At 46.2% G+C, this 70636-nt stretch overlaps 1 protein-coding gene, 4 non-coding genes and 1 pseudogene across 8 annotated transcripts; 5 read left to right on the top strand and 1 right to left on the bottom strand.

Moving 5' to 3' along the window:
- Positions 1-6903: 6903 nt before the first annotated feature.
- On the top strand, positions 6904-25971 carry LOC110304563 (uncharacterized; annotated as a pseudogene). The gene is made up of 4 exons (XR_015044831.1): positions 6904-6947; positions 7406-7644; positions 7837-7922; positions 25816-25971. The product of XR_015044831.1 is annotated as an uncharacterized LOC110304563 (transcript).
- Positions 25972-32711: 6740 nt separating this feature from the next.
- On the top strand, positions 32712-32902 carry LOC115032727 (U2 spliceosomal RNA). Its single transcript, XR_003838342.1, has one exon. It is a non-coding gene; the product is annotated as a U2 spliceosomal RNA (small nuclear RNA).
- A 1042-nt stretch (positions 32903-33944) lies between these two features.
- On the top strand, positions 33945-39973 carry Rdm1 (RAD52 motif containing 1). Of its 3 annotated transcripts, none has more exons than XM_021177177.2 (7): positions 33945-34045; positions 34277-34456; positions 35131-35253; positions 35719-35878; positions 37718-37816; positions 38693-38778; positions 39633-39973. In XM_021177177.2, exons 1-7 carry the CDS (start codon positions 33950-33952, stop codon positions 39741-39743), a joined length of 855 nt encoding a protein of 284 aa, XP_021032836.1. In that variant the 5' UTR covers positions 33945-33949; the 3' UTR covers positions 39744-39973. The 3 variants fall into 3 exon arrangements, with proteins under 3 accessions (XP_021032836.1, XP_085685674.1, XP_029338911.1); XM_085829548.1 differs by lacking the exon at positions 33945-34045 and adding an exon at positions 34076-34194 and having other exon boundaries at positions 34293-34456; XM_029483051.2 differs by lacking the exon at positions 33945-34045 and adding an exon at positions 34076-34194.
- Positions 39974-46263: 6290 nt separating this feature from the next.
- On the top strand, positions 46264-46454 carry LOC115032732 (U2 spliceosomal RNA). Its single transcript, XR_015045083.1, has one exon. It is a non-coding gene; the product is annotated as a U2 spliceosomal RNA (small nuclear RNA).
- Positions 46455-52266: 5812 nt separating this feature from the next.
- Positions 52267-52457, bottom strand: LOC115032728 (U2 spliceosomal RNA). The gene has a single exon (XR_003838343.1). It is a non-coding gene; the product is annotated as a U2 spliceosomal RNA (small nuclear RNA).
- A 16606-nt stretch (positions 52458-69063) lies between these two features.
- Positions 69064-69254, top strand: LOC115032729 (U2 spliceosomal RNA). The gene has a single exon (XR_003838344.1). It is a non-coding gene; the product is annotated as a U2 spliceosomal RNA (small nuclear RNA).
- Positions 69255-70636: the final 1382 nt, after the last annotated feature.

Raw genomic sequence — 70636 nt, 5'->3', positions numbered from 1 at the left:
TCACCCCACCTCCTACCTCCTGAGGTTGCCTGTTTCCATTCTTTCTGTTGGCCATCAGGGCTTCAGTCCTTTTCCCCCACCCAATACCAGATCAGGTTCCCCTCTTCCCCTCCCTGTCCCCTTTCCCACCCAGGTCTCCCCCCCACACACACCTCCTGTGATTGCTTTCTTCTTCCTCCCAAGTGGGACTGAGGGATCCTCACTTGAATCTTTTGGCTTGTTAACATTTTAGAGTTCTGTGGGCTGTATCTTGGGTATTCTGTACATTTATTTTTTTTTTTTTTTGCTAATATCCACTTATTAGTGAGTACATACCATGCATGTCCTTTTGGATCTGAGTTACCTCACTCAGGGCAATATTTTCTAGTTCCATCCATTTGCCGGCAAAACTCAGGATGTCCTTGTTCTTAATAGCTGAGTAGTGTAAATTAAAATTCCATTGTGTAAATTAACCACATTTTCTGTATCCATTCTTCTGTTGTGGGACATCTGGGTTGTGTCCAGCTTCTAGCTATCACAAATAAGGGCACTATATCTCTGGAAATCAATCTGGAGGTTCCTCAGAAAATTGGAAATAGATCTACCTAAAAACTGAGCTATACCACTCTTGGGAATATACCCAAAAGATGCCCTGCCAGGCCATAGGGGCACGTGTTCCACTATGATCAAAAAACCTTTGAATTCTTCAACTTTTGGCAAAAGCAAGAAGGAACACTTACAGCTGGACAAGGTGGCACAAGCCTTTAATCTCAACACTCTCGAGGCAGAGGCAGGTGGATCTCTGTGAGTTTGAGGCCAGCCTGGTCTACAGAGCCAGCCCAGGACACCCAGGGCTCTATTACACAGAGAAACCCCGTCTGGGGGTAGGGGTTGGGGAGGGAACACCTACTGAACCACAGAAATGAAGGGTATTGGAATGGGACTCCCTAGAAAGGATTGCTTCTGGAGCTGAACCCACCTCAGACTGTTGACTATTCATGGAGGCTTTGCCCCAAACATGGACTTCATCCCCATCTAAATACAGGTATCTGGAATGCACAAAGCTCTGTAGATCCACAGTGTTCTAATTCAGAATACAATCGGAGCATAGACACCCCTGCCCCTACACCCCAAGGGCAGGTCATCATGACCACAAGGAGTGTCTTTCAGAATTACCCTCAAGAGGTCAATTTCCAGAAAGAAAAAAAAAAAGGAGATGGCAAGAAGAACCCCATCTTGCCCAGGTCTTACTACACAGAACTCCTGACCTTCTGGAACCATGTGACATTTCTAAAGCCTAGACAGATTACACAGTTCAAATAAGCATATTTCCAGGAGAGCGGTGATGTCACAGAACCAGGGTTCCAGAAGTCTGGGATGACCAAGAACACCAACCTTCTCAAGAGGAAGGAGAACTATTAGTCAGATGGGGCTGGAGAATGCTAGGTAGCTTGTCCTGTAGATCCTCATAGAAGACCTTGGGCCGGCTAGGAACTAAAGCCAAATGGTAGGCTTGGAAGCTGAAGAGGGCCACATACTGGGACCATTGCTAACCTAAGAGCACCCTTAGGGGCTTAAAGGGTCAAGCCAGACCTTCCAGGGTCTATCTGTCTGTCCCTGTAGATGCTGAGGGGTAGGTGGAGGGACCCTGACCTTTGTCCTCAGTGCCACCTAAGGGGAAACATAGCCCTGTGATGGGACCAGCCCCTATCTGCTCTCACAGACTGAGCATTTTGATAGACACAACCCAGCTACTTTACAGATGATCTCCTGTTTAGCTTCAGTTCTTTATTAGACTCAGGCTGCACATCTATGGCCAAAATCATTCATAAGACTTAAGCATTGCTGGGCAGTGGTGGCCCATGCCTTCAGTTTCAGTACTTGAGAGGCAGAGGCAAGGAAGGTCTCTGTGAGTTCGAGGCCAGCCTGGTCTACAGAGTGAATTCCAGGACAGCCAGGACTACACTGTCCGAGAAACTCTGTCTCGGAAAGCCAACGACTGATTAATTAATTAATTAATCAATAGATTATGGTAAGAATTGTAGAACTCAGGGCTAGAAAGATGGCTCAGCAGGTAAGAGCTCTGACTCCTCTTCTGAAGGTCCTGAGTTCAAATCCCAGCAACCACGTGGTGGCTCACAACCATCTGTAATGAGATCTGATGCCCTCTACTGGTGTGTCTGAAGACAGCTACACTGTACTTACATATAATGATAGATAAATAAATCTTAAAAAAAAAAAAAGAAAAGAAAAGAAAAGAAAAGAAAAAGAATTGCAGAACTCTGTGATCATACTAAAAACTCAACATTTTTAAACTTTCTGGTAGAAGATAATCCAGAATTATGTTATACCCTTTCTTGCTCTAGGTACCTCTGGGTTTTTGCTTTATTCTCGTTTGTTTTTGTTAATTGAGACAGGGTCTTACTGTGAAGCCCAAGCTACCCTTGAACTTGTGGTGATCCTCCTGCCTCTGCTTTTCAAGTGCTGGAATTACTGGTCTATGTCACTGTGCCCAGCCTGGACTTTATACTTTAAGTGAATACGTTATATGGAGTATAAATTATATACTATGCATCATATCTCAATAAAACCATTATGAAAAACACTATTGCAGATTTGGACATTGGGTGGGCCTTTGATTTCGTTCTTGGGTCCTTTTGACATTCCCAATCCGTATCTTGAGCACTTTTTTGTTGAGGTTCAGGATTCACCACACAAACCATACAAACAACAACAAACAACAATCTCAAGTGAGAATAATTTATTGAATGCCCACCCCAAGACCACAGGTCTTTTGATCAGGATCACAATGAAAAGGACTCAGGAGCCTAATCGTGACACCCGTCTGTCCTGAAAACAGGCTTTTTTTAAATAGGAAAAAGCAGGTTCAAAGGTTTTTTTTTTTTTTTTTTTTTTTTTTTTTTTTTTTTTTTAGATTTATTTATTATATGTAAGTACACTGCAGCTGTCTTCAGACACTCCAGAAGAGGGCGCCAGATCTCGTTGCGGATGGTTGTGAGCCACCATGTGGTTGCTGGGATTTGAACTCTGGACCTTCGGAAGAGCAGTCGGGTGCTCTTACCCACTGAGCCATCTCACCAGCCCCTCAAAGGTTTAAAAAGCAAGGAGGGGAGCAGTTCATTTTGGCTTACTAGACAGTGTTATCAGCTAACCTTTAAGCTGATTGGTCCTGAGTGAGGTAAGAGGGGTGGTGGATGGGTAGTGAACAGGAGAATTTCAGAATGTTGAAATAACAGAGCATAAGTAATTCAACCATCACTTTTTGGCTTAGTAGTATTGTTCTTCAGTATTAACTATGGATAATTACTTCTGGAAAGTGGAGTCTGAGAACCTAAACTTAATTTCACCTTATGAGCAAAATAGTGACCGAATACAAAATGGCTACAGTTATGTTCAAAGGAGCAGGCCTCAACATTTTTAAACTTTCTGGTAGAAGATAATCCAGAATTATGTTCTACCCTTTCTTGTTCTAGGTACCTCTGGATTTTGTTTTTCTTTTTTTGGGGGAGGGTAGGGTAGGGTGGTTGAGACAGGGTCTATATAGTTCTGGCTGTCTTTCCTATGTAGAGCATACATAGGAATTTGAATTCACAGAGATCTGCCTACCTCTGTCTCCCAAGTGCTGAGATTAACAGTGTGTACCACCATACAAGCTTACATCTTATTTTTAACAGTTTTTTTTTTTTTCATTAAGCCAGGCGTGGTGGCACATGCCTTTAATCCCAGCATTTAGGAGGCAGAGGCAGGCAAATTTCTGATTTCAAGGCCAGCCTGGTCTACAGAGTGAGTTCCAGGACAGCCAGGGCTACATAGAGAAACCCTGTCTCAAAAACAAAACAAAACAAAACAAAAAAGCTTTTTTTTTTTTAGAAAGGGATTGAGAACTACCACTTTAGGGTCTTGGGTTCAGGTAGCCTCTATTCCTCACATTATCCCCAGAACTCTGCTCAGCAACATTTCGTAACTCTTTTTTTTTTTTTTAAAGATTTATTTATTTAATGTAAGTACACTGTAGCTGTCTTCAGACACACCAGTAGAGGGCATCAGATCTCATTACAGATGGTTGTGAGCCACCATGTGGTTGCTGGGATTTGAACTCAGGACCTTCAGAAGAGCAGCCTGTGCTCTTAACCGCTGAGCCATCTCTCCAGCCCACAAAAAAGCTTTTAATTAATTTTAATTTATGAGTACACTGTAGCTGTCTTCAGACACACCAGAAGAGGGTATCAGATCCCATTACAGATAGTTATGAGCCACCATGTGTTTGCTGGGAATTGAACTCAGGACCTCTGGAAGAGCAGTCGGTGCTCTTAACTACTGAGCCATCTCTCCAACCCCTTTTAACAGGTTTTTTAAAGACTTATTTATACATACGAGTATGTATACTTGCATAACAGTAGAGAACATCGGATCCCATTATAGATGGTTGTGAGCAACCATGTGGTTGCTGGGAATTGAACTCACAGGACCTCTGGAAGAGCAGTCCTTATAACTGCTGAGTGCTAAGTCCTGCTTGGCCCTTTGTAAGGGACAGCACGGCATGGTTCCTGTTCCTGGATCAGAGCCAATAGAGCTTGGGCCTCCATGAGTGTTGATGGTTGCTGTAGGTGTAAGCCTTGTTTGTATATTTTACTTCATGTTCCTCCTTCAGGGGAATGTTCTCTCTGCCAAGGTTAATGATATCATGATAATCAGAGACAGCAGGAGTCCAGGAGTACTCCAGGTATGGTCTATGTCTCAGCAAAATGGTAGAATGCTGTGACCTTCTGGACAGCCTTTAAGGCTGTGGGAAAGAACTCTGAAAACATGAGTTCAAAAATATATAATTTCTGAACTGTGCAAAATATAAAGATGCATTAGGAATTGTGTAAGGGGCTTCATAGATCTAAAGGACAGAGGCAACTACACTATGAACCAGCTTTTCAGAAAGATACAAAGACAGGCAGATACAAAAGCAGGCAAATTCCTGAGTTCAAGGTCAGCCTGGACAAACCAAATTCTGGTCAGAGCAAATCTAGGTCTAGGCATGGTCAGAATGGTAGTCTCAAGACACTATACCACCCAGCTAGGCTTACAAAGGTTGGCAAATCTCTGAGTTCTTTTGTAATGTTAATATATATATATATATATATATATATATATATACTTGTTCTTTGTCTAAGAGTCAAGGGGCTAAGGTCATGTAACACTTATTTTTGGGATGGTCAAAGGGAACCTGGAATAAATAACTGAGTTGATATGTTAAAAAACAAAAACAGCCAGGCGTGGTGGCGCATGCCTTTAATCCCAGCACTCGGGAGGCAGAGGCAGGTGGATTTCTGAGTTCGAGGCCAGCCTGGTCTACAGAGTGAGTTCCAGGACAGCCAGGGCTACACAGGAAAAACCCTGTCTCGAAAAACCAAAAAAAAAAAAAAAAAAAAAACTGGGTTTTGGTCTGCCTGAGATGAGCTGGAAGAGAGTAATAACAGTCCTTTTTTTTTTTTAAGAACTTTTTCAATTGAGGGAAGGCTGAGCTGTCTGGAGATGTCTAGAAAACAAACACAACTTTTCAAGATTTTTTCTTTTCTAACAAGATTTCTAACTTGGGGGCTGGTGAGATGGCTCAGTGGGTAAGAGCACCCGACTGCTCTTCCGAAGGTTCAGAGTTCAAATCCCAGCAACCACATGGTGGCTCACAACCATCCACAACGAGATCTGGCGCCCTCTTCTGGAGTGTCTGAAGACAGCTACAGTGTACTTATATATAATAAATAAATCTTTAAAAAAAAAAAAAAGATTTCTAACTTGGTCAAAAGATCCAAGAATTTTTTGTTTTGTTTTGTTTTAAGACAGGGTTTCTCGAGCCAGGTATGGTGGCCAGGTATGGTGGCGCATGCCTTTAATCCCAGCACTCGGGAGGCAGAGGCAGGCAGATTTCTGAGTTCAAGGTCAGCCTGGTCTGGTCTACAGAGTGAGTTCCAGGACAGCCTGTGGGCATTTTGTTTGTTTGTTTGTTTTTTGTTTTTCGAGACAGGGTTCCTCTGTATAGCTCTGGCTGTCCTGGAACTCACTCTGTAGACCAGACCAGGCTGGCCTCGAACTCAGAAATCTGCCTGTCTGCCCCACAAATCTGCCTGCCTCTGCCCCCCCCCACCCCCAAGTGCTGGCTGGGATTAAAGGCGTGGGCCACCACTGCCTGGCTTCCAAGATCCTTAAACCCATGAGCTATCCAGAGAGCTTTTAGGATTTTTTTTTCCTAGCATGAGAGAGTTATCTCTAGCAGGAAGCTCTCCCGAGCGGACTACAGAGCTCTCTAGAGAATCATCTCAAGCAGAACACAGGCTGTCAGTTTGGACCCACAGTTTGAGTTCAAGTCATTTGTTTCCATGTTCTTAGACAGGCCTTCTCAGAGAACCCCTCTCCAAGCTGAGGCCAGTCCTTGGCAGCTGTTTGTTTTCTTCCATTTTCTTTTTTTTTTTTTTAAGGATTTATTTATTTAAAGTACACTGTAGCTGTCTTCAGATACTCCAGAAGAGGGCGCTTTAGGGATGGTTGTTAGCCACCATGTGGTTGCTGAGATTTGAACTCTGGACCTTTGGAAGAGCAGTCGGGTGCTCTTACCCACTGAGCCATCTCACCAGCCCCATGTTTTCTTCCATTTTCAAGACAGGGTTTCTCTGTGTCACTCTGGCTGTTGTGGAATTCACTCTGTAGACCAGGCTGGCCTCAAGCTCTGAGATCCACCTGCTTCTGCCTCCCCAGTGCTGGGATTAAAGGCGAGCGCCACCACTGCCCGGCTCATCTTATTTTGAAGACCAGGTCTCTCAGAGAAACCTGGGCTGGCTGCTCTGGCTTAACCACCTAGGCAGTGAGTCCTCAGGATCCAACTGTCACCACGCTGATCGGTGGTGTTACAGATTCATCATGGCATGCCCAACTTTTATGTCGGTGCTGGGGTCCAAACTCAGGTACTCGTACTTCATTCTTCCATTCATTTACTCAATCAGGAAGATCGTGAATTCAAGGTCTTCCTTGGCTACACAAGACCCTGTTCCCTCCTTCACCCTTCAAAATAAAAAAAATAAAAAAAGATTGTGGAAAGTAAAATCAAGAGAGGTGCCCGGGATCCAGATGTGGTTCACATCATCAGAGGCAGCCGATCTCTGTGGTCTGTGTAATGCCAGGTCCAGATTCTGGTCTCACTACGTCCTGAGATTGTATAGAAATGAAAGGAGAAGAGGAAGAAGAGAAACCAGTGGGGTGGGGGAAGGGGGAGAGGGAGAGGGAAAGGGGGGAATCATGAGAGGAGAGAGAGGGAGGAGAGAGAGGCCCCGCCCACCAAGAGTGCAGGCCTGGGCGTAAGCATCCCAAATCCCACGTGCTTCCTCTGCCTCCTGCCTCCTCGGGACCTGCTCACTGCTAACAGTTATCAACCGCCACCGCCACGGAGGAGCGAGGAGTGGCGCTGGGTAAGCACAGCATGCAGAGCCGCCCCGCATTGGCCTCCAGCAAACCCTAGGTCGAAAGTCCTGGACACTGTCAAATGTTTCAGTGTCAAAAACATAAAGATTTGGAAGGGCAAACGAGACCAAATTAGATGTGCTTATACATCAGACTGCATCCAAAAGCATCGACCAGAACAATATGCGTGGTGTGGTGTTGAAGGTGGGTGGATTATACGTCATTTGTGGAGGTTAGAGGTGAAGCGGATGTTGGAAGTGTCCCAGGTAGAGCTCCAATGGAAGGGAGCAGTTTGTTATCCTTTGAGATACTTTCTCAGCCCGAGTTGGGTATTCTTAAGTTGTTATGGGGCTGGAGAGATGGCTCAGGAGTTAAGAGTCTTTGTTGCTCTCGCAGGTGGTGCTCGGTTTGACAGTAACTTCAGTTCCAGGGGCTCTACCACCCACTTCTCAACTCGGAGCACGAACATGAATATTGATGAGGTAGGTGCCGTTGGTCAGTTCATGACAGTGTATCCTGCATATATCAAGGATATGATAACATCAGAGGCAGGCAAGGAAGCTCAGCCTACTCCAAGCCAACAGCAGGCTCCAGCCCAGACTCCAGTGAATCTGCCACCTCAACAAGGGGCCCAGGCTGCAGCTACAGGGCTGTCTGTGGAAACACAGCTTTCTACCACTCACTAGGAGATCCTAGATCAGATGGAGGGCTCCTTGAAAACCTTGAAACTGCTTGCTGTGGCTCTGGAGAGGTGACTCAGCAGTTAAGAGCACTGACTGCTCTTCCAGAGGTCCTGAATTCAATTCCCAACAACCACATACATGGTGGCTCACAATCATCTGTAAAGGGGATCCAATGCCCTCTTCTGGAGTGTCTGAAGACAACTACAAAGTAGTTACATATAATAAATAAATCTAGCCGGGCGTGGTGACGCACGCCTTTAATCCCAGCACTTGGGAGGCAGAGGCAGGCAGATTTCTGAGTTCCAGGCCAGCCTGGTCTACAAAGTGAGTTCCAGGACAGCCAGGGCTACACAGAAAAACCCTGTCTCGAAAAACCAAAAAAAAAAAAAAAAAAAAGATTTATTTATTTAAAGAAGAACATAAAAATGCTGGGTGGGAGAGATGTGTGACCCCCTGCTGGATGAGGGTGTGGGTTATGGTTCTGCCAGTCTTCACACTCTAATCCCTGAGGTGTGGAGGCTCAAAGAGTACATATAATGTTCTTTTGAGACAGCATCTCATGTAGTCTGATTGGCCTCAGACTTGTGATGGCACCAAGGATGACCTTGAACTTGTGGTTCCGTGGTCTCAACCTCTCCTGTGCCGAGATTACAGGCGTGTCCCACCATACCCACTTCATGAGTGTCAGGAGCCATAATGGGACAAGCAACAATGTATTCATATAAATAAAAATTAATAAATTAAAAAAAAAAAGAAGAGCTGGGTGGTAGTGGCGCACGCCTTTAATCCCAGCACTTGGGCACTTGGGAGACAGAGGCAGGCGGATTTCTGAGTTCGAGGCCAGCCTGGTCTCCAGAGTGAGTTCCAGGACAGGGAGGGCTACACAGAGAAACCCTGTCTTGAAAAACCAAAAAAAAGAGAAAATATTAACTGTGTTTATATATAACTTCACTTATACCTTAGTTATGGTTTTAAACCTTCGGTGAACCTGTGGAGCTGAGACAGGTGATAAATGTTTGGCCAGATAATTACTCCTAATGGCTATGCATGTAAACATTCACCGTTGTAAACTTCTATTTCAATTTATGATGTGATTTTCTGTGTGAACTTGTAGTGAACTTTGTAACATGTGATCGTGTATTCTGAAAGATGTTTAAGGGCTGAAGAGAAAGAGAAGAGTCAGAACTGAGGGACTGAAGTGAGGGGAACGGAGGTGAGAAGAACTGAGCTGGGGAGTTGGTTCTCTGTATCTACCAAGTGGGTTCCTAGGATTGAACGCAGCTTGTCAGGTTTGAGTGGCAAGTGACTGTATCCATTGAGTTATTTCACAAGTCCTGAAAGATTAACTTTAATCCTGTATACATAGGTCCAGAAGTATATACTTTATTAGCCTGTATTTAAACAAATAGATGATTCTTTTAAGCACAGGGATTTAGAGAAGTAGGAGAGAAACGAGCCTCATAGGAGCACTAAAAGTAGGCCTTCTAGTCCCTAAGGGGCCTGACTACTTGTTTGTTTGCTTGCTTGTTTTTTGTTTGTTTTGTTGTTGTTTTCTCTTTTTAAGACCTGGTTTCTCGGGGGCTGGTGAGATGGCTCAGCAGGTAAGAGCACCCGACTGGTCTTCCAAAGGTCCTTAGTTCAAATCCCAGCAACCACATGGTGGTTCACAACCATCCATAACAAGATCTGACTCCCTCTTCTGGTGTGTCTGAAGACAGCTACAGTGTACTTACATATAATAAATAAATAAATCTTAAAAAAAAAAAAAGACCTGGTTTCTCTGTGTAGTCCCGACTGTCCTGGAACTCAGAAATCTGCCTGCCTCTGACTCCCAGATGTTGGGATCAAAGGCATGCACCATCATGCCTGCCACTTGTTGCGGCCCGCCCGCGGTCCACAACACGAACGGTTCAACTGAAAATGGCAGTTCAGGCTGAAAGAGAGGTAACTAGACGGGGCGGAAGAAAAGAATGAAGTCAAGACAAGACTCTGATCAAGACTCAATTTAATATTTCCAGACACTCAGTTTATAAAGGAAGGGGGAGGGAACCCAATTTCCCGCCAAGTAACTCAGGGTCCAGTAGCAGGACGAACACGTGTGTGACTCCAGGCAGCAGAGGCAGGTTCCAGCAGTGGGCGTGGCAGGACGAATGAGCCGGTAGCTCCACCCTTGAGCAGGCAGGTTCCAGGCTGGGGGGAAGGGAGGCCACATTTCCCCCCATTAGATAACAAAACAAAAATAAAAAAAAGGGGGTGGCCTGTGGCAGAAAAATTATCTATGTTCAATAGTTCTGCCTGAGTTCCTAGGGCTAAAGAAAAAAAACTGTATCTGGCTGAGACTGTCTTAAAAGCACTGACTGAATAGCAGCACTGGGCTGTAGGCTCTGACTTTATAATGCTAATTAGTGCTGAATAGGTAGCTACCTGTTTGCCTTTTAAGTAGGGCGTTGGAACCCTGGCTGAGTTTAACTAAACAATTTTAGAATAACACTGAACTGATAATCCTCTGCAATTTTGGGGAACAGGGAGAAGGGGTTAAGACCAGCTCTTTAGTACAAGGCCAATTGGCTTTTTTATTTTTTTTTGGGTGGGAGGCAGTGAAGGGCCTGCTCTTACAACAGCAAGGTCTCCAATCTCTCTCCCCCCTATTAATTAAGTTTAAATAGGCAATGCTTAACAGAGGTGATCAAATGATTTTCTCATCCATAGATGAGTGGGCCTTTAACCTTGACTTGGGTGGACATTAGCCTGATTCCTCCCGTGAGCATTGTAACGACTCACATCTGTGGCTCTTGGTATCTTTTGGGGAGGGGAGGCAGAGCCTTAAGTATTTTTGGTTTTTAGCTGGAATCGGATACCAACCTCCGTCAAATCAGGTGTGTCGCACAGGGAACTCAGAAACGGTCAAACTGGACCTTCCCTCCGCAGTGATCTCCTGCGCCAAGCGGTACCCATACCGTATTCATATGATTATGAATCAGTATCGCAATTCTGAGTTATTGCGAGGTCTCTATATGAGACTTGTCAACCTCAGATTTAGCAAGGCCTAGACAAGAATTATGTTAGTATTAACACCATTAATTTTGGTTAAACTAGGAGCTGAAAGTCTTTCCTCTTCATCTCTGTTATTCCCAGTAGCCTGAGGAACTAAGGACACCTTGCAGTAACAGCAAGGGTGAAAAGCCAGAGGCCAGCTAAGGGACTAAGCCTATATCTATCAAAATAAGAACTAATCTTTGTAAATATATATGAAATTTCTACTTCCCTAGCTCTCCTGGTAAATCTAAATCTTATCTTAGACTGAAAAGCCACATGCTGGGATGTCCCTGGAAGGGAGATTAGCAGAACCACCTGTTTGCTCGTAGGGGCGGGGCGGAGAACCGGAGAATGTAGATTGACCTGCTTGAGAGAAGGAAGAATTCTAAACAATGAGAGTGTAGCAATGTAAATTTTCTGTTCAGAGAAGTCAAGGTACTTTATTTAGATGCAAATTGTAAAGCTAAAGTTAATCTCCGGCCTCTTGTAGGGGAATTGGCTCAGAGGAAACAGTGTTTTTTGAGAGCTTCCACTCCCAGCTCAAGAGGAATTTTAGTCTTTAGAATGATACTTACGAGGAGAGACAGAATCTGTGTTTACCTGACGAATTAATCTCTCTGGTAGCCACCGTGCTTCATCTTCATCTCGTGAAAAAACACAAACCGAGCCTCTTCCCCAGATTAGAACTGGATCTGGACCCTTCCATTTATTAGTCAGGGCGTCCTTCCATTTTACCAATGCATAAGAATTAGAAGTAACTGGGTGCCAGTGGCGTTCCGCTGCAGACTGACCTTTAATGTCAGTTTGCAAAAAGTTTAGGACAAATAAGGTAAAGGCAAGATGAGCCTTTGGTGACTTTGGGGGATACGCTTTGAATTAACTTTGCTAGGTAATTTAGAATATAGGAATCTCTAATAATTGAACTGAATATTAGACCAGTCTAAGATTGAGTTAGAATGGCTGGTCACACTGAAGAAGAGTGAAAAATCATTATGACTCTATTAAATGACTAATTTTACTAAGTCTGAATATACAGTCTCTGATGTACTATTGCCATAAAGTTAAAAGGCTAGAAGCTAGTCTAAACTGGAAAAATGACAAGCAAGGATGGATCTAAAACATGAATTTAATCTCTTAGTACTTTTAATCAGGACACTGAGTTAACTTACCTGTCAGCTCAGCACACGAATTACCAATATGCTTCTGTAGAGTTCTGTGGAGAGAACCTGTTTTTCCCTTTCCTAATAAGGTAGCTGTTTTAGGATCAATCTATAAGCCAATAAGTAGATCCTTTTAAGATACTAAAAAGCATTTATTAAATTTGACATTTTAATCTCAAATTTTGAAAATAAAGGTATGTTTTAAATAGTGTGCATGGAAATGCACTAAATAGTATATATGGGGATACAATTTCTCTCTTTTGTCTTTTAAGAGGTTAAAGTTTAAAATTTTACAATATCTAACCTTTTGAATTAATAACTTGTTGGACAAAACATTTTAAATATTTGGCTGTAAAGGGGCAGTGACTAATTGCACTTTCAATTATTTTTTTTTTTAAGGAACGGTTGTAACTAGAAGGCTAGAAAAGTTATTAAGAGTCACACGTGCATAATTTATTTATTAACTAAAAATATGTATAAACAATTGTAAATTTGAGAATTAATAGTATCTGAGGGACGAACAATTTTAAGTAATTATGAGCTCAGAGATACAGCATTGACTATCAATATATAAATTAAGGTTTGATTGTTCAGCATTTTAAAACACCATCTACAGTACACAACTAGATTATTTGTGCTGGAATAGGGGCAACTGTGTGTCTTAAGACTCCGCTCCACAGCAGCTAGTTGGGCCCACGTGGGCCAAACGATCGGCTGGGAGGATGAGAAAAATGACTTTACAATAATGTTTTTTCTGGCCAAAGAATTGTCTTGGGCACAACTAATTTTTAATTACCAATTAACAACAATTATAAAAGCTTTCTTTATTTCCTGCAAAACCCCTTGCAGCAAACCAAAACACCAAATAACAAAAGGATACTGTCTCTGAATCTTTTGGGTGAGAGCAAGGATTTAAGGTAAACTTCCCTTGAGAAGCATTAGTTAATAAAATACTTTCCACTTAGGAAACAATATATACTGAAAGATTAAAACTTTTGGCTTCTTGTAAAGAAGCAGAAACAATAAACATTTTTCTTACATAATGTAAAGCTATATTAGCCATACATAGAGGCAAAATTTTCTAGTGATTACCAGTTTACTAGAAGCAAAAATCTTTGAATTTAAGCATTATTTTAAACATCTGAATAGATCTGTAACACTGTTAAAAAGAAATTTTCTTGAACACAGGGAAAAACTTTTTTAGGCATTGTTTGCAAAACAAAAGAAAGGGCCACAAGCCGCTCTGGGACTGCCCAGAGCCCTGTATTGACTCAAAGGTAAAATACTTTTTAATCTGAGCATTAATCTTAAATTTGCAATCAAACTGCAAGCTGCAGTCAATGGAACAATGGCAGTTTTAACCATAATTTTTAAGTTTTTGTGCAAGGTTAGGATAATACCTACAACTTTGGGAAAGCAAAACCTATGTTTAAAACAATTTATCACTGTTAAAATCAATATTAGAAGCATTACTATCATATTACGAAGTTTGGATATCAATTAATACCTATGAATACCTATTAAAGCAAGCTTTAACGCTTTAATAAAGAGGCATTGCTTTATATCTTATCTTAAATTTTACTATTTAGGATAGGAACCACATTTATCATTATCTAAACTAGAAATATCTTAAGAGACTCAGCCTCTGAAGCTTAATCTCAAACTTTAACTCGCTTCAGGGCCTCACCAACTTTCTCTCAGGTTCCACAATCTATCGTTTCTTCTTCTTTGAACCATGGACAACAGCTATCTATCTTATCTAAAAGATTTCTGACTAATTGTACTTCAAGCCTTACTCCTTTTTCCTTAAGCAACTCCTGAAAACTAAACACAATCGCCTGATCCATGATTTTGAACCCTTCTTTCTTCCACCTAAGCAGTTTTCTAAAAAACTGCGGCACACCGCCTGTCTCCGTATCTAGTTCCGATTAACGAAACTGCTGACCCCAAGCAGAAACAGTGTTGGGTCAGCACTGCTTCAAACTTGATTCGTATCCTACCGCATCCTCAGCAACACTTTACAAAACTGAAATTTTTTAGGCTAGCGCTAGCATGTGTACCTGTCCGTTGCTCCGATGCTCCTCCGATACGAAGATCCTTTCCTTTCTTGTGGAGCTCCACACAGCAGTCGTTTCTCTTAACATCCCTCTGCCATTCTTCAGGTCCCAGTTCTGGCGCCAACTGTTGCGGCCCGCCCGCGGTCCACAACACGAACGGTTCAACTGAAAATGGCAGTTCAGGCTGAAAGAGAGGTAACTAGACGGGGCGGAAGAAAAGAATGAAGTCAAGACAAGACTCTGATCAAGACTCAATTTAATATTTCCAGACACTCAGTTTATAAAGGAAGGGGGAGGGAACCCAATTTCCCGCCAAGTAACTCAGGGTCCAGTAGCAGGACGAACACGTGTGTGACTCCAGGCAGCAGAGGCAGGTTCCAGCAGTGGGCGTGGCAGGACGAATGAGCCGGTAGCTCCACCCTTGAGCAGGCAGGTTCCAGGCTGGGGGGAAGGGAGGCCACAGCCACTGGGAAGGTTTTGTTTTTGTTTTTTTTCAGGGTGTTAATCTACTTCCTTTTCAGATCATTGACTTCTCAACAGAGTCACAGTTTCAAAATTCAACTATTGGCTGGGTTGGTGGTACAAGCCTTTAAATTAACCCCAGTACTCAAGAGGCAGAGACAGGCAGATATCTATGAACTGAGGCCTGTAAATTTCAGACCAGCCAGTGCTACATAAAGTCTGTCTCAAAAAAATATAAGAAAGGAAGAAAGAAAGAGAAAGAAAGAAAGAAAGGAAGAAAAGTAGAAGAGAAGAAAAGAAAAAGAAAAAAGAGAAAGAAAAAGAGGGCAGGAGAAATGGCTCAGCAGTTAGACTGCTCTTCCAGAGGACTCCAGTTAATTCCAAGCAACCACGTGGTGGTTCACAACTGTCTGCAACTGGAGTTCTAGGGACCCTGACACCCTCACACAGATATACGTACAGGCAAAACGCCAGTGCACATAAAGTAAAAATGAGTTTAAAGAGAAAAGGGAAACAAATGTCTCTGCTGAGGTGATTGGCCTTTATGGTTTCTAGCTGTGCCAGCTCCAGTATTCTGGTTACAAAATGGTAACACTGTGTGTGACTTACAAAGAGGGGTCAGCCATGCCCAAACCCCACTTCTTCCAAAACAGTCACTTTCCTACCACTCCCCACCTCTTAATTTTTTTAAATTTAAATTTAATTTTATTTATTTTACATCCTGACTGGAGTTCCCCTTCCCCTCCCAGCCCCTGCCTCCCACCTCCCCTCTGTCCACCCCCTTCCCCCTCCCCTGTTTCTCTTCATAAAAGGGCCAGAGACCATGGATACCAACCACCTCTTTGTTTTATAAACATCTGAGTTTGCTCAACTATTTTCCTTGCTCTGAAACCCCCCATGCTTTCAAGGAACTTCAAATTGGCAGGAAAATATATATTATTAAAAACTAAGGAATGGGGCTGAAGAGACAGCCACACAGTTTACAGCACTTGTTGCTTTTGCAGAGGACCCAGGCTGGGCTCCCATCCACACACGGTGCCTACAGTGGTCTGTAACTCCAGCAGATCTGATCCCGTCTCTGGCCTCCTTGGGCACCAGGCATGCACATGGTACACATATACACACAGACACAAAACATCCAAACACATTAAATAATCCTAATTCTCTCAGGAAAGGAACCTATCCCCGCAAGACACACATGCTTGACTCCTGTGCTGTCAAAAGCTTGGTGTGACTCTCACTCGAAACTGGAACAATAAGGAATGGACAGCTGTTGGGAACAAAATAAAGGAGGGCCCTGAGGGCCCTTGGGAAAAGTGGGGAGGAGAAATATGCCACGTCCGGCCAGAGTTCCTGTGCTCTGGGCAGGCAGACGCAGAGAGACTGCCAGGCGCTTTCCACACAGCCCCCAGGTGGAGATCTATCTAAGCCTCTGACCCACACTGCAGGAGGGTGGAGAAGGGGCAGCCCTTGACAAGGGACCCCAAGGCCACACCCTGTAGCCCTGGGGTTATAGGAGAGAGAAGGAATAGGGAAGAGGTTCCCAACACCTGTGAGAGTGCGCAGTGGGTCTTGATGGAGCAGAGACTCTCTATGGTTTAAGAGCTTTATTATAGAAATGCAGGGGGGAAGAGAGAAGGGAGAGAGAGAGAGAGAGAGAGAGAGAGAGAGAGAGAGAGAGAGAGAGAGAGAGAGAGAGAGAGAAGGCTGAAGAGAAAGAGAGGAGAGAGGAGAGAGAAGACAAAGAGAAAGGGAAGAGAAAGAGAAAGCCGAGCAGTGGTGGCACACACATTTAATCCCAGCACAGAGGCAGAGGCAGGCGGATTTCTGAGTTTGAGGCCAGCCTGGTCTAGTGAGTTCCAAGACAGCCAGGGCTACACAGAGAAACCGTGTCTCAACCCCCCCCCCCCCCAGAGAGAGAGAGAGAGAGAGAGAGAGAGAGAGAGAGAGAGAGAGAGAGAGAGAGAGAGAGAAAGAGAGAAAGGCAAGAGAGAGAGGTGAGAGAAGTGAGTGGTGAGAGGACAAAGGAGTAAGAGAGGGAGGTGGGGCTGAGCACCCCTTTTATTGTCTTCACTGTTGCTAGGTAACTGGTGAGAAGTTTAGCCTGAAGGTCAGAAGCTTGGGTCATTGTTTACATGACTACTGACCATGCTTCTCTTGTGGGGGCTGTGGGAGGTGGTGAAAGATCCTGACAGAATGTAAAAGGTCACAGAAGCTCTGAAATTGGCAAGATAGATTTCATTGCTAGCAGAACTAGCTTCACTGATTTAGAAAAATAGAGGTTCACAATGCTCTGGCCACTCCTTGAACCCGTGTGTCTGCCAATGTTTTGATCGTTCATTGAACCCATGTGTGTGCCCACTGCTGCACCTCACTGCTAGGTGTTTGTGATATTGGCTGCTAAGATAGAGTCAGAAAATCTCCCCAGCAACCACAGCCAGGCCAATCCGGAGTTGCTACACCTGCACCAGACTCTTTCCTTGTACCCCTCCCATACCCAATTCTTGAGAATAGACATTGTTTAGATCTGGAAATCACCTACTCCCTCCTTCTCCTTTCCCCCCTGAGGGCCTATAAAAACTGGGACCCCTTTCCCCTCGAGGTCTACTCCTCTACCCCTGCATGGGATACGAGTTGTCCCCAGAGCTCTGGCTTTCCCCGAATAAAGCCTCGTGTGGTTTGCATCAAGCTTGGTCTCTCATGAGTCTTGGGGGTCTGCTATTATCCCGTGGCCTGAGGGAGGGGCTCCTCTCAGAGTCTTTCAGTGGTAGCTTAGGCAGGGGCCAGAGTTCCAGGAGCATGAGGGAACACCGACCGTGTCATGTAGGTGAATTATGACCATCGGGGTTCAGACCTCAGCTCGACTGGAGACCAGCCTGCAATTCCCTACAGACAGCAGAGTAGCTCTGGTCTTGTGGTCTTCATAAGAGGCTGTTTTGTTTTGTTTTGGGTTTTTTTTTTTTTTTTTTTGGTTTTTTTTTCGAGACAGGGTTTCTCTGTATAGCCCTGGCTGTCCTGGAACTCACTTTGTAGACCAGGCTGGCCTCGAACTCAGAAATCCGCCTGCCTCTGCCTCCCAAGTGCTGGGATTAAAGGCGTGCGCCACCACCGCCCGGCTGTTTTGTTTTTTTGAGACAGGGTTTCTCTGTATAGCCCTGGCTGTCCTGGAACTCACTCTGTAGACCAGGCTGGCCTCAAACTCAGAAATTCACCTACCTCTGCCTCCCGAGTGCTGGGATTAAAGGCGCGTGCCACCAAGCCTGGCTCATAAGAGGCTTTTTTATCTACTTTATTTTACATGTATGCGTGCTTTGTTTGCTCGTCTCTGTATCGTGTTCAGCCTGTGCTAGCCGAAGTCAGAAGAGGGCATCCAGTCTGATCTGCTAGAAGTGGAGTTACAGATGTTTGTGGACCACAGTGTGGGCACTGGGAACCAAATGCAGATTCTCTGCAAGAAGAGCAAGGGCCCAGCCGGGCATGGTGGCACAGGCCTTTAATCCCAGCACTTGGGAGGCAGAGGCAGGCAGATTTCTGAGTTCGAGGCCAGCCTGGTCTACAGAGTGAGTTCCAGGAAAGCTAGGGCTACACAGAGAAATCCTGTCTCAAAAACCAAAAAAGAAAAGAAGAAGAAGAAGAAGAAGAAGAAGAAGAAGAAGAAGAAGAAGAAGAAGAAGAAGAAGAAGAGCAAGTGCCCTTAACTGCTGAGCCATCTCTCCAGCCCCCAAGCTTCTGCGTTTTAGGATTTCAGGTGAGGTTCATCTGGAAAGTGCAATAGCTCTGTTGATCAATTCCACATAGGAATAAACCAGCTAAATTAAACATGTCTTCACCTACAGCACAGATCCCTGCCTGGATCTATGAACAAGAGGCTATGCTATGGGTTTTGTTTTGTTTTGATTTGTTTTCCTATGAAGAACTTTCTGTGAGGGAGCCTACGATACATCAGATCAGAGCTCCCCAGTAGCTAGGATTGCATAGGAAGACACTGGGTGGAGGTGAAGGACTTAGTCCTGCTGAGGGTGAGAGGTACCTACCTGCCTGTAATCCCTCAGAAGACTGACCTTGCCCTGCACACGGGGAGGGGGTGGAGAGAGCAACATCCACTGTGTGTGACAAGGGACAGTGTGTGGGGGGGGAGGGCCTCTTCTCAAGAGAGATCTGCAGATGTAGGTGAACATTACTCCTCCAGCTCTGGAAGGATGGGGCAATGTACTGTGCTCAGGAGACTTCCTGTGTGCACACTGTAATGTTCTGAGTAGGCAGCTACCTTCCCAGTGACTGACTCTCTCTCTGTCTCTCTCTCTCTCTCCACCACGTCACAGGATTAAGGTTAAGTTTATCTGCCCTCACCAATGGCACACCAGTATTGCTGCCCCTAATTTATTTGACTAGGATGTATTATAGCTATGGTCTGCAGTAAGGTGGCCAGTCTTACCAAACTCGTTCTCCTCTTTGTTGACAGTTAAAGAAGCATCTATAGGGAACCTGGGAGCATCCGTGTAGGTGTTGCAGGCCAGGATGGAGATGGAGAACACCAGCACTGAGTTCACTGCTGAACTGGAAAGGAGGTGGTGGTCTTAGCTCTTCAGGGTTCATCAATGAGCAGCTTGACCTTAACCATGAAAGTGATGTTCCTAGCCCTTTAAGTTACACATCACTGTGTTTCTCAGAGGGAAATCCGGAAGATGTAACGTTAATGCTGCTACCGTCCATGACACTGCCTTGCTCTACTGTATGAGATGTAGAGGATACCCTGGGCTCTTTGCAGAGGACAATAGAGTCCTCCACTAATCTGCTTCTGACAACTTGAGCTACAAAAGTAAGCTCTACTTTTGCAGAAAACCTGTTAGATGCAGAAATCGGTGAGGTCAGAGAGAAAGAGAAAACCACCATGCTTGTGCATCGCTCAGGCCGTTTAGATCCCAAATTTAAACGGCAGATATTTGAAAAGAGATGGGAACCTGCCCCGGCTGAGGAAGACAGTCTTGCAGAGATCGAGAAGGCAGAGAGACGGCTCCACAGCATGAGCAGAGTCCCCAAGGGGACAGGAAGCATACAGAAAAGGCACTTCAAGGATGTGAGTGGCAAGAGCCTGTGAACCAAGCAGAGCGTCCAGACCCCCGTGGAGAGCATCTCCAAGGACAGGCAGCTCGGGAGCCCACCCTCAACGGAGTGGCAGCTGTGGTCTCTCTTCTCCCAGCCTGGAACCTGCTTGCTCAAGGGTGGAGTTTCCTGCTCATTCGTTCTGCCACGCCCACTGCTGGACCCTGTCGCTTTGCTGCTTGGAGCCACTCACGTGTTCATCCTACTACTGGACCCCGAGTTTCTTGGCGGGAAATCGGGTTCCCTCCCCCTTCCTTTATTTTTTTTTATTTTTTTTTTTAAAGATTTATTTATTTATTATATGTAAGTTCACTGTAGCTATCTTCAGACACTCCAGAAGAGGGCGCCAGATCTCGTTACGGATGGTTGTGAGCCAAAATATGGTTACTGGGATTTGAACTCTGGACCTTCGGAAGAGCAATCGGGTGCTCTTACCCACTGAGCCATCTCACCAGCCCTCCCCCTTCCTTTATAACTGAATGTTGGAATTAGTAAAGGGGGGCCTTGAACATAAAATCGTCTTGGCCTCGTTCTTTCTCCGGCCCCGTCTAGCTTCCTCTCTTTTCAGCTCAAACTGCCATCTTCAGTTGAACCGTTCACGTTGTGGACTGCTGGTTGGGCCGCAACAGGCAGCAGCTCGGTCTGGAGCAGAAGCCCAGGGAGTTAGTGGGCCATTCCTTCCCCTCAGAGCCCTTGCTCCCAAAGGAGCACAGGGAAGAGCTCTCTTCTTCCCCAGAACCGCCCCTGCTGGACAAGGCTCCCACTACAAACTCTCTACCTGAGTTCATAGACAGACGGAAAGACTTGTCTTACACCATCTTCGTTTTAGAAAGTGCAAATGCTAATGTGAAGAGAACGAAGGGTTCTAACCCAAGTTTACAACCTGAAGCGAGGCATTGAAACCTTAGGAAGAAAAAATCTCATTTCCAGTTGATTGCAAAGAGGCCGGCAGCATCCTCTGCAGTGAGGAGCCTGGTAAGTTCCCCTGCACGAGGGATCTTTTCATCTTTAGGAGACCCGAGTTACCCAGAAAGGCCCTTTTCGGAATTATATGTTGCTCCAGAGCCTTCTATAGAAAAGCCTTTTGAAGAAAATCGGGCTGCAACAGATAATGTTGAAGAAAATATTCTTGAACAAATCGTCACTACATCAAAAAATAAATCCGCTAAGAATCTTGCTGCAGATTCTGATATACCTATACCCAGTATACCAGGCTTAATTCCACCTGTTCTGCAAACCAGGGAGCCACAGTTACACTTCATTTTGGGGTCTGACTCACCCAACCACTTCGAAGAATTTGCTTACCCATCGCCAATGACACCAGGAGAACAGTTTGAATCTCATCTCAACCAGCAGCTGCGGGTGCTCATCCCCAACAACGATGTGAGAAGGCTCATCTCTCACGTTATCAGGACTTTGAAGATGGACTGCTCTGACAGTGAAGTGCAACTGTCCTGTGACAAGCTCATCTCCAGAACAGGCCTCCTGATGAAACTCCTCAGCCAGCAGCAAGATTTCAAGCTGTCCAGGGCCGACTGGGATACAGACCAGTGGAAAACTGAGAACTACATCAATGAGAGCACAGAAACCCAAGGCGAACAGAGGAGTCTGGAACCAAGTCAGGTGAGGACAGCGCTGGGACAGGAGCCCCCAGCCTCCCCATGAGCTAACATGCAGGGTTTTGATCTGGGTGGTGGTGGCATATGTCTTTAATCCCAGCACTTGGGAGGTAGATGCAGGTGGATTTCTGAGTTTGAGGCCAGCCTGGGCTAAATTTCACGTTCTTCCTTCCCATCTTTGTTGTTAAAAATAATGTCTCCTTTTAGGACACAAAGAGGTTCCAGCATACAGTGATAGCAACAAGCTCATCTGTGACTCTAGCACTGACAATTTTAACCATTATTTTCTGTCTCACTGAAGTAAGGACCATTGAGTCTGATGTCCAAAATATATGGAGAGCTGACAGTTCAGAAAGAAAAATTCGCACTTTCAAATGATGTTTCCAAAGAGGTCAGCATCTTTTGCAGTGAGAAACCTCAGAAGTCCCAGGAGGGGCCTTTCACCTTCGGGACACTTGAGCTATCTGGAGAATTCTTTGTCAGGATTACATCTTCTTTCAGAACCTTCTAGAGCAGTGTTTGTCACCCTTCCTAAAGCAACACCCCCCTCCCTTTTTTTGTTTTTTTGTTTTGTTCATTTGTTTGTTTGTTTTGTTATGTTTTTTTTTTTTTTTTTTTTTTTTTTTTTGAGACAGGGTTTCTCTGTATAGCCCTGGCTGTCCTGGAACTCACTTTGTAGACCAGGCTGGCCTCAAACTCAGAAACCTGCCTGCTTCTGCCTCCCAAGTGCTGGGATTAAAGGCATGCACCACCACTGCCTGGTGTCCGAGACAGCATTTTTATAGAAACTCAGACTGCAACAAATACACATGAAGTCTAACAGAGGCTGGAAAAAGCAGGACAAAGCAGAATTCAGGATTCCCCTTCTGTTTTCTTTTCTTCAGACACACCAGAAGAGGGTATCAGATCTTGTACAGATGGTTGTGAGCCACCATGTGGTTTCTGGGATTTGAACTCAGGACCTTCGGAAGAGCTGAGCCATCTCGCCAGTCCACCCCCCCCCACCTTTTGTTTTCTTTCTTCCTTCCTTTTTTTTTTGGTTTTCCAAGACTGGGTTTCTCTATGTAGCCTTGGCTGTCCTGGAACTCACTCTGTAGACCAGGCTGGCCTTGAACTCAGAAATTCGCCTGCCTCTGCCTCCCAAATGCTGGGATTAAAGGCATGTGCCACCACGCTCAGCTAAGAGAGGAGGAGATTTAATAAGTACACTGTAGCTGTCTTCAGACCCACCAGAAGAGGACATCAGATCTCATTACAGGTGGTTGTAAGCCACCATGTGGTTGCTGGGATTTGAACTCAGGACCTTTGGAAGACAGTCAGCACTCTTACCTGTTGAGCCATCTCTCCGCCCCCCCCCCCCTTCCCCTACTAATCACAAAAATCCTGCCAGCCATCCTGGTGATACAAAGACATCAGTCACAGATGGCCAATCACAGATGGTCAGCAGCCTCCATCCCCAGATGTGTATGCCTGAGGAACCACAGGCCAGCATGGCTGCTCATGATTCCAAGCAGAGTGACTGGCCCTCTAGTCCTCATTACAGAGGACTGTGAGCCACCATGTGGTTGCTGAGATTTGAACTCAAGACCTCTGGAAGAACAGTCAGTGCTCTTAACTGCTTAGTCATCTCTTCAGGCCAGAACTTAGCTAAGCCAGCCTCCATTATACTGCCCTGCTACAGGTTCAAGAAGATGAACAAACACAGTCCGTGCTCGTATCTATCAATCCTATACCAGGCTCAGAGCTAGGCACTTCCATTACAATGTTGTGACAAGGACACGAGCCACTCTGGTCACATTGCACTGGCCACAAAGACTAGCCGACAAGAGGAACAGAAGCACGTGTGCACGCCTGAGCTTCCCAAAGTCTAGACCAGCATTTCAGAAAGCTATGGGGCCCCTGGACTGGGCGAAGGGATAGACAGCAAATCCAGAACAAAGAATCCGACAATATTGGATGTGACTGTGACTGTGTACCAGGAAGAGGCTTGGTTCTGTGCTGGGTCAGTGTAAGAGGCCGCCTGGAGAAAGAGAGAATTAAGTTGGTGTTTTAGCAGATGAAAGGAAGGTGGGGACCATGTGAAAGCAGAGAAGCGCAGCCCTTCCAGATGCGGCTGCACTAAAGCTTGACAGACCAGACGGCCTTGGTTAAAAGCATAGAAATCATGGTGTAAACCACTGCTAGCTTAAGCGGTGAGAAGACACCACCCAGCTTGGGTAGAGGACAGAGCTTTGATGTTGGCCCCAAAGTGGCCCCATGCAGGAGAATGTGGGCCATCAGACAGGAGGCCTACAGGGGCAGAGCCTTTGCTGGCTCAGAACCCTGCAGAGACTCCACCTTGCTACACAGGTTGCTCCCCACTCTGAATGCTTGGGATGGGAGTTGGGGGTGGGAAGTATAGTCATTTTATTTCTAAACCCCTCTGATGTGTATCAACCCAACTTAGATTCACAATACGTGATGATAGTGTCCCCTTTTATGTGATAAGAGGCAAGGAAATTAGTGCCTAGGAAAGTCACCGAGATGCTGGTGTGGCAAGGAATTCTATGCAAGTGCTGATCTGCAGGCTGGGGCCAAATCCCCATTCATTCCCTGTCAGTCATCATTGCTATAGCGGCTGAGAGGGCTATAAGTCTCTGTAAGAGACTAATGTCACACCAAAAGCAGTTTAAAATAGCAAGCACCTAATCTACACAATCGGTATCTATTGGACTCTGAGGAGTAGCTCTGCATCTCTCACAAGGTCCTTGAGTCCTTCCAGGGCTGTGGCAATCGGATGCCTTCACTGAGGCTGCAGGATCCACGTTTAAGATGGTCTGCTCCCTCCCATGGCTGGCTGCCGATAGTTAAGGGCAGGCCTTAGTTCCTGACCACGGGCTATGGGATGATGATGGTGGCACAAGAGGTGGAAGAGGGAGAGGCAAAAGAGAAAGAGGAAGGAGGAGGAGGAAGAGGAGAGGTTTATGGCCTAGCTTCAGAAGGCCCCTCACTTCTCTATCAGCATGTGAATGGTTAGAAGCCAGGGACCAAATCAAGCACCCATCCAAGGGAAGGCAAATCAAGCACCCATCCAAGGGAAGGCAAATCAAGCACCCATCCAAGGGAAGGCAAATCAAGCACCCATCCAAGGGAAGGCAAATCAAGCACCCATCCAAGGGAAGGCAAATCAAGCACCCATCCAAGGGAAGGCAAATCAAGCACCCATCCAAGGGAAGGCAAATCAAGCACCTATCCAAGGGAAGGCAAATCAAGCACCCATCCAAGGGAAGGAACCACTAGATGCCATCTTTTGAAAAGGGGGTCCTAGAATTTGTGAGCTCATTTTTAAACTACCTGAACATAGGGTAAGCACCCCTTTTTTCTGCTACTTCACTCATTCTCAGTCTTTCTGACACCAACTGGGGGTCGGGAGGTCGTCCCATGCCAAGCAACTTTTGAGTTCTCTGGGCACACACCAGCAGGGGGTCCCAGAATCTGCTGGACTTTGCTGTAACTGGAGTCAGGGTGGAGTCAGGGTCAGACTGCTCAGATAAGGGCTCAGCTCTACCGGATGGCCCTGTTGAGGTGGCAGTAACAGTCCAGGTTGTCACTTGTGCATCCTACCAGCTAGACGGCCACCTCAGGGTTGATCACTTGCTAGGATGAATCATGGGGGCCAGGAAAATGCCCACTACTGCATTACCCAGAGTTCAGGGAGCAGATGACAGCACACAGGGAAGGTGGGCGGGGCGGGCTCCGTGGAGTATGGAGCTGGGGGGGCGGGGGGGCAGACATTACTTCTAGTATAGGTTCATCAACCCAGACGCACTAGACTTTGGGAACTGTATGGAGCCTTCAGCCTGCAGGCATGATTGACTGCTGAGATGAATACAGTTTTATCACAGAGCCTAGGCAGAAGCTTGAATGCAGAAGGGGAAAAAAAATGAATAGAGGCCTGGTGTGGTCATGAAGCGTCCATAAATGGTACACCAGAGAAGAGACTGAAGTATCTGAAGAAAACCTGGTATCCAACCACCCGTGGAGGGCACTGATAATGGCAGCTCAGGGTCCCACGCCCTATGGAGCTAAGGCAACAGGACACTAAGGCTCAGGAAGTTAGTGGGGAGCTCCAGCCCAGAGCCCTCCCTCACAGAGGAATGCAGGCCAACGGACTCCTCTCTGCTGAAACAGTCTGTGACCTTTCCATCTGTAAAATTTGCTCTCTGAGGTCAGAAACCAAAAAGACCTCACCCAGACCCGTTTTTTTTTGTTTTAGGAGACACAGCTGCTGGAGTTAAAAGCACAAAGACTGTTTTAAGTCAGTGCAGTGCAGTGCAGTGCTGTGCTCTTCGCAAAAGCTCGCCTCAGCAAAAGCTTGCCACCTCTACCCCAGGGCCAAGGAAACCCACTCTTCAGAAAGAAAGGTTCATAGTTCTGATGGATACTTGGAAGAGGCTGCCATCTTCTGCTGTGAAGAGCCATGTAAATTCCCTGTCAGTTCTGGGATGGTTTTGCTCATTGTGGTTATGGACTAAGCTCTGGTGTCATCTCGATGAAGCTGGAGATGCACCTTGGAAGAGTCAAATATGGAACATACGGAAAGGAAGCTCCCCGGTGGTGGGGGTGGGGGAGGGGTGGGAAATGCCGGCATAAGACAATTGCTGATCGATTTTTTTTTTCTTTTTTTGACTCTTCCAAGGTGCATCTCCAGCTTCATCGAGATGACACCCAGAGCTTAGTCCATATCTACAGGGGAGGCACTTACAGAGCATGAGTCAAATAAGCTTGAGGCTCCGGCTCTCCATCGGCCCCACCCTCAGAACCTGCAACCCAGGACATGCCCTTCTCGGGGTTGCTGCTAGGTTAGAGAGAAGACGGCCTGCAAATAGACAATTGGTGATCATGAAATGGCAAAGCCTTGGGGAGTTGCAGCAGGGAGGGTTGCCTGCCCTGTACACTTTGAGTCATATGACGTTCATCCAATTCATTCATTCATTCATTCAGCAAATGCAGCTCAAAAGGCCAGGCACAGGCTGAGTACTGTCCTAGGTACTAACTCTCACCCTTCAAAATGGAAAATAATAAACCACACATGTATAATTGTGCACTTATGTAATGCCTGTGGTTTTTATGTTTTTTGTTTTTAAATTATATGTAAGTACACTTTAGCTGTCTTCAGACACACCAGAAGAGGGCATTAGATCTCATTACAGATGGTTGTGAGCTACCATGTGGTTGCTGGGAATTAAACTCAGGACCTCTGGAGGAGCAGTTAGTGCTCTTAACCACTGAGCCATCTAGCTGTGTACATGCTAGACCCTGACCAATGGTATGGAGAAAGGCAGATAAGGAGGGGCATGAGGTAGAAAAGCCCTCTGTGAGAAGAGATCCTCTCCAAAACTGTACTACAACGCGGGAAGTACTTCTATTTTAGAAGTGAGACCTGCTCTCTACATCTCAGAGATGCCTATCTAGGGCAGTGAGATGGCTCAGCCAGTGAAGGTACTTGCCACCACGCCTGGTGTTCGATGAGAGACTCACACAGCAGAAGGAGAAACTTGTAAAAATTGCCGTCTGTCGCCCACACGCGCACCACATGGCATGCCCTCTCAACTAATGCTAGCATCTGGGAGCCTACAAAGCGTGCCAGGGAGCCGCCTGAGGCCCGAGGTGGCCACACCTTCCTGGGGAAGGGCGGGGCAAGAGCATCCAGAAGGTACTTCAGCCCTGGAACCACCAGGCAAAAGAGTAAGAAGCCTGTGAGAGACTGACTGACTGCAGGAGGGTGGATGGGGAACAGCAGGAGACGGGCAAACACCAGGGTGCTCCCTACATGTTGACTGTGGAGGATGTCTTTGTACCAGATAACTCTCTGCGTTTTGTATGTCATGGGCAGTATCGGTTCTTACCAATTTACTATCTGATGAGCCTAGGCAGATAGTGCCTTAAGTGGCTTTTTGGAACAAGGAGATGGAACTGGTGTTAACCTTCCTTCTAGGCTCTGCCCAACAGTTACCTGGCAACAACCAGATAGGCCTGGCTTGGTATAAAAGGGGATATTTGACCCCTTCTCGCTCTCTCTGCCCCTTCAGTCTCTCTGACTCTCTTCTCTCCCTGACCCCTTTCTTCAAGTCAAGAGACACAAATGTGTTTTATAAAAAGACCAGGATATGTTTTGTAGAGCGAGGTATGGTGAGGTGGAGGGTGGGGTGGGGGTGCCCGGCGGGCCCATGCTGAGGCATTTCTTCCCCGTAAGGGACCAGCCATAAGACGGGTATAATATAGAAGACAGTTTATTTGGGAGCATGGGAAGGGGAGTTGATAAGGGAGTAGAGGGAGAGAGAGAGAAAGAGAGAGAGAGAGAGAGAGAGAGAGAGAGAGAGAGAGAGAGAGAGAAGGGAAGAGAGGGGAAAAAGAGGTTAGGAAGAGAGAAGAGAGGAGGGCCCAAACTCCCTTTCACAGCAAGCAGGCCTCCTGGCTGTTGCTAGGTAACCGTTGGGCGGAGCCTAGAAGGAATGCAACAACAGGAACTTAAGTCTGGTCCATCCTTTGACTTCATTCTTGTAGTAGAGCCATAGCGATTAGAATATTTTCTTTTTTATCCTATCGTGTTCAAATGCACCCGCTCTCCACACCCACATGCAAAGCTTTCGGGAGTCCATCTTACGGGTCTCTGGGCTCATCGGGTACCATCAGAAGCCCAGTTCTCCTAGCTCTGACTGGTTTCTGACTTCAGACTTCATGCCACCGTTCCCTCTGTATCCATTCTCACAAATTGTCCAACTCTACTGCGGTTCTGGAAGCCCCATTCTCCCCTCCTCAGAGGTCTGTCTTTTACACCCCACTTTCCTCTCCTGGTGAGCCCTAACACCCCTTTTCTCCCTTGCAGCTTCATGCCTCTCCTTCTCCTTGTCACATGTAGCCCTGCACATACACAATTCTTTGTTGTGTTCCTTGAGCAATAGTTCTGAATTCCTGGATCCCCTGGAGCAGGAGTTACGGGAGGTTGTGAGCTGCCTGCTGTTGGTGCTGGGAACAGCTTGGGCTCCCTGCATCAACAGTTGTACTGCTCTTAACTGCTGAACCATCTCTCAATCCCCACAACTAAAATCATTTTAAATTCTGCCAAGCATAGTGGTGCAGTCCAGTAATCCCCCACCTACAAAACAGTGGATGGGGAGTGTAAGCTTTCTCAGCTGCACACTCCCATTTCAAAACAGAAGCAAGATTTATGCTGGGCGCCGGGCGTGGTGGCGCACGCCTTTAATCCCAGCACTCGGGAGGCAGAGGCAGGGGGATTTCTGAGTTCGAGGCCAGCCTGGTCTACAGAGTAAGTTCCAGGATAGCCAGGGCTATACAGAGAAACCCTGTCTCGAAAAACAAAAACAAAAACAAAAACAAAAAAAAAGATTTATGCTGGGCAGTGGTGACTCACTCCTTTAATCACAGAACTTGGGAGGTAGAGTCAGGCAGATCTATGAGCTCAAGGCCAGCCTGGTTCACAAAGTGAGTTCCGGAACAGCTAAGGCTATACAGAGAAGCTCTGTCTTGAAAAACAAAACAAACGCCACTACTGTTAGATCTGGGGCTCAAGGCTTACATCTCAGGACAACCTCCTTTGTAGCTTTAGCCTTTCTGTGTAAAATAGGAATAGTCTACCAGGGTTGGTGAGATAGCTCAGTGGGTGAACACTGACTGCTTTTTTGAAGGTCCTGAGTTCAAATCCCAGCACCACATGGTGGCTCATCACAACCACCTGTAAGTAATAAATCTTTTTTTTTTTTTTTTTTTAAAGGAGTGGTCTGCTCACTGCAGCCACTGACCGCTTCCTGCCATACCACACGGATAATACTATCCTTTTTTTTTGTTGTTTTTTCGAGACAGGGTTTCTCTGTGTAGACCTGACTGTCCTGGAACTCACTCTTAGACCAGGCTGGCCTCGAACTCAAAAATCAGCCTGCCTCTGCCTCCCGAGTGCTGGGATTAAAGGTGTGTGCCACCACGCCCGGCAATACTGTCCTTATACTGTGTCACTTTGTGGGACTGGTGCATGCCACACTTCCTGCAGAAGGTCCAGTCAAGTGCAAGGAATGTCCATGTTGGCAGGAATGCTGGCAGCACAAACAGCTTTTTTTTTTTTAAGCCTCAGGCGCACCAGAAGAGGGCGTCAGATCTCATTATGGATGGTTGTGAGCCACCATGTAGTTCCTGGGATTTGAACCTAGGACCTTCAGAAGAGCAGTCAGTGCTCTTAACCACTGAGCCATCTCTCCAGCCCTTATTTTTGTTTTTTAAGACATGGTTTCACCATGTAACCCTAGCTAGCCTGGAACTTCCTATGTGGCCCAGGCTAGCCTGGAATTCGGAGCCATCTGCCTGCTACCATCTCTCCTGCGTTTTGATTAAAGGTGTGCACACCCACCTTATCCTCTATATTTTTTGTGTTGGACAAAAACAATAATCTGAGTTTTAAAATGGCCTTTTATCCTCCTGTTCATTTAGCAAGATGACTTGATGTTTTGGATGGCACAGCGGAAGGGTGCCATGGTGACTGCTTCACATCCTTATTTGGGCTGGTAGACCGTGCTCAGCTTGGTTTCATATACTTTTGTCTTTTTTTTTTTTTTTTAAGACAGGGTTTCTCTGTATAGCCCCGGCTGTCCTGGAACTCACTCTGTAGACCAGGCTGGCCTCGAACTCAGAAATCCACCTGCCCCTGCCTCCCAAGTGCTGGGATTAAAGGTGATTTCACATACTTTTTTTTTTTTTTTGGTATTTATTTCATTTACATTTCCAATGCTATCCCAAAAGTCCCCACACGCTCCCCCACCCACTCCGCCACCCACCCACTCCCACTTCTTGGCCCTGGCGTTCCCCTGTACTGAGGCAGATAAAGTTTGCACAACCAATGGGCCTCTCTTTCCACTGATGGCCGACTAGGCCATCTTCTGCTATATATGCAGCTAGAGACACGAGCTCTGGGGGTACTGGTTAGTTCATATTGTTGTTCCACCTATAGGGTTGCAGATCCCTTTAGCTCCTTGGTTACTTTCTCTAGCTCCTCCATTGGGGGCCCTGTGATCCATCCAATAGCTGACTGTGAGCATCCACTTCTGTGTTTGCTAGGCCCCGGCATAGTCTCACAAGAGATAGCTATATCTGAGTCCTTTCAGCAAAATCTTGCTAGTGTATGCAATGGTGTCAGCGTTTGGAAGCTGATTATGGGATGGATCCCCGGATATGGCAGTCTCTAGATGGTCCATCCTTTTGTCTCAGCTCCAAACTGTGTCTGTGTAACTCCTTCCATGGGTGTTTTGTTCCCAATTCTAAGAAGGGGCAAGTGTCTACACTTTGGTCTTCGTTCTTCTTGAGTTTCATGTGTTTAGCAAATTGTATCTTATATCTTGGGTATTCTAAGTTTCTGGGCTAATATCCACTTATCAGTGAGTACATATTGTGTGAGTTCTTTTGTGATTGGGTTACCTCACTCAGGATGATGCCCTCCAGGTCCATCCATTTGGCTAGGAATCTCATAAATTCATTCTTTTTAATAGCTGAGTAGTACTCCATTGTGTAAATGTACCACATTTTCTGTATCCATTCCTCTGTTGAGGGGCATCTGGGTTCTTTCCAGCTTCTGGCTATTATTTTTTTTTTAAGATTTATTTATTTATATGTAAGTACACTGTAGCTGCCTTCAGACACTCCAGAAGAGGGTGCCAGATCTCGTTAAGGATGGTTGTGAGCCACCATGTGGTTGCTGGGAATTGAACTCAGGACCTTCAGAAGAGCAGTCAGTGCTCTTAACTTAGCCATCTCTCCAGTCCCAGCTTCTGGCTATTATAAATAAAGGCTGCTATGAACATAGCGGAGCATGTGTCCTTCACATACTTTGAAGTGAGCCTATTATTCTCCCATTTTGTGGGCTAACGGTGTGGGGGAAGAAGGGAGGAAGGAGAGAGCACGCATCTGGCCAGAGTTCCTCCTGTGCTCTGGGCAGGCAGATGAGGGAGGGCTGCCAGACCCTTTCCACTTGGTCCTAGGTGGGCATCTAAGCCACTGACCCCACTCGATGGGGGATAGACAAGGGCAGCCCCTGACCTGAGGGCCCCGGGGCAACACCCTTGGCCCTGGAGTTATGGGACAGAGGTTCCCATGCAGGTGAGAGTCCTTAGTCCAGTCCATGGTTGAAGCACAGGAAGGCCTTCCATTGGGAGATTAGAAATGGCTCATTAAGCCCGGCATGGTGGCACACGCCTTATGTATGAATACTTATGTATGACATACTTATGCATGAATCTCCCCCCCCCCGTCATGTAAATATGTACGCCACGATGACCCTGCCTCAAAACAGAATAGCGATATATTTTTAGATAATGTATGTTATGAAATATAATATGATGAGGGAGTTCCTGGCTGGCCCATGCCAAAGTGCCCCCTTGAGAAATGACGCCAAGCAACAGATCTGGTGGGGAGGGGGTTATCTGGGGGAAGAGAGGGGAGGGAGGGCTTGGAGAAGGGGTTGAGGTAGATGAACAGATAGGCAGACAGAGAGGAACAGAGTCACAAGGGCAGAGAAAGCAGGAGACAGAGGAGAGAATGGGGGCTGGGGACAGAGACCGCAAGGAACACGTGGGAACAGAGAGAGCTGGAGTGGTGAAGTCTTTTTCACCACAGCTGAAGAAGCACCATAAGCCGGTTGCTTGATCCTAGGGAGGAGCCTAGCGGAATTGCCTGTAAACTAATAAATTAAGCAGAAAATCGAAAGGCCCCTTTTCCTCAAGGATCCTTCCAAGAACCTTTTGTTGTGGGTGTGGTCTGAAAGACTGCGAAGAACCTGGAAGTATCGCAGGGAGAGGTCAATACTTCCCCTCAGCGCCCCGGTTGCGCTCTACAGCGCAGAAGCGGAAAAAGCAGTCCAGGTTCAAGCTTTCGGCGCGCTTGGGCGGGGCATGCAAATAACTGCTCTGTGGAACTCTGGGAGCAAAAAAATAGTGCAACCAAATTCTTCTCGGCCTCCTTGAATCTTACAGGCTTTTCGTGACGTAAAGGTGGTGAACTCAATGAAGAGAACAGTCTGTGTTGGCTGCATATTTGAGTCTGTTGGTTGGTGACCGTGAATTAAAGGTGTGTTCAGTGTTGAGTGTATCGGGCGTGTGGGCACAGGTAGGTATCGCTTCTCGGCCTTTTGGCTAAGATCAAGTGTAGTATCTGTTCTTATCAGTTTAATATCTGATACGTCCTCTATCCGAGGACAATATATTAAGTGGATTTTTGGAAGTAGGAGTTGGAATAGGAGCTTGCTCCGTCAACTCCACGCATCGACCTGGTATTGCAGTACCTCCAGGAACGGTGCACCCCCTCTGGGGAATAAAGACGGTTTTAAAGTCAGAATATGGTTACTATAGAGCAGTACTGCTCTTTACAGGAAATACTTGTATTGTTACTCTAGAGCGTCTGTGGTTTTTTATTGCTAGCTTTTAAAACTTTGTCAGTTTATATCATGAGAGTGGTGTGTACACATGAAAACTCGATTCTCATTTGGTAGGGTACCGAGTATTCTGGTGCTTTAAGAAGACTGTGGCCGGGCTGGAGAAGATGGCTTAGTGGTTAAGAGCACTGACTGCTCTTCCAAAGGTCCTGAGTTCAATATCCTAGCAACCACATAAATGAATAAATAAGCCTTAAAAAAAAAGAAAAGACTGCGGCACTGGAGCTAATGTGTAGGACCCCAAATCTAGGGATCCTCACTCTATTCCAGGGACAGGAAGCACCCACGAACCCTCTCTTGTTGCAAGACGCAGGAGGCTTTATTGGCAGAGCTCTGGGTCAACACGGGAGCTAGGGCTTTTTAAAGAAGCAAAGGGTTAGGAATACAAAGAATTTTGACAAAGGCATGGGATTGATTCATTAACAGAAAGATTACATGTCAGCAAAAGGGGCAACAGAGCTTTGTTCCGGTGGGCTTGGGGCTTATCTTTGTACCCGGCGCCAAGGAAGACAGAAGGGAGGTTCCGGCCAGATGGTGTGGACTTAGATAAGATGACCCTGCCTGTCTTCGGATTGAGGGGAGATTCCGGCCAGATGGAGTTAGCTTAGATAATGTAGCCCCATTTGTCCTTGAATACCTTTTCATCTTTACGGCCAAGATGTTCTTAGGAATGCCTTAACAACAGCCCTGCCCTGGCATGCCTGGGGGCTGTTCTGCTTTGTCCTCAGTCCCAGATCAGGGCTGTGGGCTCCTAAACAAGTTACAATATTTCATCTTCCTTCAGTGGAAACATTAAATACGTGCTTTGTGGGAAGTTTTAAGGAAATCGTGGTTTAGCTCCGTCCTTCACTTGTCCCGCCCCTTATTGCTAGGGTTTAAATTTCGCGGTAGTAGTTTGCGCAGGCGCACTGGCTTTACCATGGCGGAGTTGATCTCTTTCGTAGTTCCCACCCAGAGCGACAAAGTTTTGTTGGTGTGGGATTTGAGCGCTGGTCCCCCAGCCGAAGCCTTAAGTGTGAGGGGCTGCGCGGAGAGGGAAGGGGGTGGGGGGATAGGAGGCGTGGGCCCGCGTTGAGGGAGGGGCGCAGATGACCCGGGAGCCAGCGAGGCATCCTTAGCCACCAGGGCTTGTCTCCTCCTTAGATGAAGCCCCGCGTTAGTGAAGTGAGTGCTTCCAGCGGAGAAGGGCGGGATCTGGCTTTGACGTGAGGTGGGGGGTCAGCACTCACTCGTGGGCCTCCCACAGCATTCTCTGTTCACAGTGTTCTCTCAGTTTGGCCTTCTGTATTCAGTCCGAGTCTTCCCGAACGCTGCAGTGGCTCGTCCTGGTTTCTACGCCATCATCAAGTTTTACTCCTCGCGGGACGCACAGAGAGCCCAGAAGGCTTGCGACGGGAAGCCCCTTTTTCAGACATCACCAGTGAAGGTGTGTGCAAATGCAGGTTCACAATCAGTTCTAGTAACTGCAGTTCTAAGGGATCCCACGCTCTCTTCTGGCCTCCAGACTTGCACTCCCCGGGCAGTGGTGGCGCACGCCTTTAATCCCAGCACTTGGGAGGCAGAGACAGGTGAATTTCTGAGTTTGAGGCCAGCCTGGTCTACAAAGTGAGTTCCAGGACAGCCAGGGCTATACAGAGAAACCAAAAATAAAACAAAAAAACAAACAAAAATTTCAAGGTACTATTGGGAAGTGAGAATAGGTGGATGGGGGAATTGGAGCTATGAAGGGGTCTCAAGAGCCAGATCAATAATAATATGCAAGTATCATGGAATGGGGCGGAGAGGTAGCCAGATAGGCATAGAAAGTAAAGATAGATCATTTCATTGCTCAGCTATTCAGGTACCATTTTAAGCACAGGTTAGCCTTGTACTGGCTGTGATCAGGGAAAGATGACCTTGAACTTCTGATCTTCCTGACTCTCTGCCTGACTGCTGGGACAGCAGGAGAGTGTCCCCATACCCTGCTTATCCTGTCCTGGGTTTGAATTTAAATTTTCATGCGTGCTAAACAGTTCTTTACCAATTGTTCTGCCTCCCCCTCTTCTCTCTCTCTCTCTCTCTCTCTCTCTCTCTCTCTCTCTCTCTCTCTCTGGATGGCAGGTTCGTCTTGGCACCAGACACAAAGCACTGCAGCATCAGGCCTTTGCCCTAAACAGCTCACGATGCCAGGAACTGGCCAATTACTACTTTGGCTTCAACGGATGGTCCAAAAGGATCATCAAGGTAAACCTTGTGCATCTTTGACTAACAACGCTCTCCCTTGCACATTGTAATCCTAGACTTCAAGGAAGCTTTTACAGGTCTGTGGGGAGGCCAGCTATGTCAGGAGAGAGGTATAGTGAGGATAAGTCTATGTGCTTGACCTGGTTCAGCCTTGATAGTTAGCAATGCCCAGTTCACTGGCGGATGGAGGCCATAGTTTCTCCAGTGTTTGCCTGTTTAGTGAGACGTGGCTGACTGACGGAGTAGCATTCATTTACAAATCCTACATGCTTTTGAAGCTACAGGGTGCTCCAGCTGTTAGCAGGTATTTGGGGGTTAGGTTTTTTTTCTTTCTCCATTGAATTCTCCAGCAAGCTGGGGCTGGGGCTAAGTAATGGAGAGCTTGCCTAGTCTAGTCGGGGAGAAACCTCAGACTTGGTTCTTAGAGAGAAGGAAATCCTAGGATTTGCATCCAACCCCTCCCAGCTGCAGGAGCTCTCCGGACTGGAGGATGCAGCTCTCGCTGTGCCCATGCAGAAGGGGAACCCCCAGTTCTTCTGTGCTGTCGAGGTGGTGCTGCCGTCCTATGGGTGCAGGAGCCCTGGGGTTGGCATCTCTGAGGAGCCTCCGCACCGGCTGGAAGAAGGTATGTCTTTGGCTCAGGGAGGGTGGATATGTCACGGATATGTCTGTCTCTTGGTCTCTCTTCCCTCTCTCCTCTTGTTGTCAGCTACTAGCCAGGCCCTTCCAAAGCCTAGGCAGACTAGACTAGACTGAAGTCTTAGGCAGAATTATTATGCCTTGTAATAGGGACTTTCGCCTTAAGTGCACACTGACAAACCCTTTACATTTACAACAGGACTGCCCTCCTGCCCAGAGGCTTAGGGGAGACCAGAGATTGTGTGTCCCCAGTTTTTGGTCAAGGACTTGCTTTAGGTTGAAATAATTGGCCAGAGTCCTTTATCTTCGTCTTCAATGATCTCAGAAAAGCCCTGCTCTAGGACGGGAGAAATGGCTCAGTATGTTAGCCTGGACTTTTGTTGTAAAGGAATTCTAGCCAGCACTCGGTTCAGGTGGCTGAAACACCTGTCTGCAGATCCAGTAGGCTCTGACACCTCTCTTTTGTTTTGTTTTGGTTTTGGTTTTGGTTTGGTTTGGTTTTTTGAGACAGGGTTTCTCTGTACAGCCCTGGATGTCCTGGAACTTAACTTTGTAGACCAGGCTGGCCTCGAACTCAGAAATCAGCCTGCCTCTGCCTCCCGAGTGCTGGGATTAAAGGTGTGCGCCACCACCACCTGGCATTATTCAAATACTTTAAAAAGAAAAAAAAACTTTTATTGGTTCTTTATAAATTTTACATCATGAACCCCAGTTCCACTCATTCCTTTCCTGCCCCCCACCTTTGCAACCTCTCCTCCAGCAGAGAAAAAAAAATCTCATTGTCGCAGTGTGTCCCGCAGTCTACCCTTTTGTCCACTCTTCTTTGCTTGCAAATGTTCATTGCACTGAGTCATTGATCTGGTTTGAGACCTCTGGCTTCTGCTGCACTAGCAATACTGGAAGCTCACTGGGACTCCTCTCAGACGTCCTGTTGTTACACAGTGTGATGGAGATCATTAAGCCTTGGATCTGTAAGACAGGCCTCTTCATGTGCTCAGCAGTTCATAGATGGGGTAGATGTTGGAGTGGATCTGGGCCTGAGAGGTTTCTGAGTTGGTCAGCCTGACAGCTCTTCTGCACCCACAGCACTGGTGTGGCCGGCAAGGGGCAGAGCCAGCTAGCTCTGCTTTCCTGCCCTTGGTGCTGGCTCATCCTTACCCATGCCATTAGGCTAAGCTATACTGTGCTGCCCACTCTCCTGATTGCTGCAGCAGGTAGGGCTGGGTCGACTCTTCCACCATCATGACCCCAGGGCCAGCTCTCCCACTTGCAGTAGGTAGCAAGGGATGAGGGTGGGAGAGGGCATTTCTTCCTTACCCACACAGCTACATGACAGACAGGTTGGGGGGCCAGCTCTCTCATGCTCACACCCTTGGGGCAGCTCCCCCACAACCCATCACCAGGGTCAGCTCTACCATGCTGCCCAGGTGAGATGCAGGGTCTTATAGTTACTTATTTTTTATTTTGTGTGTATGATATACTTGTGTGTAGTATTTGTAAGTGTGTGTGTGTGTGTGTGTGTGTGTGTGTGCACATAGTACATGGGCCTGTGTGTGTTAGCCCAGAAGCCAGAAGAAGGGATTGGGTGTCTTCCTCTATTTCTGTTTATTCTTTTGAGGCAGGGTCTCTCCCTGAACCTAGAGCTTGCCTCATTTTGGCCAGCTAGAAGATAACAGTCCCACTGTCTGAGACGGACTCACTGCTGGGGCTGTGGACATGCACACAGTAATGCCCAAGCTGTTACCCAAACCCTTCTACAGTGAACACTGAGCCCTCAGCAGCCCGAGTTCGGGTGTTTGCAACCCTTCTGTTTGGTTGGACACAGGGCAGTCCTCGTGTCTTATGAAGAGGAAGACTGCTCAGAAGCTCGCCTTCCAGGCGGCTGTATCAGATGCCTTCCAGAAGCTGACCATCGTGGTTCTGGGTGAGTGTTTCCTGCATGTCCCGGGAGCCTGGGTCTCAGTGAGCAGAAGGTTATTTTAAAATAGTAATCATTGCCAGACTACACAGTGGCGCGAGCCTTTAATCCCAGCACAGGGGAAGCAGAGGCAGGTGCATCCTGAGTTCAAGGCCAGCCTGGCCTACAGAGTGAGTTCCAGGACAGCCGGGGCTACACAAAGAAAAACAAACAAAAAGACAGACTGTCGCCCTCTAGCTTCTAATCCAGTGAGTGCTCTCCTTTCCTGGTTTGAATTTGCTTTGCCTGACATACCTCAGTCTTCAGCCATTTGAATATTTGTTTGTTTGGTTTTTTTTTTTATCCAATTTCTTTCTATCACCTTAATTCTGCTTCTCAGATACCAAAATTGTCTGAACTAAGCATATTTGTTCTCATACTTTTTTGTTTGTTTGTTTTTCAAGACAGGGTTTCTCTGTATAGCCCTGGCTGTCCTGGAACTCACTCTGTAGACAAGGCTGGCCTCGAACTCAGAAATCCGCCTGCCTCTGCCTCCCAAGTCCTGAGGTTAAAGGCGTGCACCACCACTGCCTGGCCATACTTTTTTTTTTTTTTTTGAGGTAGGATCTCCCAGTATGGCCCTGTAGCTCACTATGTAGACCAGGCTGGCTTCGAACTCACAGACACTCTCCTGCCTGTGTCTCCTGGGTGTACCACCATGCCTGACCCTGCTCACGCATTCTTTAAGCAGATGGTTCTGTTAATAACTGCAGTGTGGGATGTGTGACAGTTCTAGAAATATCTTTTTCTTCAGGTTTTAGAAACAGTAAGAGCTCATTGGGTGTGACCGTTGGACATGGGAAGTTTGAGAATGCGACCAACTCTGAGCTTTCTGTCTTTCAGAAAGTGGCAGGATCGCGGTGGAGTACAGGCCCACGGAAGAGGATCTAGATGCCAGAAGTGAAGAAGAACTGCAGAATTTAATCCAGGTACGTGCTGACCACAGCCTGAGGTTTCCGTCCCTGAGATCGCAGAGACCAAAGCGGCCAGCAGGTTCTGGAAGACTGCGCTGTGTAGCAATCTTAAGGAACTTCAGGCTTGGGTTGGTGAGATGGCTCAGTGGTTAAGAGCAGTGGCTGCTTTTTCAGAGGACCTGGGTTCAATTCCCAGCACCCACATAGGCAACTCACACCTGTCCATAACTCCAGTTCCAGGGCTGCTGACACCCTCACACAGACAGACATACAGGCAGAACACCAGTGGACATAAAATAAGTTATGTGTATAATGAAAAAATAGATATAAGTCTGACTCGCTGAATATGAGAGAAAGCAAGTCAGCAGTAGATGCACCGTAGGTGAGGGGACTATTAGAATAGATTCCATCTTCAAACCAACACTAGGTGTCCCGCCATCTCAGGACACTGGTGTGTGTGGTTATGTGCACAGGAGTGGAGATGCCCTAGGAAGCCAGAGGCATCCGATCCATTGAAGCTAGGGTTACAGGTGAGGCCTGGGAACTGAACTCAGCTCCTCTGGGCTCTGACGCTCTTCACTGCTGAGCCATCTGTCGATCCAGCCCCAGCCCCGAGATGAAGGCTTTTTTTTTTTTTTAGCAATTCACAATACGATTATTGTCTGAAGGAGGTCAGCCAGTGTGTACCAGAATCTCTTGTGAGGTAGTAGCTATATCTGCGAGTGAAGGTGGGGTGCAGGTGTTTCCCCAATTCACAGCTGTGAGTGAGGAAACAGGATACCAGATGATGAGGGGCTAGGGGGACAGCGACACCGGAGCAGTCACAGCCTGTATTCTCCCGCCATCCTAATGGGACCTTCATCTTGCAGGTCAGCTACTCTTCTTGGAGTCAGTCCAGCCAAAGGGAGGAAGAATGTCTCTCGGATTTCAGCCTAGAGGAAGAAGACCTGAAGCTGTGTGATCTGCACTATCAGCTCTGACCATGTCAGATGACCTGACCTGCCGTCTGACTTTGACAGGAAGTTCTGCGTGTCCAATCAGTGGGTTGCTGCCCTCCCTCCCTGAGCACTCAAGTGTGAAACCTAGATCTTGCTGGGCTTTGTAGGAGGGCTCCGAGGGAGAGGTCTAAAGGAGGCTTGAGCCCCCGTCACTAAGGTGGAAAAAGGTTCCCCATGCAGGCGTCCCTTCCTAATAAAGACTGCGTAATGAAGGTGTCTTGTAAATAGTGTGTGGTTTGGGTCCCTGACTTCAGGGAGCTTCAGTACGGATTTTTGTCTACTCGTGAGGGCTGTGTCTTGAAGGTCCAGCCTAATCCACTTTGTCCTGTGAGCCCCAAGGAGAAAGTGGATTTCCCTAAGGAGAAACAGCACCTGGCTGTTTTTTATGTTATTCACACACACACACACACACACACACACACACATACACACACACACACACACACATACACACACACACACACACATACACACACACATACACACACACACATACACACACACACATACACACACATACACACACACACATACACACACACACATACACACACATACACACACACATACACACACACATACACACACACACATACATACATACACACACACACATACACACACACATACACACACATACACACACATACACACACACACACATACACACACACATACACACATACACACACACACATACACACACACACATACACACACACACACATACACACACACATACACACACATACACACACATACACACACATACACACACACATACACACATACACACACATACACACACACACATACACACACACACATACACACACACATACACACACACACACACACACACACACACGTCAGAGTTGGATCTTGACTTTGATTTCCCTGCTCTTTGAAGATCTTGGGTCCACTCCTCCCTCTTAGATGTTTGCCCCATCTAAGGAGTTCACCAGGACAGTTTGCTTTCAAACCAGGATTCCAATTCCTCTGGGGAGCTATTATATCCTGAATCTGGGCAGTTGACTGCTCCACCCCAGAAGGTTCCAGTGCTAAAGGGCCATCAAAATATGGCTCTCCTATTCTCCACTCCAAGGATCCAGACTGTTGGTCTAGGTCAGTTGAGATATCCAGGCCATGTAAAACGCTTGCTCCCCTTCTAGGTAGCTAATCAGAGAGTACAATAGAAGCAAAGGTTTCAGTTGGAACCTGAAGAAGGATGTAGCTTAGCAATGATACTGCCAAACTCCAAACCAATGGATTCAAGGTCAGCATCAGCAGTGCTGCTTATGGCCCGGAGAGTTGACTCAGTGGTTAAGAGCACTTGTTCTTGCAAAGGACCAGGGTTTGATTCTCGGCACCCACATGGAGGCTCACCATTTCTGTAAGTACCTTGTGGCAAACAGACAGATATGCAGTCAAAGCACTCATACACCGAAAATAAATCTTCAAACAAAACAACAACAACAAAAATCAGTGTGGCGTTTTAAAAATGTGTTTTATGTGTGAGTGTGTGTTCAGGGAGCCAGAAGATGGCATCAGACACCCAGCTGAATTTATACATAGGCAGTTGTGAACCAGCTGACCTGAGGGCTGGGAACCCAACTCTGGTCACCAGACAGGGCAGCGGGTGCTTTTAACTGCTGAGCCTTCTTTCCAGATTTCCCCTAACCCCCTTCCCCCAGACACACGTTTTAGGAAACGGTTCTCTTGTATCCTGCCATCTCCTTCTCAAGCACTAGGCTTAAATGCGGCCACCACTGCTGCCCAGCTAGCTCTTGTCCCCAGTTTTAACAAAATTGTTTATGCGAGGTCATAGGTCCTAAGGACAATTGCTTTTTCTGATTCCGTAAACAAAAGCGTGTTTTGCTCAAGATGACCTCCCTGCACGGTAGACAGAATGTAACTTTGTATTCTTTGCCTTATAACCCCCTGCCGGCTGTGGGTGGAGCCACATTTAGGAGATCTGGCACGCATATATGAATAAAAAAACTTTGTTACATTTTATTCACTGTCAGACTGGTGAGTCTCTGAACGACCCCAGACCCATAACAACCTAGGCGGGTCTCAAAATCTTTCTTCATCATTTTTTTAGAAATAGAAACAAAGATGGTTAAAGACTGGAAACTGGGGAAAGGTCGTGCCTGGCATGAAGCTCACCAGACTTAGGACGGCCTTGAAGGAGTCCTGCCTCCTCCTGCAGGTTTGCATGACCACTCTGATTTGGTCTCACCCACTAGGGGCCCTTGGTCCCCATGAGATCCCCCACCTGCTGACACACTCTCCACTAGAAATGGTTGATGTAAAAACCATAGCTCTCATCTTAAAGTGACTAAGAGACAGTTTGCTCTTGAGCTGTCTTGGAGGACGGTGGCCCAGAAGCAGATTTAGGTTATCGCAGATTCTATGTTCCAACGTGGAAGCAATTTCACAAGGGTTTTTTTTTTTTTTTATAGTTTTATAGAACTAAGAAAGTCATAAATCAAGGCAATTTTCCCCTGGGTTTTTAGAGACAGGTTCTCTTTGGGTAGCCCTGGATATCTTGGAATTAGCTCTGTAGACCAGTCTGACCTTTAACTCGAGAAAGATCTTGCTTCTCCTTCCCAAGTGCTGGATTAAAGGCATCACCGTCTTACCTAAGTCATGGTGTGAGACCCTGGCTTAAAGCGTTTCTCCCTGGAAGGTAGAGCCCCTAAAACATTTCCCCAAGCTTGTTTTCCCTGATCTTTAAAAATACAGCTAAAAAGAAGCTCTTTGTTCTGTATAGCCAGCAAAAGGCTTTTTTGTTTCTATACTGTACAACCAGAGATGCTGGCCTTCCTGTGCCAAGGACACGGAGATAAAAATTCAGAAAGAACTCACTGCTCACTCCTGCCTTGTAAATGTCACCAAGGACACCTGGAAGAGAAAAACTCCCAACTCTCCTCCCAACTTCTCCCAATTCCTCAGCTAGCTGTTAAAAGCCCCCTAATATCACCTTTCGGGGTCGAACTCCCCTGCCCTGCGAGGCGCGAGGGGTTCGTCCTCAGCTAGCTGATAATAAAACCTCTTGCAGCTTGCATCAGGTGTGGTTTTCTCTCAGGACGGTGAGGTGTTGGCCAGTTCATCCTGGGACTTGAGCGGAGGCCCGACATCCAGGGCCTTACAATGGTAATGTTAAAATATAGTGATGGGTGTATCAGAGAGGGAGATATATTGAGATAGGAGGATCTATTTTATGGACCAAGATGCTATCTATTGACAATCTTAGCTCTTGGGTAGATGGAAGCTTGTGTTCTACTGAGTAGCTTATAAGAGGTATTTATTCTCATGCTCTAAGTGTTAGTTCAGATAAAGAGTGAAGCACTAGACGGCTGCCTCCAGAAGGCGAAAACTAGCCCAAGATAAAGTAATTAGCCCCCGAGCCTACAAAATTCCAGTTTTCCCACAGTAGTTAGATATACTCATACTGTTTATCAGACTCTAGACAAACTCCATCCAGGAGTTATGTTCACAGTCAGACACGGCTTCTTTTTGAGAATTTTCATTCACAAGATCCAGTCTTGGATCTTTTCACAAAATAGGTAAATGCTCTATAACTTGTTTAAAAGCTTAAAATTAAGGCCGGAGAGATGGCTCAGTGGTTAAGAGCACTGGCTGTTCTTCCAGAGGATCTCGGTTCAATTCCCAGCATTCACACGGCAGTTCACAGCTGTCTGGAATTCCAGTTCCAGGAGATCTGACATCCTCACAAACACACATACACGTAGGCAAAACACCAATGCACCTTAGAATTTTTTTTAAATAAAATTTTAAAAAAAGTTTAAAGTTACTGTGCTTAAAGAGGACAATAAAGCAAAATTGGACTTCCAGATGTTAAAGACTGTTATGGGTTGTTTTTGTTCTGGGCAGTAGTGAGACACACCTTTAGTCTCAGCATTCAAGAGACAAAGGCAGGTGGATTTCTGAGTGTGAAGCTAGCTTGGTCTACAGAGCTAGTTCCAGGACAGCCAGGGCTACACAAAGAAACCCTATCTTAAAAACAAAAACAAACAAACAAAAAAAAAGCCACCAGGATACCTGTGAAACATCTGTTTACAAAACAGAATGTATGGAACCTTATGTTCTTTGCCTTTATAAATCCCTCTGGCTCCATGCTATATTTGGGAAGCTGGAGTCCCGGGTGTAGCCCTGCTGGCAGTATCTGAATCAAAGTCCCCTCTCTGTGAAAATATAAAATATATTCATGGTCAGATTGATGAATCTCTGACCCACCCAGACCCAAAAAAGACTGAGCTGAACATCCCACTCTCATATTCATTCCCCACCCCCGACCCCTGCCTCGCCCCCTTGACCCCCCACTTGCCTCCACCTGACAGTCCCATAAACCTGAACTCCTTAGCTCAATATGTCCTGAAAACCAGACTGTGCTGCCCAGACCAGATTCACTATTTTCTCTGCCTCCATCTCCCAAGTACTGGGATTGCACAAGTATCCATGAGAGTACAGTTCCCTTGCAAATTAAAGCTTGTATCTTCAGAGGCAGGCGGATTTCTGAGTTAGAGGCCAGCCTGGTATACAAAGTGAGTTCCAGGACAGCCAGGGCTGAACAGAGAAACCCTGTCTCAAAACTACAAAAACAAAAAAAAACCCTTGTATCTTTCAGGAAGCTCCTTAAACAGGAAGGTAAACAACTCAAAACAGCTTCAGGAACTTCCTGAAACTGACCAGATTCACTAGGCTCCTCCCTGATAGAGTAAACAAGAGGAAGCTGAGCAACAAAGGAAACTCCTGGAATAGAAAACCAGCAAAGACTCAGACCAGAAGAGCTGCTTAGAGGAGGTTTAGTCTAACCTAGGCACCTGAAAAGAACTCTCTCCAACCTGTTGAGCTGCCTGCAGGCTGTGCAGTGGGCTCCAGGTTCCTAGCTTTGTGAGCTGTCACCCATGTCGGGGTGGGCCTTGGTGATGAAGCTGTCTTTGAGTCATTTCTCCCCCTGTAAGTAACCCCAGCAAAACTCATGGTTTATCCGGTTGGTCTTTGGTGTTATCTTTACTTTGGACTGTTGTGGGTTCCCTCCCTGGCATGAGGAGCTGTGTCGCCTTTCCCCAGAACAAGCTTTGTTGGACAACAGCCACCATGCCTAGCTTTCACTAACACGGTAGTTCTCAAGTTGTGGGTCGTGACCTCTTCAGGGTAGAAAGACCCTTTTCCAGGGGTCACCTAGATCACCCTGCTTGTCGGGATCATATCAGAATTGTTTACAGAAGATTCGTAGAGCAAAATTACAATTGTAAAGCAGCAACAAAAATAATTTTATGGTTAGGGGGTCAGTACAACAAAGAACTGTGTTAAAGGGTCATGGCGTTAGAAAGGTTGAGAGCCACTGCCCCATAGGTATTTAAGCCTTTCTGCATCACGTTTGGAGGTATTTCCTGTTTAACATACATTTTGTCTCTTACTTCGCTCTTGTCCTTTTTCTCATCTCTGTCCCACTCAAGTACTATTGTCATGTCTTTTTCGAGACGGTTTCTCTGTATATAGTTCTGACTGTCCTGCAACTCTGTAGACCAGGCTGACCTCAAACTCAGAAATCTGCCTGCCTGTGCCTCCCAAGTTCTGGGATTAAAGGCGTGCTTGCAACCACAGTCCGGCTGTTTTATTTAATTTATTTTTATTTATTGGTTTTTTGAAACGGGGTTTTTCCCTGTACTCTTGGGTATTCGGGAACTCTCTCTTGCCTAGATGGGCTTGGAACTAGAGTTCCACCAAAGGTGTGCCTGCCTTTGCCTCCCCAGTGGTGCGAATAAAGACAGGCCCCACTACAACCTGGTTTATTTAGGCTTTTAAAAAGGAACTCGGCTTTTGGAGCAGGCTGAGAGGCAGGAGGATCACCTGGAATCACACGTCAATCAGTCTGGGCTTCCCAGGCGAGAGACTCCCATGTTGAAAACCCGAGGAACAAGAAAAAGAAGGAACGAAGGGGAAGGCCCGGGTGAAGGACAAAATCCCAGAGCACTAGTTCTAGCAAAGGAGCTGCAATCCCAAGGCTCCGTCCGCCCCTTGAGGGGATGAGATCCGGTCGTCCCCGGCTACTAGATAGATAAGGGGGGGCGGGGGGAGAGTGTGTGGCCCGGTCTAGGTTCCCTCTTGCAGTGAGTGTTGCCAGTTCAGTGTCTGAAAGATTGTGAAGAGGAGCCCGGCCGAAACTCTGACGTCGGGTCCGTACAGCGTCGCTCTGGCGGCGCGGGGCAGCGGCCTCGGAAGGCGTGGTGGGCGGGGCATGCAAATAAGAACGCAGCCCGATCTCCGCGGAACTCTGGGAACGAAAATCGCAACAAAATCCTCTCGGCCCCCTTGGATTCCTCGGGCTTTCCCTGGCGTAAAGGTGGTGGACAGGATAGAAGAGGAGGTTCGGTGTCGGGCGCGTGTTTGCGGGCGCGCGAGTGTTGGTGACCGTGAGTTGAAGGTGTGTGCGGTGTTGAGTGTATCGGGCGTGTGGGCGCAGGTGGGTATCGCTTCTCGGCCTTTTGGCTAAGATCAAGTGTAGTATCTGTTCTTATCAGTTTAATATCTGATACGTCCTCTATCCGAGGACAATATATTAAATGGATTTTTGGAAGTAGGAGTTGGAATAGGAGCTTGCTCCGTCCACTCCACGCATCGACCTGGTATTGCAGTACCTCCAGGAACGGTGCACCCCCTCTGGGGAATAAAAGTGGTCAAAAAAATAGACTTCTTAAATCTGTGACTCTTACTATACATAGCTGTTTCTACGTTTGTTGGTAACCACCTGTTTCTGTTTTCTTCTGAGCACTCACTGTTGTTGGTCACCCCAAGAAATAAATGGCCTCTGCCGGGCAGGGGGGCTGATAGTAGAGGCGCTCACCTTTAATCCCAGAACTCCGGTCTGCTTCATTTCTTGAGTTCTTTGTATATTGCTATTCTCTGCAATAAATATATTTCTCCAATTCTGATTAACTGTTTTCTGTTATGATACAGCTATCTTTTTAATTTCATGCAATCCTAGTTTTCCATTATTGGTTTTGTTTCATGAACGATTCTCTTCATAAAAGTCCTTATTTATACCTCTATTTTGAAAATTATTCGCTTTTTTCTTACGACAATCTGAGTTATGCTGAGGTCATTTGTAGCTCATTTTTGTGTAGGGTAGGTAAGAGATAAGATTCTACTTTCATTTTACATGTAAATAATCCCAATTTCTCCAATGTATCTTTTTGGTACCTTTGTCAGGTGGCTACAGTTGTGTGACGTGTGTATCCTGATCCTTTGTATTGCAGTCATTGGTCTTTTTCTTTTTTTTCTGACAGTACCACTCTGTTTTGTCTCTGTGCCTATAAAGCTGTCTGTAAATTGAAGTCACGTATGATAATATGATAATATAATTCCAGCAAAATTCTTTTTTTAAAATATTTATTTATTATTTTTTTAAAGATTTATTTTATTTATTTATTTAATGTAAGTACACTGTAGCTGTCTTCAGACACTCCAGAAGAGGGAGTCAGATCTCTTTACCGATGGTTGTGAGCCACCATGTGGTTGCTGGGATTTGAACTCCAGATCTTAGGAAGAGCAGTCGGGTGCTCTTACCCACTGAGCCATCTCACCAGCCCTTATTTATTATTATATCTAAGTACACTGTAGCTGTCTTCAGACACACCAGAAGAGGGCATCAGATCTCATGACTGATGGTTGTGAGCCACCATGTGGTTGCTGGGATTTGAACTCCGGACCTTTGGAAGAGCAGTCGGGTGCTCTTACTCACTGAGCCATCTCACCAGCCCAGTTCCTGTATTTTTAAAATTGTGTGTGTGTGTGTGTGTGTGAGTGCTGTGTTGGCATAAAATCCCCTGGAGCTAGCATGAATGAGTAGTAAACTACCCAACATGAGTGCTGGCAACCAAACTCTAGTCTCTAGAATAAAAGTCACCTTTTTTTTTTTTTTTTTTTTTTTGGTTTTTCGAGGCAGGGTTTCTCTGTGTAGCCCTGGCTGTCCTGGAGCTCACTTTGTAGACCAGACTGGCCTCGAACTCAGAAATCCGCCTGCCTCTGCCTCCCGAGTGTAAAAGTCACCTTCTTGATGGGAAGATTTTTGGGTTAAGACTCTGTTTTACAGCCGGGCGTGGTGGCGCACGCCTTTAATCCCAGCACTTGGGAGGCAGGCGGATTTCTGAGTAAAAGACTCTGTCTTAACTATTGCTGGAAGTCAGCTCCAACAGGTCAGGGGTCAAAGGAGGCAGCGATAAGACTCACAAACATAATATGTTTGTAGAATGACCCGATTTTTCTCTTTCATGATGTTATTTTTTTCTTTCAACCCTTCAAAAGTTTATCAGAGACAGATACCTAAACCACAAATGACATTTCAAAAACCAAATTTCCTCAGAAGCTCCAGCAAGTCTCAAACAGCTTGTTTTATTATATATTAAAAAAAAAAAAAAAAAAAAAAAAAAAGCCGGCAGTGGTGGCACACGTCTTTAATCCCAGCACTTGGGAGGCAGAGGCAGGCAGATTTCTGAGTTTGAGATCAGCCTGGTCTACAGAGTGAGTTCCAGGACAGCCAGGGCTACACAGAGAAACCCTGTCTCAAAAAACCTAAATAAAAATAAACCATTATGTCGCTCTGGCTGCCCTAGAAGCCTCTCTGCCTTTGCCTCCTGTGTATCAACCTGCCTGCATGTTTTTTGTTTGGTTTTGGTTTTCTGAAACAGAGGGTTTTTTTTTTCTCTTTCCCTCTGCCTCCATGGGGTTTAAAAGTGCGAGCTACATGGTGGGTAGTGGGCTTAAAAGTTTTGTTTTCCGGTGTAAGTGTGAAGCCAGTAAGTGTGAGTCCCTGTAGGCTCCTGAGAACCTAATGTAGGGACATTTGTGGAATGAAGAGATGTGGAGATGGAAGGTCCTACCTCAGGGGATGGCGAATAGCCCCACTATATGTCAACTGTATGTGCAGTTGGCACTTAAGTCAGTTAGAGAGCATTTTCCATCATTACTTTTGATAATTTATATGGATGACATTTTGATTTGCCATAAAAATCCCACGTGACGGCTGAAACATTACGCTGCCGTTTCACTTTAAGCAGGAAAGAAGCTCATGACATTGTCACCCAATGTCAAAACTGTTGTCAATTTCTGCCTACTCCTCATGTAGGGGTAAACCCCCAAGGCATCAGGCCATTACAGGTCTGGCAAATGGATGTCACTCATATTCCCTCCTTTGGAAGAAATCAATATTTACATATTTCCATTGACACCTGCTCTGGTGTTATGTTTGCTACACCTTTAACAGTTGAGAAAGCCTCTCATGTTATACAACACTGTTTAGAAGCGTGGAGTGCTTGGGGCAAGCCCACAATCCTTAAAACTGATAATGGGCCAGCATATACCTCTACTAAATTTCAGCAATTTTTGTCATCAAATGGATGTCACTCACCTGACTGGCCTTCCTTATAATCCTCAAGGACAAGGCATTGTGGAACGTGCCCACCGTACACTCAAGTCTTATTTTATAAAACAAAAAGGGGGAGTTGATGAGACTCTGCCCTCCGTGCCAAGAGTAGCTGTATCCATGGCACTCTTTACACTTAATTTTTTGAATCTTGACGAGCAAGGTCGCTCTGCAGCCGATCGACATAGCTCAGACCCTGATAGACCAAAAGAAATGGTGAAATGTGTCTTATCTGGTCTGTGGAAAGGCCCGAATCCTATTTTGATAAGAAAGATCCAGGAGAGCTGTTTGTGTTTTTCCACAGAGTGAAGACAACCCATTTTGGTTGCCGGAACGACTCACCCGCAAGATAGTAATCAAGGATGGTGTGGAAGATGCTGACCTCCCGAGGACTGCTCCTGATCCTGACAATGCTGAACTTGTCTCAGGTTCCTAGTATGATGGGCGAACAAAGATGGGCCATTCTCTCAACTTTCCCTAAACCAATGCCAGTTCGCCATGATGCTATAGTTTTCCCAAAATTCTTTACTACTAATAAGACATTAGATTTACCATATCTACCCTATGATCCCACCCGAGCACCATTAGGAGAAAATCGCTCTTTATTAGAACAGGGTTCTTTATGTTTTCAAATTAATGGACAAGGAAAATGTATTAACCTCACAGCCCGAGCTTTGGGGAAGTTTAATGAGCACCGAGGAGGTTGGGTGCGCACAACCCAAGATACTTCTAACGCAGATATAACCTTTACAAATCGGACCTTCTGGCAGGAGGCAATTTGGGTTAATGGTACATTTCTACCACCTACCTCTTCAGACAAAGAACGTCCCCCCCAACCAAAAATAGCCCCCCATTGTAGCTTGGAAGATGAAGGGCTGATCCTGCCTTGGTCTGATTGTCAGTCCTCCATCACTCGTTGGGCAGATCAGAGTAAAACCTTTTCCTTTTCTCCCAACATGATGGCTGACCCAGAGAAGGAATTTGTTATGAAAAAGGGACTTTTCATACAGGACTTTAGAATGCATCCCTTTCACAAGTGGGTGCTTTGTGGAGTCAATGGCAGTTGTACAGAACTCAATCCTTTGATCTTTATCCAGGGAGGAGCAGTTGGAAAGGCTTCTTTTACTGGCATCTCAAGATTTGCTCAGTATTGGGGAATACATGCTGCCTCCCTGGACTCTTATGGATATACTAATACCAGTGTAGAGATCACAGGGTTCAATAAAACTTTGGTAAACCAGATTAATTATCCACCTACCCCAGTCTGTGTTTACCCCCCTTTCTTGTTTATTCTTTCAAATGATTCATTTGAAGTCTGTTTCAATGATTCTTGTTGGATTTCTCAATGTTGGGATGTAACAAAGGACACCCGTGCCATGGTGGCACGGGTCCCACGTTGGATCCCTGTTCCGGTGGAAACACCCTCCACCTTATCCCTATTTCAACAAAAAAGAGATTCTGGCATTACTGCAGCCGTAATCATAGCAATTTCAGCCAGTGCAGCTGCTGCTACAGCTGCAGGGTACGCTATGGCTAGTACGGTTCAATCAGGCACAAAATTAAATCAGCTTTCAGCAGATCTGGCTGATGCCATCACTGTCCAAACTTCTGCTAGTACCAAGTTAAAGGGAGGGCTGATGATTTTGAATCAGCGCCTTGACCTGGCGGAGGAACAGATAGGTGTTCTATACCAGATGGCCCAGTTGGGTTGTGAAAGAAAACTGGAAGCTCTGTGTATTACCAGTGTACAATATGAAAATTTTACTCATGCAGCTAATCTGTCTAGACAGCTTTCCTTGTATCTTGCAGGAAATTGGTCCGAGGGATTTGATGAGACTCTTGAGGCCCTGAGGGTGGCAGTTTTAAAGATCAACTCTACGCGAGTGGACCTGTCATTGACAGAGGGCCTCTCCTCCTGGATTTCATCTGCATTTTCTTATTTTAAGGAATGGGTGGGAGTAGGTTTATTTGGTGTTGCCACCTGCTGTGGATTTGTGTTCATGCTCTGGTTGGTTTGCAAGCTCAGAACCCAACAAACAAATGACAAGGTTGTGATAGCTCAAGCACTTGCTGCCATAGAGCAAGGGGCCTCCCCTGAAATTTGGCTATCTATGCTCAAGAATTAGTCCGCATTTGTCATTTTTTGGCTGGCCTCTTTTGTAGAGTTCGCCCTAGGTCATTTAGTAGTTACTGTCACATAGCACTGCGGTATCCAGGAACGGGCAACTTTCCTCATGCACAGATCAACCTAAGACATGGGGCCCGGTGGCGATAGGGTTATCCTATGACGGGAAAGGCTGTGACATTAGAGGAACGACCTAAGACAGGAGCCACAGCGGATGGGCATAATTACACAGACCTAGTCCAGCCTCATTTTAATAAAAAGGGGGAGATGTGGGAGATGTGGAGAGCCGTGCCACGAGCAATCACCATTATAAGATGGCGCTGGCCTCTGCTGTGCCTAACTAGTAAACTTGTACGAAGGTGCGAGAGTGAACTCATGCCTAGTCACTGCCCATCTCGGGGCGTAGTAATGGGGTGATGGGTGAGCAACAAATCAGGAGCTGACACGACACACCAGGTGCTGAAACGCCTGAGGGCTGAGGGCTATATAAGCAACGCCATTTTCCGGGGTCTGGGTCTTCCCTCCTGAAGAAGCAATAAAGCTTTTTGGTGCAGAAGAATCTGGTTGTCCGAGTGTGTGGGACAAAGAGGGGCCTTCAAAAGAGAAAATACAAATACAAAAACTTGCAACGAAAAAACAAGTAAGACCCAGATTCTGCATCCCAAAAACTTTGCCAGGTGACCAGCTAAGTCCAGTATCATGAGAAATACTACATTTGGGTACACCACCACTGTACCGCAGAGGCCATTTAACTTCTTAGTGGTGACGAGCAACAGTGTATGCCTCAGAAGAAAACAGTGACAGGTATTCATTATTGTAGAGTGAGAGGATCTGCAACAGAAACAGGCTAAGTAAGTCCAAGAAGATCTTTGGGTAGGGAGAGGAAACACAAAATGTCTACTTTTTAGACCACTCATATTCCCCAGAGGGGGTGCACCGTTCCTGGAGGTACTGCAATACCAGGTCGATGCGTGGAGTGGACGGAGCAAGCTCCTATTCCAACTCCTACTTCCAAAAATCCATTTAATATATTGTCCTCGGATAGAGGACGTATCAGATATTAAACTGATAAGAACAGATACTACACTTGATCTTAGCCAAAAGGCCGAGAAGCGATACCCACCTGCGCCCACACGCCCGATACACTCAACACCGCACACACCTTCAACTCACGGTCACCAACACTCGCGCGCCCGCAAACACGCGCCCGACACCGAACCTCCTCTTCTATCCTGTCCACCACCTTTACGCCAGGGAAAGCCCGAGGAATCCAAGGGGGCCGAGAGGATTTTGTTGCGATTTTCGTTCCCAGAGTTCCGCGGAGACCCGGCCGCGTCCTTATTTGCATGCCCCGCCCACCACGCCTTCCGAGGCCGCTGCCCCGCGCCGCCAGAGCGACGCTGTACCGACCCGATGTCAGAGGTTCGGCCAGGCTCCTCTTCACAATCTTTCAGACACTGAACTGGCAACACTCACTGCAAGAGGGAACCTAGACCGGGCCACACACTCTCCCCCTCTCTTATCTATCTAGTAGCCGGCGGCCGGGGACGACCGGATCTCATCCCCTCAAGGGGCGGACGGAGCCTTGGGATTGCAGCTCCTTTGCTAGAACTAGTGCTCTGGGATTTTGTCCTTCCCCTTCGTTCCTTCTTTTTCTTGTTCCTCTGGTTTTCAACATGGGAGTCTCTCGCCTGGGAAGCCCAGACTGATTGACGTGTGATTCCAGGTGATCCTCCTGCCTCTCAGCCTGCTCCAAAAGCAGGGTTTCTTTCATTTATATTTTGAGACAGGATCTCTCTGTGTATTCCTGGCTATCCCCGAATTTGCTATGTCGACCTGCCTGGCCCTGCGTTTTTAAAGTTCCTCCAACAGTTCCTCTTGTTTTAAAAGCAGATGTGAGTTCCAGGACAGCCAAGGCTATACAGAGAAAACCTGTCTCGAACCCCCTCCCCCCCCAAAAAAGGGAGATGAAACCTACTTTGGATTTTTGGAGGAGGAATTTTCAGCACCACAGGCTCGTGCATGAGAGGACCTAGTGTTCCAGACTGACCGGAGCTCTGCGTTGAAATTCTTTGCGCAGCCGGGCGTGGTGGCACACGCCTTTAATCCCAGCACTCCGGAGGCAGAGGCAGGCAGATTTCTGAGTTCGAGGCCAGCCTGGTCTACAGAGTGAGTTCCAGGACAGCCAAGGCTACACAGAGAAACCCTGTCTCGAAAGAAAGTCTTTGTGCAAGCGAAATTAAATGAACATCTTTGGGCAGGAAGACCATTAGGTCCCGGATCAGTGCTCGGTGCCTGGAATCTCTTCCTAGTCTCTGCTTTCAGAAGCTCTGGTACTAAAGTGGGTGAAAAGAAAAGCATGAAAATTATTGCATATTGTAAGTGTAATTCTAGTACTTGGAAGCCTGAGACAGATACTCTACCCCACACACACCCCCTCAAAGAAAGTGTGTGTGTGTGTGTGTGAGAGAGAGAGAGAGAGAGAGAGAGAGAGAGAAAGAGTTGGTAGAATGGTTGCCCAGCATTCACCTGTTTTGATCCTCAGCAACTCCTAAAATCCAGGTTCAAGTCACATTTCTGAAATCAAAGTACCTTGGGGGCATATAGATAAGACAAGGCAATTTTGGCTGCATAATGAATTTGACATCCACCTGGCACATACAAGCCAACAAAAAAGAGAAGTGATATAAGGCTATATATATATATATATATATATATATATATATATATATATATATGGCTATAGCTGAGTGTGCTCCAGCAAGCAAAAAGACCCTAGATTCAGCAGTTAACAAAAAAGTGTGTTTGTGAACAAAGTCAGCTGCTTAGGTTTTTGTCAGTGTGACAGGGGGTCCTTTAGGAAGAGAGAATTTCACTTGAGGAAAATGGCGACAATAGACAGGCTATAGGCAAGTCTGGATTTTCTTGATTAGTGATTGATGTAGGAGGGTTTAGCTCAATGGAGATGGTAGCACTCTTGGGCAGGTAGAACATCATCATGGTGTAAGGAAGAAGGCTGGGCTGGGCATGGTGGTACACACCTTTCATCCTAGCACTGGGGAGGCAGAGGCAGGCCTGTGAACTTGAGGCCTAGTCTACAGAGGGAGTTCCAGAAGAGCCAGGGGGTGCAGAAATTCTGTCTCAAAACGGGATGATGATATAGATACAGATATAGATACAGATAGAAAACAGGCTGAGCCAGCACAGAGAGCAAGCCAGCGAGCAGCACTCGCTAAAGCTTTTGTCTCAGCTCCTGTCTTCAGGTTCTTACCTTGCCTTCCAGCAACGGTTGGCTGTGACAGGGACACATAAGCCAAAGTACACCCTCCCTTCCAATTTTCTTTTTGGTCGTAGCATTTATCACAGCTGTGGGATACGCCACATACGCCATTACAAGATGGCGCTGGTTTCAATAACCCAACGCCCATGAATATGGGTAAACAACCAATGTGCGCATGTACCTAAGAGTTTTTTGCCGAGTCACTGCCTGGCCTGAGGCATGTAAATGAGGTACTGAAAGGATAACCAATCAGGTATAGACACGCCTCTCCTAGGTCTATATAAGCAGCGCCAGTTCTGGGGCTCGGGGTCTTTCGCATTCGAATAAATTTCGCTCTCCCAATAAATGTGTTGCAGAAGGATCCTGTTGTGGCGTCTTTCTTGCTGGCGAGTCGGGCGTCTACAAAGTGGTGCCGAAACTCGGGAAGAAACATCTTTAGGCACAAGCGAAGACCCCCTGTTACAGGGAGGATTCAGAACTGCATCACAGGGATGGAGCGGTTAATGTAGTGTTCCCGCAAAGCAGACTGTTGAGAAGGATTCAACTGCGTGGATTCAAAACTCTTCAGCTGGAGAACAGTGGTACCGGTAAGTAAAAAGAAATTAATATAAGTCTCTGAGAGGTATGCTTTCCTACGGAATAGATCTGGTAATTGTCGCTGGGGTTGTGTTGCTGTATGCCGTTGCCTTAATTGTCATCACCCTGGACACGAGTGAATCTGCTGGGAATAGCTAGACAGATACAAAAGATCAAAAAATGAGTGTAGATAAACTTGTGAGTCACGTAGATAAGTGAGTATCTCAAGGACACTTCGGTCCAGGACGAGTATGGGTACTGGCCAGTCTACGCCATTAGTGGGGCCGGTGCAAGCCTTGCTTAAAGAATGAGGTTTAAAGATTTCTGAAGCCGGGCGTGGTGGCCCACGCCTTTAATCCCAGCACTTGGGAGGCAGAGGCAGGTGGATTTCTGAGTTAGAGGCCAGCCTGGTCTACAAAGTGAGTGCCAGGACAGCCAGGGCTACACAGAGAAACCCTGTCTCGAAAAACCAAAAAAAAAAAAAAAGATTTCTGAAAGTACAGTAAGAGGGTTCTTAAAAGAGATAGACAGACTCGCTCCTTGGTTTGCCCCCACTAGGTCGCTGACGCTACCTAGTTGGGAAAAGCTAGGGAGAGATATAGTGAGAGAGGAGGCAGAAGGGAAGGTGAAAGCAGGAACAAGGCCGTTATGGAAGCTGATTAAGGCTTGTATCCAGGACAAGAAATGTGAGCCAGCTGTTAAGGAAGGGCAGCGACTTTTGCAGGAGCACCAGGAGAGTATGTCAGAAACAGAGAGAAATGAAAAAGAAGGTGCGCGCAGAAAAATAAGTAAAATAAGAAACATAAAAAGAGAAAACAAAAAGAAAATAAAATATAAAAATACAAAAGATAGTATAAAGAATGAAGATCAAGCATCCCTTTTATACTCAACATATTAGAGCACATACATCATTACCTGGACCTATGGTTAAGGGAAATGCAATTGCTGATTCAGCCACCAGAGATATGGTTTTGCTATCACAAAGTTCTATAGAAAGTGCTAAGAATTTTCATCAACTTTATCATGTCCCTGCTTCTACATTGCGACAGAAGTTTAAGCTCGCATGAACAGAAGCTCGAGACATTGTTCTACAGTGTGGTAAATGTGTAGAATTTATTAATGCACCTTCAGTGGGCATTAATCCTCGCAGATTGCAACCCCTAGATGTTTGGCAGATGGATGACATGCATATCCCAGCTTTTGGTAAATTACAAATATGTACATGTGTCCATCGATACCAGTTCTGGTGTCCTACATGCCTCTCCCTTGACGGGGGAAAAGGCAGTTCATGTCATATCCCACTGCTTAGAGGCTTGGGCTGCATGGAGCAAGCCCCTGGTACTAAAAACAGATAATGGTCCTGCATATACCTCTTCTAAATTTAGTCAAATTTGCAAACAAATGCAAGTGAAACATATTACTGGGTTGCCCTATAATCCACAGGGCCAAGGCATCATTGAAAGAGCCCATCGTACTTTGAAACAATATTTGCAAAATAAAAAGGGGGAATAGAGGCCATGACGCCAAAGATGGCTCTATCCCTTGCAATATTTACTCTTAATTTTTAAAAATTGGATGATGCTGGAAGATCACCAGCTGAAAGGCACGGACAATGGCCTCAACCACCCAATGAAATGGTCAAGTGGAAAAATGTCCTTGATAACAAATGGTATGGCCTGAATCCCATATTAATCAGATCCAGGGGAGCTTTTTGTGTTTTTCCACAGGGTGAAGATAATCCACTTTGGGTTCCGACGCGACTGACAAGAACCGTGAAAGATCAAGATGAATCCCAAGATGATCCTGCTATTCTTACTCCTGATGATTGAGACAGGGATAAGTATACCTTTGTGGGCCGTAGTGAGATCATGGCCAGTACCTTTACCGGTACATTCCAATTCTTCTACCTTGCCTTTGTTTTTCGCAACTGAATGTTTTTTGGATACTCCTTGTACACGACAAACTCCTCAAGAGCCACGGGTGTATAATAGTACGAGTTTTCATTTAAATTATACACTATGTTTTGTACATAATGTGGATAAACCTTTTACACCCTGTATATTTTTAAAGAAAAAGATTATCTCTAATTGGGCAGATCCCATTAGCCAAAATAAAGTGAGCTCTGACGTGTTACTTAATGCTTTAACGCAAGTTGCTCAAGGAGCACAATCAGGCTCAAGTGATGTTGGAAATAATGTAACTTCACCTATAAACATCACCACTATTATGATAAAGGGAAATGTAACTATTCCCAAAAGATCACGATGGCCTGTTGGCAATGCTACTGCTAAATGCAGCGTGCCTTGGTGTCATCCGGACCTTGCATTTCCTATAGTTTTTTCACCTTGTCAATCAAAAATTTTTCCTCAGAAAGAAATAGCAAAGGGTTTTGTTTTGTCACCTCCATTGGAATTGGATTTCGCCGTAATGAATGATAAAGGAGATGCTACAGGAAAAGAAAATATTTGGCCATATTACCAATGGATTTTAAGTAATGAGGCAGGTTCTAGTACCAGTTTGTCAGCCTTTGCATTGCTGACTGGAACCTTTCATGAGATATTGAGTGTTTCTGCCACACTTTCCAATACCTCTGCTCATTTAGATAATGTGACATCTAATAGAGTTCTCCAGTAGAAGTTTGTGTCAATCCTCCATGTTTTTTTTTTTTTTTTTTTTTTTGGTTTTTCGAGACAGGGTTTCTCTGTGTAGCCCTGGCTGTCCTGGCACTCACTTTGTAGACCAGGCTGGCCTCGAATTCAGAAATCCGCCTGCCTCTGCCTCCCCAGTGCTGGGATTAAAGGCGTGCGCCACCACGCCCGGCTTCCATTTTTCTTTATATTGGCTGAATTTCAAAATAATACAGAATGGTTAGATTGTACAAATGTCACTTGTTTTTTGACGCAATGCTGGAATGGAACCACTTTATTAACCTTAGTGGTACATCTACCAACCTTTGTCCCTGTGCCTGTTGAGGCAGATCCAGAGAAGTTCCCAATTATGAGTCTTGTGCGGCAAAAGAGAGATTTTGGAATCACAGCTGCCATTGTTACTGCCATTGTGGTGTCTGCAGTGTCCGCCATAACTGCAGGAATTGCTATGGCCAATCAAGTTAATACTGCTGAAACCATGTCAGATAGCAGAAAAAAACGTCTGAGGCATTGCTTACCCTGCAAAGGGTGGATTCTCGTATCGCCTCAGGACTAATGTTAGTGAATCAAAGAGTGGATGTTTTACAACATAACATGGAACAGATGATGGATGTCATACAAATGAGTTATGTGGCATCAACTCCGCATGTGTGCATTACTCCCATTAGGTATATTAACAATTCTTTCATTAAAAGTACAGATTTATCGAATTATCTGAAGGGGAACTGGTCGCAGGAGCTGGAAAGGTTGCAGACGAAGCTGCAGATACAGATCCTGAACCTTAATGGAACCAGAGTGGAACCAGTGACCCTTGGAGAATTTACCTCTTGGCTTACCGCATTTTCTTACTTTAAGGAATGGGTAGGAGTGAGTTTGTTTGGTGCTGCCATATGCTGTGGACTGGTGTTCATGCTTTAGTTGGTTTGCAAATTCAGAACCCAACAAAAACTTGACAAGGTGATTATAACTCAGACACTATTAGCTATTGAAAATGGTGCCTCCCCTGAAGTTTGGTTATCTATGCTCAAGAATTGGTCAGCATCTGAGTTCTCTGCTCTTGTACCCCACGGATTTAAGGATCCATTGCACCCCACGGATTTAAGGATCCATCCAAGACTCAACAATCATTGATCAGCCCTTGCACATCACTGAGATTTCCTCATTGCACATGGTAGGGTGATCATGATTTCCCCGCTAATTCATTTCTTTAAAACTTGGCTGGCCTCTTTTATAGAGTTCGCCCTAGGTCATTAAGCAGTTACTGTCACACAGCGCTGTGGTATCCAAAGACGGGCAACTTTCCTCATGCACAGACCAACCTAAGACATGGGGCCCGGTGGCGATAGGGTTACTCTATGACAGGTAAGGCTGTGACACTAGAGGAATGACCTAAAATAGAAGCCGTGGCGGATGGACATAACTGCACAGGCCTAGTCCAGCATCATTTTATTAAAATAAAAAGGGGGAGATGTGGGAAGCCACATACGCCATTACAAGATGGCGCTGGTTTCAATAAGCCGACGCCCATGAATATGGGTAAACAACCAATGTGCGCATGTACCTAAGAGTTTTTTGCCGAGTCACTGCCTGGCCTGAGGCATGTTAATGAGGTACTGAAAGCATAACCAATCAGGTGTAGACATGCCTCTCCTAAGCCTATATAAACAGCGCCAGTTCTGGGGCTTGGGGTCTTTCGCATTCGCAGTAAAAGCTCTCCCAATAAATGTGTTGCAGAAGGATCCTGTTGTGGCGTCTTTCTTGCTGGCGAGTCGGGCATCTACACACAGCAATGGAAAGAAACTAAGACACAGTAAAAATAAAAGATGAATCCACTACAGAGTCCATGGCCTACACCTTCATTCTAAGGGCAGCTCACTGCAATTTCTCCCTGGAGTGCTCTTTTACCCTGTCAAACAAACAAACACACATGCATGCATGCATGCATACATATATGCATACATACATAGCAAACATAAATAAATAGATAAATGTGTCAAACAAATGCTTTTGTTAAACGTGTGTCTCTTAACGCAATTCTTTCCACTAAACTGGCCATGGTAATGGCGCGCCTTTAATCTCAGCACTTGGGAGGCAGAGACAGGCCTATCTCTGAATTCATGGCCAGCCTGAGCTGGACAGGCAGATCCAGATCAGATAGAGCTATCCAGTAAGACCTGCTGATAGCCTGGCTTCTCTAAGGCTTGGAGCAGGGCGTTTATACCTCTAGGGTCCACAGTCATAGCCATGCTCTCAGGGACCTCAAGTCTGCAAACTCCAAAGCAAGAGACAGAGGTTAGAACTGGGAGTTCAGGAGAAATCACCCCCAAATTTCATGTTCTTCGAGGCACTTCCACTATTATGATTATTTTTAAAAATTTATTTATTTATTTTATCTATCTGTGAGCTATCATGTGGTTGTTGGGAATTAAACCCCGGGGACCTGCTCATTCTGGCCCTGTTTGCTCCAGTCCAAAGATTTATTTATTATTATATGTAAGTACACTGTAGCTGTTTTCAGACACACCAGAAGAGGGCATCAAATCTCATTCCGAGTGGTTGTGAGCCACCATGTGGTTGCTGGGATTTGAGCTCTGGACCTTCGGAAGAGCAGTCAATGCTCTTAACCACTGAGCCATCTCTCCAGCCCACAATTCTGATTTTTAAAAAAAGGTTTAGTTTTCTTGTCTATATGGAGGTGTTTTGCCTGCGTGCATGTCTGTACCTTTTGTGTGCAATGCCTGCAGAGGCTGGAACTCATTGGATCCTCTGGAACTAGAGTTACAGATAGTTGTAGCCACCAGGTGGGTGCTGGGAGTCAAATCTAGGTCTTCAAGAAGAACATCCAGCATTCACCTATAGGTTATCTCTCCAGCCAGCTTATATTATTTTATTTATTTTTTTTATTTTATTAATCATAATTAGCTCATTATATTATTTATTTTGGGGTAGGACGTTCACTATGTGTCTCTGGATGTCCTGGAACTATGTTCCACACAAATACAAAACAAATAAGTAAATACATTTATGAAGAACAATTGGTATTTGTTTAAAGAGAAAACACATTTATGAGTCATTGGGATATTATTCTAGTAACTAAAGGTAAACACAGCATAAGGCTCTGGCTGAGTGGCTCCATTTTCAGGTTTTGTTTACAGGGCCCATGGAGTTGTATTTTGTTTGTTTTGTTTTGTTTTTCAGGCCCAATGTATTCTGAAGTTCCTAGTCGTGGAGTCCAAGTGAAAAACAGGTACAAGTCTCACATAATCCACTAATTTCAAACTCAAAGGCAGAAGTTGTATGCCCAGCAGACCTTGCCTGCTGGAGCTCAGGGCTAGAAAGACACTGAGCAAGGTAGGAGGATGGAACAGGGTCACGTGACAGAACTCACAGTGGATGTTCTCTGGAACAGGAGCCTACCCCACTGTAGCCTCCCCTCCCCCAGCCTTAATGGTTCCACTGTTTACATCGGGGTGGAGCTTGCCAATCGTTCAGTCGTTCTGCCATGCCCACTGCTGGAGCTGGCCGCTTTGCTGTTCCGGAGCCATACACGTGGTCACCCTGCTACTGACCCCAGGATTATTTGGTAGGAATCGGACCCCCTTCCCCTCCTTCATAACTGGGTGTCAGACAGTAAAATTGAGCTTTGATCAGAATGACTGTCTTAGCTACATCTTTCTCTCGCGCCGCCTAGTTCCCTCTTCTCTTCCAGGTTTCCAAGATGCCTTTCCAGACTAGAACCCAGACATGTGAGCCACTGGCCGAACACAACACTCCACCCCACAGAACTGGCAGCTTTTGTATGACAACTTGACACAAGCTGGAGTTATCACAGAGAAAGGAGACTCCGCTGAAGAAATGCCTCTGTGACATCCAGCTGTAAGGATCTCAGATAGTGATCAATGGGGGAGGGCCCAGCCCAATGTGGGTGGTGCTGTCCCTGGCCTGGCGGTCCTGGGTTCTACAAGAAAGCAGGCTGAGTAAGCCATGTAAAACAAGCCGGTAAGCAGCATCCTTCCATGGCCTCCTCTTCAGCACCTGCCTCCAGGTTCCTGCCCTGCTTGAATTCCTGTCTTGACTTTCTCCAGGACTAAAGTATGTATGGGTAAGCCAAATAAATTAGAAATCCTAAGACACCCACCATTAATATCCTTACCTCTGACTTGGACCCTTCATGCTGAGGACTGTGGAATCTAAGAAAAACAAAAAAACAAAACCAATTGGAGTGCCTTTTTGAACTGGCCTTTTTATCTGTGCAAGCCATTCCATTAGCAGGCCAGGGATGTGCGTCTATATAAGAATTTATGGGCCGGGCGTGGTGGTACGCGTCTTTAATCCCAGCACTTGGGAGGCAGAGGCAGGCTGATTTCTGAGTTCGAGGCCAGCCTGGTCTACAGAGTGAGTTCCAGGACAGCCAGGGCTACACAGAGAAACCCTGTCTCAAAAACAACAACAACAACAAAAAATAAATAAAAATAAAAGAATTTATGGAAGCTGGCCATGATGACACAAATCTTTAATCCCAGGACTTGAGGCAGAGGTGGACCTGGTTTACATAAAGGCCTGTGCCAACCAGAGCAACATAGTAAGACTCTACCTCAAAAAGATAAAAGAAGAGTGGAGCGTCACAAAGATTTCTGGGTGAGGGCTGGAGAGGTGGCTCAGCAGTTAAGAGCACTGACTGTTCTTCTAAAGGTCCTGAGTTCAAATCCCAGCAACCACGTGGTGGCTCACAACCATCTGTAATGAGATCTGACTCCCTTTTCTGGTGTGTCTGAAGACAGCTACAGTGTACTTATGGATAATAATAAATAAATTAAAAAAAAAAAAGATGGCTAGGTAATTAAGAGCCCTGTCTCCTACAGAAGAGCCAGGTTAGGTTCCCAGCACCCACAGAGTGACTCAAATTGTCTGTAATTCTAGTTCCAGGAAATCCAGCACCTTCTTCTGGCCTCAGCACCTCAGCACCAGGCATGTGCATAGTGCACAGGTATACATGCAGAGAAAACCTCCATAAACATGAATAAAGCTAAGGAAATCGTTCAAAACAACCGTTCACAGCAACATCTAGAACACTGATGCTCAGCCTGTCGTCGGTTGCCACATACATACCAGCTAATCTAGAATATCAGATTTCTACATTACAGTTCCTAACAGCAGCAAAAGTACACTTAGGACTTAGCAGCAGAATAATTTTATGGATGAGAGTCACTACAACCCAGGAACTGTATGAAGGGTTCCAGAGTTAGGGAGGATGGGAACCATTTAGTTTAGGGGAATTTTTGCTAAGTTAACCGAAGACTCAAAGACACAAGTGTCCAAGTGAGTGACTATTTGGACCTAAAGCAAGTCCTTGACCAAAAACTAGAGAGACACGATTTCCTGCCTCCTTCCTGGGCAGGAGGGCAGTCCTGTTGTAAATGTAAAGGGTTTGTCAGGCATGCGGTTAAGGTGAAAGTCCCTAAGACAAGGCATAACAATTCTGCCTAAGCCTTCAGTAGTTTAGCAACAGAAAGGCCTGGCTGATAGCTGACAGAGTGGTGAGAAGGAAGAAGAGACAGACAGACAGATCCTGGGCATATCTACTCCTGCTGCCCTCCAGCTGGGGCAGAGGCTCCTCAGAGATGCCAGTTCCAGGGCTCCTGTCAGGGTCACGGTGTGACGTTCTCTCCAGCGAGGTTCCAGAGTCTGGTGGTTATGTCTCTTCATCCGGACTTCCTCGCCTGGTTCAAAGCAGTGGGGGGGAGGGGGGAGAGAAGTCATAAACCTGGCCCGTGGCAGGACAGAGTTGCTTCTGGACCCTGTGGAGGGCTTCCAAGGATTTTAAAAACGTATGTTGGTCATACTCAGCTAAGATGCCAGACTGGACGTAAGGAAGCATGGAAGGGGGTCTCCCATATAGGATTTCAAAGCGGGGAGGGGGGGTGGCCAGAAGACCTAAAGTATCTTTTGTAGACACCAAATCAAATGTATCGAAAAATGTTAAATGTCTGCTCAAGCTGGGCAGTGGTGGCTCATGCCTTTAATCCCAGCACTTGGGAGGCAGAGGCAGGTAGATCTCTTGAGTTCAGGCTAGCCTGGGCCACATGGGAAGTTCCAGGCTAGCTAGGGCTACATGGTGAAACCATGTCTTAAGAAACAAAAATAGCTGTTTGTGCTGCCAGCATTCCTGCCAACATGGACATTCCTTGCACTTGACTGGACCTTCTGCAGGAAGTGTGGTGTGCACCAGTCCCACAAAGTGACACAGTATAAGGACAGTATTGCCGGGCGTGGTGGCAGACGCCTTTAATCCCAGCATTTGGGAGGCAGAGGCAGGTTGATTTCTGAGTTCGAGGCCAGCCTGGTCTACAGAGTGAGTTCCAGGACAGTCAGGTCTACACAGAGAAACCCTGTCTCAAAAAATCCAAAAAGAAAAATCCAAAAAAAAAAAGAAAAAAAAAAAAAAAAAAGGAGAGAGAGGCTTATGGGGGGAGGGTATAGGGGACTTTTGGGATAGCAGAAATGTAAATGAAGAAAATACCTAATAAAAAATTGAAAAAAAATCAATAAAGAGCATTGCTAAAGTGAGAGAGAGAGAGAGAGAGAGAGAGAGAGAGAGAGAGAGAGAGAGAGGCTTGACTGCTTGCTCTAAGAGTTTGTGGGGAACCACAAGCCCACAATGTCCCGGAGCCCCTGCCTCATAGAGCGACTCCCAACTGCCAGACTCGAGACACTGTCCACGTGTGCTCTCACGGCTTCACAGTCTGCCAACCTTTTCCTCAATATCCAGTGAACTCTGGGTTCCTTCTTCCCTCCTGACAAGGCACGTGGAGAGTTGGAGTCTCTCGGTGAAAGCCTCATTCCTGAGGTGGGACACAAGTCACTGTTCTCAGTGCTCACTTCATGGCAGTTTGGGGTTTGTCCTGAAAAAGTCTTTGAAGGGCTTAGTCCCAGCTGTGAGGTAACATCTCTCTCTCTCTCTGGTTTTTCGAGACAGGGTTTCTCTGTATAGTCCTGGCTGTCCTGGAACTCACTCTGTAGACCAAGCTGGCCTCGAACTCAGAAATTTGCCTGCCTCTGCCTCCCAAGTGCTGGGATTAAAGGTGTGTGCCACCACACCTGGGGCTCTTTATCTGCTATAAATCTAGACTAATTTGGCCTATTATCTCTATCACCAAGGCAGAGAAAAAAAGCTTATATTACTAGGTGTAGTTAAGGAGAATGTTTTATTGTGGCTATGTGGATGAGCACAGCCCTAGGAATCTAGAAGAGTCCAGAATGAACATGCCCAGCAGAATAGGCCGGGCCATGGGGGAAGGAGACATCAGAAGAATGAGAGGAAGAGGAGAGAGAGAGGGAGCCAAGAGGCCCCAGAGACAGCCTGGATCGGAGCTCTGAGAACTAGCACCAAGAAGACCAATAGCTGTGTTAGGAAGAAGAGCTGGGGGAAGGAAAGGGAATTCCAGGGCCCAGAGATGTTTCGGATAGGGGGATTGGCAGCCAGAGCTCGCTTTGGTAACCAGTTAGTCCTTTATCTAGAGCATCTTCGAGACCTAAGTCACTCTCTTGAGAGAAGTGCAGTTGAGCCCTTTCCCCCTCTCATCTGTTTTCCAATCCTAGGTGTTGTGTCCGGCCAGCAGATCACAGCCTGAGTTCTAGCCTGGAAAGGCATTTTGGAAACCTGGAAGAGAAGAGGGGCTAGGCAGCGAGAGAAAGAATTGCAGCTAAGACAGCATTCTGATCAAAGCTCAATTTTACTTTTTCAGACACTCAGTTATAAAGGAAGGGGGAGGGAACCCGATTTCTCGCCAAATAATCTCGGGATCAAGTAACAGGATGAACACGTGTGTGGCTCCAAGCAGCAAAGCGACACGGTCCAGCAGTAGGCGTGGCAGGACGAATGAGCAGGAAGCTCCACCCTTGAGCAAGCAGGTTCCAGGCTGGGTAAAGGGAGACCACATCTAGGCTAGTCTGAGTGTTCTGTTGCGGTCTTATGTGGCCAGCCAGCAGTTTCATAAAGTCTTGCCTTGCATAGCCTCTTGGGATCTTCCAGGCGGCTTTATTAAGTCTTTATTAAGGCTTCAGGATCTGGTCTTGCTCTGGAGCCCTTTGGTGCAGGGGTTTCTTCTCAATGGAAACATTACCACCTGGAGACAGAATGGAACCCTGTTAATAGTGAGGAAGTAAATAAAACTTGCAAGGATCAGGAAGTTCCTGAAACCTACACATCCCACTCCACCCTCTTAAAGAAGCAGTAACAATTCTGGCCAGAAGAGACTCTTCCGTTCACCCAGAGGAAAAATGATAATGTTATTGATAACTAACTTTATGGGTTTTTTCGAGGGAGGCATTTGGTTGGTTGGTTTGGTTTTCAAAGACAGGATTTCTCTGTGTAGCCTTGACTGTCCTGGAATTCTCTCTGTAGATCAGGCTGGCTTTGAACTCATAGAAATCCACTTGCCTCTATCTCTCTGGTGCTGGCATTAAAGGGGTGTGCCACCAATAGCTTTTAAAGCTTAATATTTACTATGCTTGGAACTGAAGAGGTGGCTCAGCGGTTAAGATCACTGGCTGCTCTTCTAGAGCTTCTGAGTTCGATTCCCAGCAACCACACAGTGGCTCCCAACCATCTGTAATGAGCTCTGATGCCCTCTTCTGTCATGCAGGTGTATATAAAATATTCATATAAATAACATAAATATATCTGCTGAGCTGGGCAGTGGTGGCGCACGCCTTTAATCCCAGCACTCAGGAGGCAGAGGCAGGCGGATTTCTGAGTTCGAGGCCAGCCTGGTCTACAGAGTGAGTTCCAGGACAGCCAGGGCTACACAGAGAAACCCTGTCACAAAAAGAAGAACTATAAACCAAAGTTGGAAGTCGCAATGTTAAGGGCTTTTGGTTGGTTTAGTCATTACTTGGTCTTGTACAGTTTTAACAAAACTTGTTTATGAAAGGTAAAAGGTCATGCCAGGCAGAAGCTTGTTTTGCGGGAGATAGCCAAGACTTTGCAAAACAGATGATAACCTCAACTTTGTAGCAAACAGAATGTAACTTTGTTCTGACCAGGCTGCTCTCTAGTCCACGGTGTAGCAGATCTGTATCAGCTCAGGATTCCCAAGACACAGGAGAATAAGAGAAGAAGGCAAGAGATAGAGGAGGGCCAGGCATGGTGGTGCACGCCTTTGATCCCAGCACTTGGGAGGCAGATCCCAGCACTTGGGAGGCAGAGGCAGGCGGATTTCTGAGTTCCAGGCCAGCCTGGTCTACAAAGTGAGTTCCAGGACAGCCAGGGCTACACAGAGAAACCCTGTCTCAAAACAAACAAACAAAAAAAACCCACCCCCCCCAAAAAAAACCCAAACAATAACAACAACAACAACAAAACCAACCAACCAAAAAGAGATAGAGGAGGAGAGAGAATGGGAAGGGGACAAGGGAAAGGAGGCGATTTTTTTGGTCCCTACCTCTGGGTAGAGAGGAAACAGACATGCCCATCAAAAAAAATGGTCGTTTATATAAAAGTGTAAGGGGAGACCCCGTGCTAGCATGAGATAAATAATATATATATATTTTGAGACAGGGTTTCTCTGTAAAGCCCTGGCTGTTCTGAAACTTACTTTGTAGACCAGGCTGGCCTTGAACTCAGAAATCTGCCTGCCTCTGCCTCCCAAGTGCTGGGATTAAAGGCATGTGCCACCACGCCCGGCTGAGGTATGTAATTTTAACTGGGCATGTTAATTAGGTGAGCCAGAGGGGGCTTTTGATTGCTGGACTTCAATACTTTGATAGCTGGACCTTGGTAGTCAGCCTCAGGAGGAAGTGGCCAAATAAGGGAATAGACCTTGGTAACTAGCTTTAGAAATGTAATCTAATGGTTTTTAGCATGGCAGAGGGAATCAGGAAGAAGGGCCAGGCCTGCCAGAGAAGAGCCATGGCCAGGCTGTAGCCCTGGCACCAGTATCTAAATAAAAGCCACATACTAAAACGTATTCCTGGTCTGACTGGTGAATCTCTGAATGAGCCCAGATCCATACAGCTTTCATGAGTCCTCACACAACAGCTGCCTATCAATTGTCCAAGGTCCCATGAGTAACCCATTTCCTTTTATCCATAAGCAACCTGGTAAGTTCACTGGTTCTGTAATGGAGTGATGGAATCCTCCTTTTTGTTGGTTATCAGTGCCTTTTCAGGGTGTGAAAGAGACTAGACCTTCGTCACATCTCCTTGGAAAAGGTCACACACAGCACTCTGGTTTTTAACCCCTTCTCCCTGCAGCCCCCATGCTGATCCTTGGTGCCATTCCTGGAGGATGGGAACTGGGCCCTCCTGCTTCTACAGGCTCCTCCTAGGAGTTAACACTGGAGCACAGTGGAATCAAAGCTGTGTAGTGGGTGTCACAAATCATTCTAGCACTAAGGAGACTGAGACAGGAACGTTGTAGTAAGTTCTAGCCTGGGCTACAGTAAGAGACATAGTCTCAAACAAGGAAATACGTTATAAATAGATAAGATGGAGCTTCGATGTGTACCCCTTTGCATAACCGGGGGACTGTATTGCGGCCACTGGAGACCTCAAAACTGATTGTTTATGTCACCTCTCAGTGTACATGAGTACGCTGTAGCTGTCTTTAGAGACACCAGAAGAGGGCATCAGATCTTGTTTCGGATGGTTGTGAGCCACCACGTGGTTGCTGAGTTCAATAACTCAGAACCTTTGGAAGAGCAGTCAGTGCTTTTAACCGCCGAGCCATCTCTCCAGCCCCTAACCTCACCTCTTTATAAAGGCTCCTAGGTCCAGATACAAAGGTAGAGAAAGAAAAAAAAAAAAAAAAGGGAGGGAAAATAGAAGAGAGCGAGGATCCCTTGTGGTCCTCAATTTTGAGTCTTAAGTATGGTGAAGTATCCAGAACAGCTACAGGCCTGTTGGTCAGTGGCAATGCAGCAGCTGAAGGAGCCTTCCAAAGGCTCGGTTCCCGCTCGGTTCAGTCGCTGACTTGAGCTGGGCGGGGCATGCAAATAAGAACGCAGCCCGGTCTCCGCGGAACTCTGGGAACGAAAATCGCAACAAAATCCTCTCGGCCCCCTTGGATTCCTCGGACTTTCCCTGGCGTAAAGGTGGTGAACAGGATAGAAGAGGAGGTTCGGTGTCGGGCGCGTGTTTGCGGGCGCGCGAGTGTTGGTGACCGTGAGTTGAAGGTGTGTGCGGTGTTGAGTGTATCGGGCGAGTGGGCGCAGATGGGTATCGCTTCTCGGCCTTTTGGCTAAGATCAAGTGTAGTATCTGTTCTTATCAGTTTAATAACTGATACGTCCTCTATCCGAGGACAATATATTAAATGGATTTTTGGAAGTAGGAGTTGGAATAGGAGCTTGCTCCGTCCACTCCACGCATCGACCTGGTATTGCAGTACCTCCAGGAACGGTGCACCCCCACTGGGGAATAAGAGCGGTTCAAAGAAAAGACTACTAGGTGGATCACCTTATGTTTCATCCACTGTTGCTTAAGACCACCTTAATAACCCTACGTCGTCTTTCTTTCTGCCGTTTATAGTGACTGGCGCTTGTCACTACTTTCTGAGGCATATGCAGTTGCTATACTCTTGTCATCCTAAGAACTTTGATGTTAGTTTCTTCAAATCTTTTGCGTTTGACATAGGATCTCTTACTCCAAACCCACTGCAATAACACTAAAGAACCATGTCAGGAACAAAGTGAGACATCGCGGTTCTCACAACAGGTTCTATGATCTTGAGAAATCAATCTCGCTCCTTTCCCCTCTATGGGTTCTCTATGTAGCACTGGGTGTCCTGGAACTCACTCTGTAGACCGGACTGGCCTCAAACTGCTGGGATTAAAGGCGTGCGCCACCGGGGGCGCCACCATGGCGCGGCAGGGTCTTTCCAGGTTATCTCTGGAATTTGCTAGGTGGACTATGCTGTCCTTCAATTCAGAGATCCACCTGCTCCTGAGTAAAGTCGTGCATCACCACGCTCTGCTACTTTAAATCTCATTTTCCTAAATAAAGAAAAGAAGGGGGAAATAAAACGAGTATATTTTGCACCCCCAACCTGAAGTCCTACAAAAATTGTTAGAAAATGCAAAGGGACCCAAGTCATCTTCACTTCTTAGGAAAATCAAGCAGGGACAAATATGTCCACCAGGAGGCAGCATCTGCTCATTTCCAGTCCTAGACTCTGGTTTTAGTTGTGGTTTAGAAATGGACGGATCCTATGTGGGGAAAGCTCCGAACCTTTTCAGTACTTTGCTCCAGCACCCATTATGAGACAGAGATTGTGGGATTGTATCGCAGCTAGTCCAGAGTCAGGATGGTCTCAAAATCAAGACAACCTTGCTTACGAAGTTACGAAGTCTTAAAGGCATGGTCAACCACTGTTTCTCCATTTTGTTGATGAACTGGGATTTGAAAAGTGGGTCTTGGCCAGGCTGGTCTACAGAGTGAATTCCAGGACAGTCAGGGCTACACAGAGAAAACCTGTCTGGAAAAAAACAAAACAAAAACAAAAAGCAAACAAACAAAAGAAAGAAAAGTGGGTCTTGGAGAGGAGTGGGCAGGAAAGGGGTCTTTGTGACTCGCTAGCTGATAGCTGTTCCTAACCCTCCTTGCCTCCCTGCCATTCATCTGTTCATTTAGACTTGTACTTGTGGGGGCAGGATTGGTGTCAGACTCTGTAAGCAGTTTAGGAAGCAGAGACCGGGGTGGGGGTGGGGGATGTCAAGTTCTACTGTACCACAGAGGCCCTGTCTCAGAAGACAGCAGTCATTTCCAGGGTGAGATCCACCCATCCTCTCACCCT

The sequence above is a fragment of the Mus caroli genome, unplaced genomic scaffold (assembly GCF_978045245.1).
Source record: "Mus caroli unplaced genomic scaffold, Mus_caroli_1 scaffold_13, whole genome shotgun sequence".
Classification (NCBI taxonomy): domain Eukaryota; kingdom Metazoa; phylum Chordata; class Mammalia; order Rodentia; family Muridae; genus Mus; species Mus caroli.
This window is presented reverse-complemented; position numbering and strand designations above follow the sequence as displayed.

Bases quoted from the DNA above. Each gene is read 5' to 3' on its own strand.
- Rdm1 (XM_021177177.2), top strand. From the start codon at position 33,950: ATGGCGGAGTTGATCTCTTTCGTAGTTCCCACCCAGAGCGACAAAGTT. The intron at 34,457-35,130 runs GTGTGTGCAAAT...TCTGGATGGCAG, and splicing joins TTCAGACATCACCAGTGAAG to GTTCGTCTTGGCACCAGACA. The intron at 38,779-39,632 runs GTACGTGCTGAC...TTCATCTTGCAG, and splicing joins AACTGCAGAATTTAATCCAG to GTCAGCTACTCTTCTTGGAG.